Here is a 72,089-nt window from a genome sequence, read left to right as displayed (position 1 = left end):
TTCATGAAGCCATGGGGTCAAATGGGTTTTTGTTTTGCTATTTTGCAGTATGGTGGGATTGTGTTCTCATGCAATCCCACCTTCCAGTAAATTAATACCCCCTCCCCAATGCACAGTGGGACCTTTCTGCTGCAGCTGCGTTCCCTGAGGGGCATTTTGGCATGGTGCTGGACTGTCACCAAAAGGTGTCCCTCGCAGGGATGCAGAAAGTGGTGCACCAGCTTGCACCACTCAAATGCATCCCCCATGGGGACACAATAAACCCTGCATAGCCCCTGCTGTGTGTAATAGGTCTTTGAAGTTCACATGATTCCAAGAAAGGTCAAAAACACATATATGGCCATTTAACTATTTGAACTATTTCTGTTCTGCTTTTTCCTGTACACAGGACTCAAAGCCTACAGAAAAGAGCATTTTATAGGTCCCTAGAGTCAGGATAACCCACCCGCCTGTAGAGGGAAGGAAGGAAGGAAGGAAGGAAGGAAGGAAGGAGAGAAGGGAATGAGTGAGAGGGAGAAAGAGAGAGAGAGAAAGAAAGAGGGGAAGGATGGAGGAAGAAAGAACAAAAAAGAAAAGGAAGGAAGGAAGGAAGGAAGGAAGGAAGGAAGGAAGGAAGGAAGGAAGGAAGGAAGGAAGGAAGGAAGGAAGGAAGGAAGGAAGGAAGGAAGGAAATAATGAGGCCAATTTGGGACTGAGAAGTGGGAAAGTTCCACGCAGGGGTGGAGATGTCCATTCTGATGTAGAATAAGAATGTTGTGAACTTGTCAGTGAACCTATTCAGCAGACAGATTTACTTTGCTCGACCAAATGAGAGGACTGTGAACTGACCAGGTGCACCTTCACGTTGCATGTAGCAAGGGATTTTGTTCTGCTTAAGTTCTCAATTTAGGATTAGGGTAGGGTAGGTATGTTTCAGTGTGGGTAGTTTTTGGTTTTAGTGCAAGTGTTAAGGCTGGGGAAGATGTAGTGATGTGGTTGGGAAAGGCCATGGGATGCATAAATATTTTTGTCATATTTCTACATGTAAGAATTGAGTAAAAATTGGGGATTTTCATCAGTGTCAGTTCTCAAATTAGGGTTAGGGTTTTGGTAGGTATGGTTCAAAGTGGGTAGATTTGGGGTTTAGTGGAAGTGGTGCACTTGGGGAAGACGATGGGATGAATAAATATTTTTCCCATTATTTTATTTGTAAAAAATTTGTAAAAAAATTTGGATTTTCTTCCATGTCATTTCTCAACTAAGGGATAGGGTTAAGGTAGGTATGGTTCCGGGTGGGTAGTTTTTGAGTTTGGTAGAAGTATTAGGGCTGAGGAAGATGTAGTTATTTAGTTGGGAAAGGCCTTGGGATGTATAAATATTTTTTCATTTTATTTTACACGTAAACAATAGGGATTTTCAGGTAGGTATGGTTCAGGGTGGGTAGTTTTTTAGTTTAGTTTAAGCGTTAGGGCTGGGGAAGACATATTGAGGTGGTTGGGAAACACCATGGGATGAATTAACATTTTTTCTCACTATTTTACATTTAAATTTTTTTTAAATATACGGATTTTCATCTATGTATTTTCTCAACCTAGGGTTAGGGTTTCGGTTGGTATGGTTCAGCATGGACTGTTCCATGTATTGTTTATAAGTTTAATGTAAACCGCCCTGAGCCTCCGGGGAGGGCGGTATATAAATAAATAAATAAATAAATAAATAAACAATAAATAAATAAATAAATAAATAAATAAATAAATAAATAAATAGTTTTGGGGTTTAGTGGAAGTGTTAGGGCTCGGGAAGATGTAGTGATATGGTTCGCAATGGCAATGGGATGTATAAATATTTTTTCTCATTATTTTACATGTAAAAGTTTTTGTCTGGATAAAGCACTTATTCAGAAATAGCCACATCTGTTATAGAAGACATCTTTTGTAACTGCCTACCTATTGCAAAGAGCCTCTTGTGGCACATAGTGGTAAGGCAGTGACATGCTGTCTGACTCTGCCCATGAGGCTGGGAGTTTGATCCCAGCAGCCCGCTCAAGGTTGACTCAGCCTTCCATCCTTCCAAGGTCGGTAAAATGAGTCCCCAGCTTGCTGGGGAGTAAACAGTAATGACTGGGGAAGGCACTGGCAAACCACCCTGTATTGAATCTGCCAAGAAAACCCTGGAGGGCGTCACCCAAGGGTCAGACATGACTTGGTGCTTGCACAGGGGATACCTTTACCTTTACCTTACCTATTGCAAGGGATGTGGAAAGGGATGATATAATGCAATCTTTTCAGGTCTTGGAAGCTAAGCGATTCTAGTACTTAGATAGTTCTTTGCTTCTCACTTGCTTTGAAAGCCGTGAACCCACAGCTGCCGTTCTGTCCCTACCTCCATTATCAGTCGTTGTGGCTGCTGCCCTGTACCCTTCATGAAAATTCTGAAAGTGCCCATTGGATGAACAAATTTGGAGATCTATGCTCTGGACAATACTGAGGGCCTTTTCACACAGGGATCTTTGTTGCAAATTGTTTGCGGAATGAAAAATCGCCATTTAAAATAGTGGAATTCGTCGTTATGCATACCTGCCTTTGTAGTGGAATCAGTTGCGTTTTTTAGCGTTTCCCACAGGCTTCCGGTCTCGGCAGAAATCGCTAGAAAGGAAGCGCTATTGCCAAGCTCGTCCCGCCCCTGGCCGTCAAGCAGCCAATGGGCAGCCGTTAGCATGCTCCCAAACAGCCCCTTTCCCTTTAAGAAAGGTTTAAAAAAAAAAAAACGACCCATAGCAACGAATCTAGGTAGATTCGTTGCTACGGAGAGACCCATCCAGCTGCCTAATGTGAACTGTCGTTTGATTGTATGATCGTTTGCACGCTGCCTCGAGTGATAAAAAAAAAATCCCCCCCCCTCTCACGGGCTCGATTTTCGGCTGAATTTATTTGTAAAAAATAAAGGGACTTTATTTCAGCAAACGGGCTTTTCAGTGGTTTGTGCTTAGTGACTAAAGGTGAAGGACTGAAGCCAGGGAAGCCTCTAAACAGAAAGAGGCTCGCCGGTGCGTTTATCCCCGCTCGCTCGGAGAAAAAAAAATGGCGATCGCTTCGCCGGAAGTTTGGAGGAGAGAGCCAGGGGGAGGGACTTTGAAGAACCAGCAACAATGGTAACGCACAGGTCTTTAGCGCTACTGTTGCAGATTGGTTGCAGGAGTGTATCGCTATCCGGAGGGTGAATCCACTTTTCTGGATTCCCCTGAAAGCGCCACAACGAAGCGCTTTTTGCTGATTGGTTTCAGGATTGTTGCAGATTGTCTACGATGTCGTGGGTTATGGCAAATTAGTAGCGTTTCCAAATAGCAACCATTGTGCTACTTTGAAGCCGTGCGAAATGGCCCTGAGTATCACTTTTTCCTTTTCTTCCAGACATCCCGCTGACTTGAATGTCACAGCCCGCATGGTGTCGTGGTTAAGAGCGGCAGCTTCTAATCTGGTGAGCCAGATTTGATTCCCCACCTCCTCCACATGCATCAACTAGGTGACCTTGGGTTCATCACAGCCCTGATAGTGCTGTTCTGACAAAACAGTTCTTCCAGAGCTCTCTCAGCCCCACCTACCTTACAGGGTGCCTGTTGTGGGGAGACGAAGGGGAGGTGATTGTAAGCCTCTTTGTGATTCCTTTGAGCAGTGAAAAGCAGGGTGTTCTTTTTTTAAAAAAAAAAGAAACCTCCTAAATGTATTTATCTTGGCTAAATTAACTGTTGTATTATAGATATAGGAATTCATCAGTGATAAACTTTGCCCTAAAGTGAAATTTGCATAATTGAAAAGCTAAACTAAATATGAGTAGATCCACTTGAGACACAAGTTCATAAAGCATAGCTTTGGTGGACAACAAGCTGTAGGCTTTTGGAGTTTAAAAAATGGAAAAAGATGACAAGTCTTATGCAAATTGTCTGAGCACTTAAGAAAGCAATGTTACCTTGGCCGTGTCTGGTGGGTATCCAAATGAAGATTTAAATCCATGCAGATATATACAAGAGAGGGCGGACTGATGATTGTCCCGATGAAAAGGACCCATTCCCACAGGTAAGAGAATTACATTTTTGTGGCTGCATACTGGGCCGTCCTGCTACAGCTGTAAACACAATGCCAGCAAAGCTGCAAACAAAGAATGACCGTAATCCAACCTGAATGCGACAAAAGCAATGATGGATGGGACAAAACCCATTCTCCAAATCCTCCAGAGTTGGAGCAAGATTTTAATCCTCGCTATTATTTTTTGCGTGCAGCAAAACAAAGCCATCTTTGAACGGCTGGCCCAATGGCTTCACTCGATAGCATTGTCATCTCGCTGTTTCTTCGGCAGCGGGGGGGGGGGGGGGGGCAGGGGAGAGCATAAGAAAAGCCAGTCCGTGCCCTTAGCAGTGGTAGGGCCAAAAGCTGGAGGGGCTTACATGGTGGCAGCTAATCTGTTTGTTTCCCGCATAGGTCTGGATGCTCTGAAAGTGCTGCTGCCTTGAAGTGAAATTTATCTGTATTGAAAACAGCAGGGGTTTTGCACAGGGATAGCATCAATAGTGAGACAGCAGTGCCTTTACACTTCCGAGTGTAAAGTCGACACCATCAGTCATAGCTGGGCCCGTCCCCTATATAACCCCGTTTTTGTGCCTTGGGGTGGTTGTGTGAAATACCCAGCAAGCACATCTAGAGATTTATTGCTAATATTTATTATTTAAATTTATAGACTGCCACTCTTAAGCCTGTCATCTCGGGGCAGTCTACAACTTTATAACACTCCAATGGAAGTGCATTATCCAAAGTGTTCAGAATAGGCACTGGACAAACAGGTTGCTTAAGAGGGAGGTCCCTATGGCATTATATCCTGCTCCCTCTGCAGGGCAATTTCAGGTCAGAATAATGACATAGGGGGTATTCACTCCCTCCTTTCCCTCATGCTCCGACCCTGACCTGAATTGCATGGCTGATTCATAGAGGGAAAGAAACTTCTACTCTCAGAACTCCCATGCCAGATCTGCATTCAGCACTTATGACTAATCAGCCCTAGGAAATTTTCAAGACAATGGAAGTACTCTTTAAGGGGGGGAAAGGAGAACACTGAATTAATCACCTCCCAAGAAATTATTTTGTATAGGTTAACTTGTGAGTTAAAAACCTCTCTCAGATTGGAGGGCTGGATGTGAGCTTTGAGTCCCACTGTTTAATTTCTGGGCCTTGTTCTCTGAAAGGCTGGGTTTCGCTTGATCATAGTTGACCCAGAAAGGACTAATTGTTTAACTCATGGAATTAACAGCCTCTACAGTGGTGAGTGATATCAATAATACAGCAAAGAGAACAATTAGCAATTAGCCACTGTGTTGCCCCACAGGAATCTCACCCAGCAGCGACTGTGAAGGAAATACATATATATTTGAGGGGGGGGGGGATCCAAGGGTAATCTGGCAATGTATTCCTTTAAAGAATTCTAGGTAGGCATAAAAGAGGGTAGATCATAAATATTCTACATTGAAGGAGATGAGAGAGGCACTAAAAAACAAAAAGGCAAGAAGAAACACTTCCTCAGATTTCTGCTCTTAATAGCTGGTCACAGAAAATGAGAGTCAGCAATAATATTCCCTCAAAATATAAATCCTTCCCAGAAGTCACTCAGGATCAAAGACGATATCAAAGCGACAAACATTAAAGCTCGGTGGAGTCCCACATTTTGAATGAGGCTGACAGGCCTTTATGCAATGGCGGCCATCTTCTGTAATGGTGTTGTCAATCACCCGTCAGTGAGGAGGAGCAATCTCTAGGAAGAAACATGTCATGGTGGAGGGAAAGTGAATATCATTTGCAAAAATGAAAAGAGAGGATTCCCCTTTGAGATGATTTAGAACGGGAGCTCCGGCTTCTTTGAGCCTGTGGGTGCCTTTGGAATTCTGACATGAGGGTGGATGCAACCACAAAATGGTTGCTATGAGAGGTAGAGGCACACCCCCAAGGGAAAGCCCAAGAGCAAGGGAGCAGGGGTGAAATTTTTTAAAACACACACTACAAAAGAAGAGTGTGAGAGAACAAAACTGACACTATGGTGGTGAGTGCCGCCAAATCAACCTTATTTCCTTATTTCCATCTGTACAGTGAAACAGATTCCCAGGGACCAATCATCGTGCTAGGCACTTTCTGCAAACACATGGTGGGCTTCAGTTAAAGTATCAGCAGATCATGGCACTGATGGGCACCATGTTGGAGACCTCTGCTGGGGAAACTTAGGTAAGGTTCAATGGATGGCAACCATTGAGCCAACTCCCCATTTTGGTACAATCCTTCCTCTTCCTCACCACTCTGTTTAATTATTTGTTTGCCATCTAGTCACAGCTGCCTTAAGAGTAGTTCAGCAGTGGAACTGGCTACCTAAGGAGGTGGTGAGCTCCCCTTCATTGGCTGATATGTCTCATGAATGCTGTAGGCCAGAGGTGGCCAAACTGTGGCTCTCCAGATGTCCATGGACTCCAATTCCCCTGAGACCCTGCCAGGGCTCATGGAAATTATAGTCCATGGACATCTGGAGAGCCACAGTTTGGCAACCCTGTTTGAGGCTGATCCTGCATTGGACGGGGGGGGGGGGGGTTGGATTAGGTGGCCTGTATGGCCCCTTCTATGATTCTATGACCTTGTGAGGTTTTCAAGACAAGAAATGTTCGGAGGTGGTTGGCCAGTGCCTGCCTCTATGTCTCAACCCTAGAACTGCTCGGTGGTTTTCCTTCCAAATACTGAGCAAGGTTGACCCAGCTTAGCATCTGAGATCTGATGAGATGATGCTAAAGTAGGCTGTCTATCTCAGGGCCTCCTTTTAAAAATATTAATTAAATAGAAACATGGTGGTGGAAAGTGCCCTGCTTTATTATGACCCTGTACATTTTTCAGGGCAAGAGATGTTCAGAGATGATTTGCCATAGCTTGCCTCGGCATCATGACCTGGACTTTCCTTGGAGGTCCTCCAACCAAATACTTCCCATGGTCTAACCTGCCTAGCTTCTGATATCTGTCAAGTTCAGGCTAGCCTGTGCTATCCAGGGCCTCTTCTGCATGATGGAAAAGCTGATGAAAACTCACTAAATACATCATTGTTTTTCTGATATCTGCACAGAAGAGTGAATTTACTCCGCAAAACTGATTTTGCTCTGCATGGTTAACTGCCTCTTCAGTGCTTTAAGCATCTTTTAAGTGTTGTTTCTAAAAGAGGCTTTTCACAAATTCATTTCTCTCCTGCCTGCCTAAGAAGTCTATTAGTCATGCAGAGAAGCTCCTTAGTTATGCAGATTAGTGACTGCATTAGAGAACAAAGCATGTCACTGCGGGCAGGGCGATGAACTGTTCCATGCAGAGAGCATTGCAACATAATTTTTCAACAGACTATATTCAATGCAGAACGATTGTCATATAATAAAGCGGCCTAAACTGGTTGTTTTAAAAACTGTTTTATTTGGCTCCCTGCAGAATAGCTCCAGGTCAGGGGCAAATAGAAACATGATACCCAGTCATTCCACTGCTTGCTATGTTTTACAAGTCATGACTGTACTACAGAGTACTAATGGACAGAGTGCTTTATAAACAAAGACTATTCTTTTACACAGTGTGGATTATATTCTCTCCGATTTGTAATTCTTCAATTATTACTTCCCAGGTGTCATTCAAGTATAATAAAAAATGAATGATTCCCCTTCCCACTTACAAATAACAGCATATACATCCACCAAACAATATGTGTCCAATTACAATTAAGTGGTATTTTGACTTGGTGTGCCCAACTCACATTCTAACTAAAACATCTATCTATTTTTTAAAAAAGGAATATTTGCAATGCCAATCCAGGAAGCCGCTTTAAATGACAAACGGCATCATAATGACAAAACTCTCCACTGAAAATTTGTTAAGCCAAAATAAGGTTATCTTTGCCAAAAACAAATTAGTCAACGAGCAGCAGTGATGGAGGTTTATTTATTACAAAGAAGGGAAAATACAATATGATGGAGTGAAATGTTTATGGATATGACTACTGAGTTCGATTTATCAGGAGCGGAACACATCAGCCCAGCAGGAATATAAAAGGCAGAAACGACGTCAACAATTAGATAAGATCTTAACAGAAAGCAGCAGCCTATGCCATTATTCAAAACTAGATTTAAAGCCCGTTTTATATTTGAATAAAATGTGTGCTAGATGGCCGCCCCCCCCCCCCCGACTGCAAAAGGCTTCTGCATGGGTGGGCAAGGCGTGGGACGGCTGTGTGAGGTGGGCCGCGCTGTGGCTAGGGCTGCAGAAGCCTTCGTTGTCCTCCCCCCTGGCGAGTCCGGTAGGCTTGTGCGTGGCCGGGGCTGGAAGTGTAAAAGTGGTTGGAGGCTGCCTTGGGCGTTGCGGCTCCGGAGCGTGGGCGGGCCGTGGGGACGTTGTTTTGCGGCCGGGTCAGCGTCAGTTGTGGGTCAGTTGCAGATTTCCCCCCATGTAATGGCATGTTTCCCCACTCTACTGCATCAGTTCTCAAATGACCTTTTTCACACTCACTGGGAGACGTGTAGCTGCGTATGTTAGGAATGCCTGTAATCCTGATGAATCCAGTGGTCAGTTCATGTGTACGTGCTAAATGCCCACATCGTCACTATTTGCACAACACTTGGACAACCACTACACCAGCGGTTCTCATCCATGACCCCTACAGCAGGAGCAGCAGCAGCGTGCAGGTTTGCACATGCGCAAGCGCCGTCATTGCTCCTGCTCACAGCAGCGCTGGCCTCCTCCGCGCTGGCTCGGCCATCTCCACAACTTCTGTGAGCTCTGAGGCGGTGCAGAGGAGGCCAGCATCATGCCACTGCCACTGCTGTGGCTGTGGCCGCTGAGCTGTCTCAGCGACCCCTGGAAAAGGCCCAAACAACCCCTTGAGGGGTCGTGACCCTCATGTTGAGAACCACTGCACTACACCAAGCTGGCTTGTAGAAGAGTAGTAGCCTCTAATCTGGAGAGTCGGGTTTGATTCCCTGCTCCTCCCCATGCAGCCAGCTGGGAGACCTTAATCCAGTCACAATTCTCTCGGAGCTCTCTCAGCTTCAGCTACCTCGCAGGGTTTCTGTTGTGAGGAGAGGATGTATGCGTGCCAGACACAAATCCCTTTTCTGGGAAGAGAAATGGGACCTGTGTAGTTAGCCTGATCTAAACAATATGTTTGGTGCCAGTTCCTATCTCCTGTTCCTTCACCATCCTCTCCTCCTCTGTAGGTAGCCCTGGGCTAGTCACAGTCCTGTTAGAACTGTTCTTACAGAGCAGTATTAACAGAGTTCTCTTAGTCTCACCTACCTCACAGGGTGCTTGTTGTGGGGTGAGGAAGAGAAGGTGATGGTAAGTGGCTTTGAGACTCCTTCGGGTAATTAAAGGTGGGATGTAAAAACAAACTCTTCTTCTTATCCACAGTTAGTGAGTTCCTAGCATGCAGAGCTCTCAACTTTGAACCAGTTTACAGTTTACATCTGCAGAGCGCCACCTCTTCACCTGCATCTCTCTTCCCCTGTGCTTAAATTCTTACTATAGCTCTGGAATGCCCTAGGAATGAGCTCTTGTGTGTGTGAAAATGCCCTGGGGGGTGGGGGTACAGATCCCTCTCCAGGTTTCTTTTGATATTGCTTCCTGCCCTCTCAGTGACATAATTAACAGGCAGGCGATTCTGTCAGCTCTCTTGTCATTTTGGAATTGCAAATGAGACTTATCAGGCCCCTGCCTGGGCTGTTGTGCCTACAACAGCCCTTGAGCAGAGAAGGGGTTGGAGGTGTGAAATTTTCCTGGCAGTTTTGAAGAAGCAGGCCAGCCGACGGGGATGTGTGCTGGAAACAGAACTGCTTGGGGATTTTCACCAGCAAGGTTTGATGCAGTTCTAACAAAGTCAAGGCGTCCAAACTGCAATCTTCTGAATTAAAAAAAAATAAATAAAATTGGTTGTGCTCCTCCTCTATCTACAACAGACATACAGAGTTATATTCCCCAGGGACAGGCTCCTTTTCGAAAGCATAACAAAGAAGGATCCCTTTAGGCTTAATTATCTTCCTGTTTTTCTGTACCCTGCTTTTCAGTTCTTTCTTTCTTGTTGGCCACTTCATTTAATAATGACAGAACCAGCACTAAGCTGAGCATCAAGAGAACATGCAGCCGTGTGGATAATCCCAAAGTAACCGATGAGGGCTTTCACTGTAGTCATACATTGTTGGGTGGTGCGTCATCTTTGCATTCTGTTCACTTCTGGCTTTACCCATGTGGAGGAGACAATCAGCAGGCGAGTGACAGCACAAGAGCCCATTCCAGTCATTGAAGTTTTGGTGTTCTTGCCTCACTTCCCAAGACAGCACAGGATGTGTGAGCCTCTCCCTGCATTTGGATGCCATTTTGGGCAGAACACGGCCATGTGTACAGGCTTCCATCTCTGGCATATGCAATCAGGTTTCTGGCGAGTTCGCTTTGCGTGTCCCTGATCTGGAAGATATCCATGCTGCCCTATCCAGGGCATCATAAACACCAGTGTGTCGATCCGGACTCAAAGTTGTCTTCTGGTCCACTTGTTAGTGATCTTCTTTGCACGACCAGTGATATGGTCATGTGACTAAAGAATGCGCTCTTGGTGATGGCAAGGGCTGTCAAATTGTGACTTATGGCAACCCTGTAGGGTATTCAAAGCAAGAGCAGTTCAGAGGTGGCTTATTTATTTATTTATATTTATATTTATATTTATACTTATATATACCACCCCTCCCGGATACCGGCTCAGGGGCGCTTACAACATATAAGTTACAATAAAACATTAGTCAAGTAAAACAATTAAAACAATTAACATTCTAAAGTGCAAGGATTCTGAGAAGAAGAGTTGGTTTTTATATGCCGCTTTTCTCTACCCGAAGGAGTCTCAAAGCAGCTTCCATTCACCTTCCCTTTCCTCTCCCCACAACAAACACCCTGTGAGGTGGTTGAGGCTGAGAGAGCCCTGATATTCCTGCTCGGTCAGAACAGTTTTATCAGTGCCGTGGCGAGCCCAAGGTCACCCAGCTGCCTGCATGTGGGGGAGTGCAGAATCGAACCCGGCATGCCAGATTATCAGTCTGCACTCCTAACCACTACACCAAACTGGCTCTCAAGAAGGCAAGTATAGCTTACTTGCAGATATTTCATCACATGCGTGCTATTCTTTCTATTCCAGGGGGAAGGGCTCTTTGGGGCTCTAAAGGAGGAGGCCAGTTCAATATTGATCCATTAATCGTTGCCCCCAACCAAATCCCTGGTGGACTTGCTCCATTTTACAGGCTCTTCAGCTCCAGAAGTGCCCAGAGGTCTTCTGGGAGCTCATTCCATCAGGCTGGGGCCAGGGCTGAAAAGGCCCTGGCTGAGGCCAAACATACATCTCGGGGGTCAGGGACTACCAGCAGGTTAGAATTGGTGGAGCGCATAGTCAGTCAGCCAGTCCCTTAGGGATGTGAGACCCAAGCTGCAAAGCATATGCAGAATGCAATTAATGTTACAAAAATCCAAAGGAATTGGTTAACTAGGTGTTAGAGAACCACCCTGACCTTTCAGATTCTTTTTCCTTTCCTCCCATACACCTGCTTAAAACAGAGAGAGCTGTCCAGGTAAGTCCTACCTCTGATGTACATGAGTGCCTGCTAGGAGCTATTCTCATGTAACCCATGAAAACTAATTGCAGCGAATTATCAAACTGAATACTGAGATAGAAACACGCATGCACACTAAAAAAAAAACTCTATAAATCCTAATTTTGCAAAAACCTAACCTGAACAAATGTTAGTCCTCTATAGAGAAAGGAGGAGGGAGGAAGTAAAACATATAAGCTGGTTCCAGTGAGTGAAGTCCAGTGAGCTTTGTTAGGAGAAAGGGGGCGGGGAGGGGGACAATGAGAAGAGTGTTTGACAAAAACACCCATTTGCCTTCAGACCCTGCTGCCCCTGCTTTCACAGTGAGCTGACAGGGCTGCTGCAAAGGACCTGCAGGGGTTTAGTAGAGGGTTCTGGATTCCATTAAACAGGTTCCGGTGGACTGATGTAACTTTAAGTTCACCAGGGATTTAGCCACAATTGCCTGTTTTCTGTACCAACGTGATGTAGTGGCTAAGTGGCGACCTCTAATCTGGAGAGCCAGTCTTGATTCCCCACTCTTCCCCATGCAGCCCTCTGGGTGAGCTTGAGCTAGTCACAGTTTTCTCTCTCATCTTCGCCGACCTCACCGGGTGTCTGTCGTAGGGAGAGGAAGGCTTGTAAGTCACTTTCAGGTAGTAAAAACTAGGGTACAAAAGAAAACAACTTGCTTCTCTTCTTGTGTGAAAACAATCCTACCAGTTTCTGCCTATGCAAGATGCCGGTAGCCAGTATTTAATGCTCATCAGCCATGACAACCCTTTCAGAAGCTTCTTGGAACTCTTACTCCACAAGGAGGAGAAATGTTCAGCTAGTAATTTCGAAAGCCCAATGTCCTCAAACGGCCGAAGCAATGTAAGAGTTTCCTGACCATGCCAAGGAAGAACAAGCTAGGGTTTGTTGACCGTAAGGCTTTCAAACACAACTCTCTTGGAGCAAAAAACAACTCAAGGATTGTGAAGTGTCAGCAATATGTTGTTTGCACCGTCTGAAATGTTGCACAGGCTGGAATTGAAAGTAGTGAGTAATTAGCGTGTAGCATCATGTAATTGGCTTTGCTCACATAATCAATGGCTCTGGGGAGTGGCGTTAATGATGGCCGGTTTGCATCTTCCAAGATCACCCGTACAGGGACGGAAACATATAAACTGCTATCCCAGGCTGTGGTTGCATACTCTTTATTGACAATTCACCAGCATTTTTAGAGCAGGCCTTCCAGCCACTTTTAGAAGCAAAATTTCCCTTGCAGACCGGCTCAAAAAAAAATTGCATTTCTTTGCTTCGCTTCTGCCTCTGAGCCATTCTGATTTAGTGAGCATAGCTAGCTGTCAAATGGATTTCGTTGACTAATGGGAGATTTTAGCATCCTTTCGCCCCTCCTGACCATTTGTATGCATGACATCTTTCCATCAATTCTAATTTCCCCCCATCCCTTTTATTGTAAACAATGGTGACATTTTTAACGCATTAAATGTTTTGTTAACTGCAGTGCAAGGGGGAAAATGCTTATTATAGCATTCTGAGTTGCTAATTCTTGAGATGGGGTTGGGGTCGGGGTTGGGAGAGATGCTGAGGAAAAGCATCCATCCATCTGCTACCTGCTCCATCTAGGTCACAAGGCACCACAAGCAGAGAACAGGTGCAGGCTGGAAAGAAGTCTGTCTAGCTTCAGAAGATTCAGCTAAGCCACACGAAACAGGAGAAGGCAAAAATAACTTGTATGTATCACAGAAAGCACTTTCTTGGGGGGGAGCATAACTTGAGCCTGGTAAATCTGATTCTTACCCAACCTGGAGAGCAGGTAGAAGAAAGTGATTTGCAGACCCTCTTTCTGAATCGCAGATTCCACTGCAGTGGTCATTTTTGTTGGCAGAGCATATGCAGGGAGAGCAGGGCACCAGGCAGCTTAAGGAATAAAACAGTTTCTGTTAATAAGATAAAACAGGTTTGTATAAAAAGAAAGAATCTAACTGTTGAAAATCATCAGAAAGGTTCTGTCCTATCTATGCTAAATGTACCTCTCCTCTGCTGCCCCCTGCAGGACATCCTTTATATTCTGCTCAATTATACACATGGCTGAACTTGCGTATTCCAGCAATTTTGACAGGCACAGCTTCAGGAAGTTCAGGTCTATATAGAATAGATGCTGAGCAGTCTAGAGATATCAAATTTGGACAGCAGGTGTGCTGTGAGTTTTGTGCCTCCAACTTGCTCAGGTTCTGTTCAATACATTCCTGACACCCCCATCACAAGCTCAGCATGACCCCTCTCCCCCAAAACTTATAAAAACTTTGGCTTTACCAAGCCAAAGTGTCTTCTGATTTCCATCCATTCAGAACACCCTACACGCTGGCTGTGTTGACCTGTTTCTCTGCCTTCCTGTTCTTTGAGACCGGTAATTATACTGAAACTCCTTTCCCCCACTCTGTTTTTTTCCTATCCATTTGACAGCTAGTGTGCTAGATATAGTTTTGCTTTTCCTTATTTTCCTTCTAATAAAGATTGTTACTGTTTTTGCCATAACTATCTGTGTCTGCCTGGAGTTCTTAAGGGAGTAATCACCTCATAAACATTGGCAAATGATCCAACCACTACATTGTCACCTCTGACTAAACAAATTATCCAGTGCTGAATATACACGTGTCAAAGGACACAGGAGGATGGGTGGCCAGAAGAAGTTGCAGACAGCTAGTCCAGCTTCCAGGCTGAGGAAAACATAAAGGTTGGCATGGGACAGATGTGGCACATGACACCCGGAATGATGGAGATCTCCTTGTCTTCTGCAGCTCATGTATATAGAGAGAGACAGAGACAGAGAGGTGGCAATAAACAAAGCAAATAAGGACGTAGCTCTTGCATTGAGGCTTTACAGCCGCAGATGTCCAAACCATTTTCAGAACACGGAAGTGATTAACTGAAGGTGACATGTGGCCTACATAGTGCATCTGAGATAAAGCAGAAGAAACCAATGAGTCAGCCATTTAAGAATAAGGGAGTTCTTAAGCCACTTCCCCTGGAGGGTGTTTCAGAGGGCAGCTATGTTGGTCTGCAGTACAACAGCTAGACTTGAAGTCCAGAAGCATCTCAGAAACCAGCAAGATTTCTTTTATTTTCTTTTTGGGGGGTGCGGTATAAGATTTCAAGAGTTGCAGTTCCCTTTGTCAGGTATGAAGAGAGCTTTGACAAAAGCTTAAATACCCAGGGTTGTGCTGGTTTCTAAGGTCCCCCTGGACCCCATATTCAAGTCTCCCAAATCTGCATATCATTATTTGTAATTACTGCAAATGGTTGGCTAATTATGTATATCAAACACATACAATGTTGTGTTCTCTATCAGCTGCATTTCCCCTGGTTAACAATTTTTTTTTAAAGGACTGTAGATAACATGCCTTCATCTGACCCACATGCGTGGACTTACTCTGGTCTTCTTCTGGAAAAACAGCACAGGTGCTTGGGATAGAGAAAGAAGAAGAGTTGGCTTTTATACCTTGTTTTTCACTACCTGAAGGAGGCTCAGGCAGACCACCATCTCTTTCCTCTCCCCACAACAGACACCCTGTGAGGGAAGTGGGGTGGAGAGAGCTCTGACAGGACTACTCTGTGAGAACAGCTCTAACAGGATTGTGACTATCCCAAGGTCATCCAGCTGGCTGCAAGTGGAGGAGGAGCGCAGTATCATACCTGGCTCACCAGATTAGATCCTGCCTCTCGTAACCATGATCCCCAGCTGACTCTCACCGTAACGACACCTGGGCCCCCCAGCTGCTGATTTTATTGCCGCAGCAGCACCTAGTTCTGCAGCAGGACTATGGCTTGCTTTCTAAATCCACAGACATTTTATCAAAAAATAATAAATGAAGCTTCCCCCTCCCCTAATTGAATTGCTATTGCAAGATTTGGATTAGGTAGGAGCTTTATCTTTTTGGGAAGTCTCTTTTCCGTGCTGATGTTCAGATTTGAGGGGATGCTGTACTACCAAGTGTTGAGCATATGTTGAGCCATAAGGTTTCTGGGCCAGGGCTGGCAACAGGTGGGGGAACCTTGCTGGGGATATACTGAGATCACTGGAGACATGTTGATGTTACTTCTGGGTGCATGGATAGTGATATCCACGTTTTGGAATGCTGCAGACATTCCTCCCCGTTTCCAACCCTTAACCAGCAGAAAATATTTTAAAAGCATCACTGCATACATCTTTCCTTCCCATCTCAGATCTACATTTCAACATTTATGTGCTCAAACCTGGAATTTGAAACTGGCTCGTTTCAATAGTTGACCTTGATTGAGTAATAGTTTATCTGAAGTTTGTTCCTGCTTTGCTTTTGATCAAATCGTTCACGCGTCCTCTCCGCGGGAAGTGTACTGTTTCGGATGCCTTATCTTTAAAAGGGTACTGTCAAACCGCAAACAGCACTGGAGAAGACAGAGAAGTGGATAAATGCTTGGCAAGGTGCGAACGCCACAAATCGCTTTGAAAAATTCAACTTCAAACAAAATGCTCGGTATATGCTTGTAGTATAGGCAATTTGTTGAAAACAGGGAGCAGCTGCTCATATCTTTTTAAAGGCCTGAAGAAAGACATTAGCTATTTTATCTTTGAGCCTGGTGAAAGAGAGCCTGGAACAGTACACTAAATAATTTAAAAAATCCCGTCACAATAAAACTCAGACTCTGAGATAAGAATCATGCAGGTGCCTGGATTTTCTCATTTAATATGGTATAGCCTTTCTTTCATTATTGTCACTTACTTGAAGTTCGGACCATAAATACATTCAGGGCCATTCCGCACCAGGATCCATGTAGCAAATTGTTTGCTGAACGAAAAATCGCCATTTTAAATAGTGGAATTCGGCGTAACGCATACCTGCCTTTGTAGTAGAATCCAGTTGAGTTTCTATAGTTTCCCACAGGGTTCCGGTCTCGGCAAAAATCGTTAGAAAGGAAGTGCTATTGCTGAGCTGTGTCCTGCCCCTGGCCGTCAAGCAGCCAATGGGCGGCCGTTAGCATGCTCCCAAACAGCCCCTTTCCCTTTAAGGAAGGTTTTTAAAAACACACACACCCGTTGCAACGAATATGCATTGATTCGTTGCAACAGAGAGACCCATCCAGCTAGCAGGTGATTTGAGCTGCCGTTTCATCGTTGCCATGCTCCCCCCGAGTGAAAAAAAAATCCCTCCCCTCATGGGCGTGATTTTCGGCCGAAAACAGTATGAAAAATAAAGTGAAAATAAACCAGCAAACGGGCCTCTGCGATGCTTGTGCTTGGTGACTTTAAACAGAGGGGCTGCAGCCAGGGAAGCCTTGCTGGGTAAATGAAGGCTCGCTGGTGCGTTGATCTCCGCTCGCTCGGAGAAAAAAAAATGGCGATCGCTTCGCCAGAAGATCAGAGGAGAGAGCCAGGGGGAGGGACTTTGCAGAAACCGCAACAATGGTAACGCACAGAACTTTCCCGCTAGTGTTGCAGATTGGTTGCAGGAGTGTAGCGCTTTCCGGAGGGTGAATCCACTTTTTGGGATTTCCCTGAAAGCGCTACAATGAAGCGCTTTTTGCGGATCGGTTTCAGGAGTGTTGCAGATTGTCAACGACGTTGTGCATAACGGCAAAACTGTAGTGATTTCAATTAGTAACCATTGTGCTATTTTGGACGAATGCGGAATGGCCCACAGTCTTCAGCCAGAGCTGTACATGCAGCAGAATGAAGTGGTAGCTTTTTCTCTTGGTGAATTAGTAGGGTTGCCAGGCTGCACCTCCAACTCTTTCTATGATTCTATGAGACAAGGTAGTTGGGATGCATCCTAGTGTATGGGGTGAGGTGAGAAGAGTAATTGAGATCAGCGGGTCCTGTAGTGGGAGACAATGAGCTGGGAAGTCTTGGATGGATGGATGGGTTTGGTTTCCAGGTCTTCCTTTTGCCTATCCTGTAATTAAGACCATTCCATCTGTAATGCTGCTGATTTTTTTCACCTGTTTGTTTTCCTCTGAGCTATCTTCCTTTCTGGCTTGAGACCATTCGTTGTTGACAAATGATTTGCTTCGTTTGAAAAGTGCCTGTCTTTGACTAATGAACTTTGAATTCTGGAAGAGTTTTCCAGGCCTCAAGGGCTCAATTAGTCTCTTTAGATGAGGCCTGATGACTGTATTGTGTGAAAGTTCAGGGCCTCAGGAAGCATTTTTCCTTGGATGGAAATCTTTTGTGACAAATCTTTAGCTAGAAATTTTTTAAAAAATGATGGGGAGGTATTATTATTATTACTATTACTATTGCTATTATTTGGATTTATAGCCCACCACTCCCCTAAGGCTTGTGGCAGGTAACAGCATATAAAACCCCATAAAACCCCTAATACATAAAAATACCCTAATACACAATCATATCATCCAACCCAAAAATGGCGACATTACCCAAGGAGGAGACCAGGGATGTGTAACCCTGAGAAGAGAAGAGGAGAGGAGAGGAGAAGAGGAGGAGGAAGAGTGTAAGTGTGAAAGTAGCTAGTTAGTCTAGAGTTTTATGGTCTCCCCATGTTTTGAAGTTGTGAGAATCCCACAGGGCCCACAGCTCTTCTGGGAGCTCATTCCACCAGATAGGGGCCAGGACCAATAAGGCCCTGGCCCTGGTTGAGGCCACACGTGCCTCCCGGAGGCCGGGAATCACCAACAAGTTTGTCCCTGCAGAGCGTAAGGCCCTGTGGGGGGGGGGGCATAGGGCGTCAGGCGGTCCATTAAGTATTAAGACTGTGGAGGGCCTTAAAGGCATTTGCCAGGCAAGTCACCTCTCATGCCTACCACAGATCAGGCCCTTAGCCCGCTGTGAGGACCAATGGAGCCTATCCTGCAGTACACCCATGTAAAAAGGGAAGAGCCAGGCCCTCCCTGCCCTACGGTGGCCCAGAAGGGGCAAGAAATGCCCCAGTGAGCTTCATGGTGCTTAGCTGCACCACAGAGTGGACTGGAGCATTTGTTTTTATTTTGCAGGAGGATAGGATTGCGTGGAATGCAATCCCACATTCCCTCAAAATACCCCCCAAAATACCCCCCAAAACTATTCCACCACTGACATGTGTCCCCCATGGGGCACGAGACAATCTGGCATTGCAATGTGTTCCCCCCACGCTGAGGAGCATACCACTACACAGCAATGCACCATCAGCAGCCCTAAGTACCACCGCTGGCGCGGAATCAGCCAAGATGGTCTACTATTCTGTTGTCTCCAATTAAGTTTGGGGGGGACACATAGAACCATATAGTTGGAAGGGACCATCCAGGCCATCTAGTCTAATCTAGTCTCAATGCAGCCTAAGGTATCCATGATAAGTATCTGTCCAGCCATTGTTTGAAGATGGTGTGTGAGGAGGAGTTCACAACATCCTTAGGCAGCATATTCTACTGCTGAAAAACATTTCCCAGATAGCTACTAGGTACCATTCTACTTGTAGTTGAAACCTATTACTGCGGGTCCTCTCCTCTGCTGCCAACAGGAAAGGTTCCCTACTTTACTCCAAGTGACCACCTTTCAGATCCTTCAAGAGAGCCATCCTGTCCCCTCTCAAACTCCTCTTCTCTAGGCTGAACATTCCCATATCCTTCAGCCTTTTCTCCCAGGGCTTGCCTCCCTGGCACCAGGTCATCCTCGTTGGTCTCCTCCCAATTTTGTCCATGTCTTTTTTTGAAGTGAAATGTAAAAATAAATAAATACCTTTGTAAGGGGAATCAGTGAGCTCCTGGAAGGGCTGGTTCCATTTAAGTGACATTGGCTGGCCATCCCTAAACCTGAACCATCAACCTGAAACATTAACAAATAATCTCAGCCGTTTTCAGAAAGACTCAGACAAAAAATTTCCTTCTCTCTCCCACGTAGACCCACTATTGCTGTGCATCATGGAGGATAGCCTGAGGGAAAATAAGTTTTAAGGTCATCATGCTGCAGCTAATGAGCCATAAATCAGTAGTGATTGCCCTCCACAATGGACAGTTTTCAGCAAGGCCAGCAGTGTCTATAGATGGAGGTACATTTCCTTCCATATAAGGGAATTTTGTTAGATAGGAACAAGAGAATTTTCTATAATTCCACTGTTGTTGGTCGTTGCTTATGCTATTCAAGTTTCACCAGATCAAACTAATTCCTATCTTTCTTTCTCTCCTTTCCAATCTAATGTGGGTCCCCTGTCATAGAAAACAACCCCCCCCCCCAAAATCAGCATTCTGCAGTGAGACAAGAGAATAATTCCGGTCCAAGGAGAATGTGGGCCTTGTCCTATACATGTTGCTGATCATACAGCAGAGAGGTTGCAATTCGTGCCCCCCCCCCCCCAGCAACAAGAAAATAATGATTCGTACCAATCACAACTGTGGTAAAACAAACCAATGGTGCAAAACTAGGTATTTTATTTCTTTGTTTATTTGTGCATGTATGTATCTATTATCTGATTTTTATTTGTTTTAGGGCAGGGGCACAACACATGCATGACCCAAAAGTCAAAGTACATACATACTCAGTGGAAGCATATAATTAAAACATCGAACAATATCAAACAGTTTGCAAGCTCCAGTCGATATCCAGCATGTTGGTCAGTGTTAATACTGGACCCTTAGAGGGGTGAGGAAGGAGGGGGAGAAAAGAGGGAGAGGGGCCCAGTTGAGGTGTACCAGCTGCATTTCCGCTGGCCTCAACCATAGCCATGGCAGAAGAGTTCCATCTATGAGCTCCATCTGGGTCCTGTTCTCCTCTGAGAGATCATTCCTTCACTAAGGGCTCAGGGTGGCTTCCAATATGTTGAACCAATATTAAAATATAACATTAAAATCTAGTATATATTTAAAAATCAAAAAGTTCCTGCAGAAGGAGGAGGGAGTGAAGTGCTAGACAACGGCATGCTGATGTTATTGCGTATGTAGGGATGCTATTTTGCTAATGGTATTCTGTAGGCCTCAACCCAGGGTCATCTTGACAGCATTATAAGCCCTCAGGCAAAGCAGTGTATTGGGGCCCTACCTACACAACCATTCACAGAAATAAAACACATAAATTATTGAGAAAATTGAACTTATACCTATCACTACCTCTAAAAACACTGTGAGGCAAGACCTAGCCTCATTTCTGTCCAGGTAAGGCTTCCTCAACCAGGGTTTTATGAAACCTCAGAGTTTCTTGATGGCCCTAGAAGGGTTTCCTAAATGGGTGGGAGTTAATTTTTTATATATTTTTAAAATTTGGTAAACATTTATCAGGTTAAATGACAATATATGGTCATATTGACCTCCACCCTCCCAAAATGGCCAATGATGGGCCTGGAAGAGGTGGGAAGGGGAGGGTCCCCAGGTGGGCATGTACACAGCTATACTTCTCAACCATATTCTGCATGATCATGCCACTTCTGGAATTTCTTGAAGCCTGTAGAATGTTTCAGGGGGTTTTCAACAGTAAAAAAAATTGAGAAAGGCTAGTTAGGTCGAAATGCTACAGTTTTCACATCTTATATAAACAGTTTGTCCATTCACTTATCACAATATTAGCATGGGGCCCCTATGCTCATGTGACCCCCAGATAACTGCTCATCATGCCCAGCATTAAAACAGCCCTGCCAGAAACGTTTTATTCAGTTAAAAAAAACAACTCAAAAAGAATTCCTAATGCATTCTGCCCATATAAGACTTCTTCAGAGGAATCTGCAATGTATAATAGGTAAAGGTAAAGGTATCCCCTGTGCAAGCACCGAGTCATGTCTGACCCTTGGGGTGACGCCCTCTAGCGTTTTCATGGCAGACTCAATACGGGGTGGTTTGCCAGTGCCTTCCCCAGTCATTACCGTTTACCCCCCAGCAAGCTGGGTACTCATTTTACCGACCTCGGAAGGATGGAAGGCTGAGTCAACCTTGAGCCGGCTGCTGGGATTGAACTCCCAGCCTTATGGGCAAAGCTTTCAGACGGCTGCCTTACCACTCTGCGCCACAAGAGGCTCGCAATGTATAATACAATATTGTTATTGAGTTTATAGCATTATAATTCAGATAATGCAATATATATGATTTTTATGGGCAAAATGTGTTGGGAACTCTTTTTAGCAGGGTTTTTAAAAAACTGGGTAATAAAATAACTTTACCTATTTTTGCACCATCAGTCTTGGCTTTCTACTCTTTCCCTCAGCAAGGCATCTTTCTAAGGCTTGGAGAAGGACTGATGGAGACTTGTTCAGCCCTCCAACCAATGATGGCCTCTTTTATCTCTCTTGCTTCTTTTTGAGGTTTGTGGGGATTACAGAATCATATAGTTGGAAGGAGCCACACAGGCCAACTAGTCCATCCTCCTGCTCAAAGTAGGATCAGCCTACAGCAACCATGAGAAGTATATGTCCAGCCACTAAACACTGCTAGTGAGGAGGAGCTCACCACTTTCCTAGGCAGCTGAACTACTCTGTGGAAATGTTTTCCTAATATCTAGCCAGTACTGTTCTACACATAAAATGGAGGGTCCTGTCCTCCGCTGCCAACAGGAACCTTTCCCTGCCCTTCTCAACCTTGGGTTGGGTTGGACTAGATGACCTGTATGGTGCCTATTGTTCCACAACCTTTCCCCTGGAGGAAATTACAGCTCTGGAGGTCGTGTTGCATAATATCAACTCCCTACTGAGTCTCGCCCACTCTCCGTTACTATCTTCCCCATGTTTGACTCAAAATCTCCAGAAATTTCTTACGGCAGACTTGGCAGCCGTACTTCATACCCTTTGGTATAATCTCAAGTGTTATACTGGATTTTGTGAGAATCTTCAATTATGCCCAATAATCAGACTTCATTTAAGGAAAAGAAAGTTCTTTATTGAAGAAACTAGTAATCAAGCCCGCTGTAATAAAAATACAGCAGGCGCTAGGCAAGGGAGCCCTTGGCAGTCGCGCGCAGCGCGGCTGGCGGGGGCTCCCTTGGCCGGTGGCCTGACGCGGCGAGAGGTGCTTCGCGCCTCCCGACGCGTCAGGCCGCCGGCAAGGGAGCAACTGCGAGCCGCGCTCCGCATGGCTTGCAGTTGCTCCCTTGTCGGCAAGGCGGGGATTGGCCCGGCCGATGGTCTGTCCGGAGGAAGGGGCCAATCGGCACCCTTCCTCATCCCGGACAGAGCCCGCCCTAACTCCTCCCACTAAGCCCTTACGGCTTTATTTAGTCTGCAGCGTCTGTGGCGCCACAGGCTGTGTTAAGATAATGATCAAATCATCATAGGGATTTTGCTATGACTGGAGAATCAAACCAAACAACCCCTCATCTACCCAGTGCCCAGTCCCTCCATGCACCAAATTATTTGGGCATGAAGAGTCTTTGTTGTCAGAACAGACAGTTTCTGGCATTCAAGGCCCATTCCAGGCATAGCTCAGTGGAGGGGGGTGGGATGAGACAGGAAGAAATGGCAGAGTACATTCACACCCAAGACCTAAAGCAGGGTAGCAAGCTTAGGGATCCAAGGGGTCATAGGTACATGTAATCGGCAATGAAATGACAGGAACCAGGGCTGATTCTGCACTTACTTTGTTTTTTTTCCATTGTCGATCCTGCTGAATTCAGATTGATTTGAACGTGGGTCTTCCTCCTTTCGTATACCCCGAATTCAAACAGAAATTGTTCTACACTTGATTGGGGAAGCTCAGAGAGAGGAGAGGAGCAGTGGTCGAGAAGCTGCTTGTTTTTCTTTTCTTGAATGAGCAACAGAGGGGTCAGGTGAAGTCTAGTCGGCATTAAAGGAAAGTGCTTTATTTGTCTTTTGACTACCAAGCCAGAGAAAGCCAGGGAGAAGCCAAATGCAGCACGAGGCTCTTTCTTTCTTTTGTGAACAAGGGGAGGGGAGACAGCGGCAGCCTCACAGAAAAAAAATAAATCCAAAAGGCAAATCTCTGCTGAGAGAAGTGTGGGCTTCTGGAGTGCAGTCCATTGAAAACAGGCCGAAATGAGGGCGAAAAAAAAATCTTGGGAAGGAAGTCTTGCAACCGGGAACCAGGAAGTCTTTGAACTGATGCCCTGACCAATCATGGACAGGCTATTTCACTTTGGAGATGCAGGGGAGGAAGTTAATCCGGCCATATGCAGAACATCTACACTTATACTGGGGGCTTTATATTCTTCAAATATAGCGAGTTATATCTGCCACTGGATATCGCGGGGGAAACGTAGGGTCACTTGGATCAATCATACATGTTGTAGAGGGGAAATTTAAAGTGCCCAAAATCAAAATGGAAATCAAATACAGTGCAGATGGGAGGGGCTCATTCGGGTTGGGAGAAGATAAAAAGCAAAGTGCAGAATCGACCCACATTTCATAGCAAAAGTATCAAGCCTGGTTTTGACAGATCTCCCTCTCCAACAAGGCCCTTTCTGTTGTGCTTCCCATTTGCTTACTTTCGGTGCAGATTTTTTGAAGATACCCCCCCTTTTTTTAGTGTAGGAGAGTTCATATACATACATGTCTTATTAAGCACAACTAAAATGATGTTTGGTGCACGGTAATTCACATTTTGAAGGCCGTGTCCATTGCCAAGAACAGGGTGCGCGTACAGCAGATAATTTGAATTAAATTGTTACCTTTAGTGATCCTTTGAATTAAAATGGCTATTTCTTCATGTCTTGCATCAAGCCAGCCTACGCTGCACACATTTTAAAAACGAAACAAAACACAGTATGAGAATAAGAATACATCTTTAGTGTGGAAATCTCTTATGTGCAAAACTGGATAGCTGGATTTCCTTGCTAATTGACAATTCCCTTTGGATGAATGTTTCCTGTTCTTGACTTGCATTAAAATGTAGTTTCATGCAAGCTAGCTTAAGTGTGACAATTTTATATCAAAATCTAATTTATCCCTCCCTTCCTTCCAGCATGTGAGGTCATTCCATTGTTCTCTTCACACTCTGGGAGGGTAGACTGGACCAAAGACATCAGTCTAAGTCAATCTAAGTACCCATAGTGGAGCAAAACTTTGAGCCTAGTTATTTCTGGACCCATGGCTGAGTGGTAGAGCATATAATTTACTTATTATGAATGCATGAAGGGACTTTCTACTGAGAAGGGCCACTGGGATATCTGTTGGAATACACAAGATCTGCAGTTTGCATGATTCAACAGCATATCTGAAAAACATCCTACCCAGGGCATCACAAGAGATGTGTAGTTAACATATTTCGATCAGAAACGACCCAATATTTTTCTAATATTCTCCACTAGCATCCCATTGGAGCCTTCCTGCTCCTTTGAACACACTTCCTCTCTGCTTGACTCCAGAACAAACAGACAGAATGACTGAATGAACAGCAGAGTTAGAAGAAGAGCTGCTTTTCTTATTCGGCTTTTCTTTATTAGAGGGAGTCTCAGAACTGTTTACGATCACCTTCCCTTTCTCTTCCCACAACAGACACCTTGTGAGATAGGTAGGGCTGCGAGAGTCCTAAAACAACTGCTCTGCAAGAACAGTTCTAAGAGGACTGTGACTAGCCCAAGGTCATCCAGCTCATGGCATGTGGAAAAGTGGGGAATCAAACCCTGTTCCCCAGATTAGAGGGCATTGCTCTTAACCACTACATCAAGCAAGCTCTGTTAGACAGGGTCTCTCTCTCTCTCTCAAGGCAATTTTTCTTAATAATAATAATAATCATCATCATCATCATCTTCAGTCTGGGGCTTTGCTGTTCTCCTGCATGTTTAAATTCTGCCAACACTATGAAGGTCAATATAGTCTGCTATGATAGGCCACTGCTGTCCCGAGTTTTGGGACTGAGGCTTTTCATACTGCCTATGAGCTTATCTCCAGGAACTGAACCTGGGATCTTCTTCATGCAAAGCAGATGCTGAATCAAAGTCCCCATCCCTTCAATTTTCTGGTATATCTAATTGAATGATTGGGTAACAAGAAAGACTATTTTCTGCTCATGACTCTGGAGAGCTCCTGCTAGTCAGAACAGGCAGATTTATGTAAACACATTATCTTCCATATTTGTTGGAAGTGCAATCAGCAAGTCATTGAAGTCAGCTCTGAAGGGCTGTTGTTAAGCTGTTTAAGCAGTGAAGCCACAGGGGGTGGAGGCGCAGACGTCAGCGCGCGCGCACACACACAGGGGCTGAGCTCCATGCCTGTGTGTGTACGTTGACTGGTGCACTGATGCCCGTGCCTCCCCCCTCACAGCACAGCGCTGGATGCACTGGGCAAGAACGGCCGGTTCGGTTGCCAGAACACACAACCCTAATTGCAGCTATGAGCAGTGGAAAAATCTCGAGCACAATTTCTGGGATTCCCTTTGTTTAAGGTGGGCTCCCACCCACTTCCTGCTTCTTCAGGAAAAGTAGCTGTATGCAAAAGCAAGGAGAAAACTCCTTTAGTCTCAGCTCTCTCCATCTGCTTTTGCATAGCATGCTATCTGCTTGTAGCGCAGCCCTAAGGACTTGCAATGTGTTGTTTTTGTAATTACTCTTTAAGCTTTTGTACCCTGCTTCAGTAAGGAGACTGAAGCATATGAATGCAATATATATTTGTATAATCTTGCCAGTAAAGATTACTCTCTTTTAAACCTCAAAACTTTGTGAGTCTGGATCTGTTACTTTTGCTCAATAAAGGTTTCTTCACCCAATTTAGTCTGTTTGCTGGGGCAGTGAGAAACACCTCCCATTTACTTCTTGATGCTCTAGGAATTGCAGTTCCCATGGTATGGAGGAATAAAAATAGAGAGGTAATTGCAAAAATTTTTGTTGGAACTGCAATTAGCAAGTAATTTGGTGAAGTCAGCCTTGAAGGGCTGTTGTGAAGCTGTTTAAGCAGCTAAGCTGCACCTGTTTACTCACTAGTGTTACCAGGTGTTCAGTGCTGGGAACTGTACCCATGAGCAGTGGAATGTCTCCAGTATGTGCTCTGTGGATTCATTTGTTTAAAATGGGCTCCTGCCTACTTCGTCTTTCTTCAGGAAGAGCACCTCAGTATGTATGTCTTTTGCTGAAGCAAGGAGCAGCAATTAGGCACATCTCTCTCTCTCTCTCTCTCTCTCCATCTGCTGATGTGTGGCATGTAGTCCTACTGCAGCCTAGTCACAAGAGGCTTGCGATGTGCTGCTTTTGTAACTACTCTTTAAGCTTTTATGCTCTGCTTCAGTAAGGAGACTGAAGCAAATTAATGATATATGTTTATAAATAATCTTTCCAGTAAAGTTTACTCTCTTTTAAACCTCAAAGTGTTGTAAATCTGGATCTGTGCCTTATCCACAAAGCTAACAAATAATTGCATACTTTAAAAAATGCTTTGCTGCTCTACAGCTCTAATTTTCTGGAGGGACTCAGGACCAAGCCAAGTCCAAAAGTCCCAAAAGTAATGACACTTACTCTTTGTTTCCCAGTGTTAAAAGTGAAACCCACTGAATTATTCAAGATACATCTTTAATGCAGTCAAGATGATGCTGAACTGAATTCTCTTTCTGGCAGCTAATACCACAAAACTGCAAAAATCTTATCTTAGTGATTTACGTAGAAGACCATATTCTCCTTTTGTAAATGGATCTAAAAGTTTTTTCTGAGTTTAACCAGTTGCCATCACATTTGGTGCTCCCGAGTGGAACCATTTAGCACAAGAAAGAAGCATCAAAAGAGTTAATTCCTGGATGGTGTGTTTGGTGTGTGTGTGTCTACTGTAAACAAGAGTTGTTGAGCTTATAGGCTGAGGCTATTAAAATACCAAAGGGGATTTTCTGTATGATTAAAATGAATATCAATTGGGCCTTGCATGATCTTGAAAAACCCGGCTGTGCATTTCATACTATAGTGGTATTGGGAGGCACAACAAAGGTCTCTGCTACAACAATGAAACGAAAGGTTAATCTGTCTTTCATAGTCAAAACAGTTAAAATGGTTAAAAGCTGCTCCTTTCAACCTGAGCTGGATGGATAGAAAGATAATTCATCACATCAGTTTATGATGTATTTCTGTTCATTAATTATCCATGTCATTTTGGAGCAGACAGAGGCTATCACAAAGGTGAAGGAAGATGATGATACTTGCTCAAAGAGCTGTATAGGATTTTTTTGAGAGATATAATGTTCATTGCCTCTCAAAGGGGGAATTAGCATTGCAGATAGTGATATCTCAAATGTTCTTCTGAACTGGTTGGAATATTCCAGGAGTCTCCAATCTCTTTGACTTGCAAAAAAATTGTCTTGAGTTGTCTCAGAACCCTGAGAAGGGACAAAGATGAACGGTCACTAGGCCAATTAAGGAAGACCAAACAAAAATATAAAGAGCTTTTGGCTAGGAAGAAAAAAGCCCACTCCCAGCAAGATTGGATTAAGTTACAGGAGGCAGTTAAAGATAAAAATGAAACGCTCTTCTGGGAACTGATCTCCTCAGGATCCAAGGATCTGGCGCTCCGTTCAGGGTCCACCATCCAGGTAACAGAGTGGCTTTACCACTATTCTAAGGTTTTTGAAGGGGGTAAGATGGATAAAGCAACTATGGAGGTTTCCGAGCTAGGGGAACGCTGGCCACCTGTATCAGAAGATGAGATCAAATAATTGATAAGAGCACTCCCTTATAAAAATCACCTGGGGAGGATTTGATCCCCTCTGAATGTTATAAAGCTTTCAGTGAATGGTGGGCACCAGTTCTTGCTAGACTTTTCACACAAATCAATGATACTGGCAAACTTCCCCAAGGATGGACCTCCAGCATCATAGTCCCTATTTTCAAAAAAGGTGATAGGTCTGATCCGCAGAACTATCGACCAATTAGCTTGCTGCCTGTAGCTTCTAAATTATATGGCAGCTTTCTGAGGAAGAAATTGGAGAACTGGGTGGAAGACAACAATATCTTGAGCTCACGACAGTTGGGTTTTAAGAAGGGGCATTCCACAATCGAACATTGTCAAACACTCTATCACTTGGCTGCTACTGCTATGAAGGGTCCAACAAAGGCACTATTTGTGGCCTTTGTTGACCTTGCTGCAGCCTTTGATTCATTGGACAGGAACATACTTTGGCAGAAACTCCTGAATCTCCAGCTGGATCCACGTTTAGTGTATCTAATGAGACAACTCCACCAAAACACCACGGTCAAGATCAAGGTAGGGAATTCAGGTGCTCCAAATGAGGAAATCCCTGTTAATAAGGGAGTAAAACAGGAGCTTCTTGTGGCGCAGAGTGGTAAGGCAGCTGTCTGAAAGCTTTGCCCATAAGGCTGGGAGTTCAATCCCAGCAGCCGGCTCAAGGTTGACTCAGCCTTCCATCCTTCCGAGGTCGGTAAAATGAGTACCCAGCTTGCTGGGGGGTAAACGGTCATGACTGGGGAAGGCACTGGCAAACCACCCCGTATTGAGTCTGCCATGAAAACGCTAGAGGGCGTCACCCCAAGGGTCAGACATGACTCGGTGCTTGCACAGGGGATACCTTTACCTTTACCTTTAAAACAGGGATGTGTGATGGCCCCTCTGCTGTTCAACCTATATATTAATGATGTGGTAGGAAAGATGGAGGGCTCCCACTTTATGGCACCCAGTACCTGCCAGACCAAGATTTCCATCCTCGTGTATGCTGATGATATGGTGCTGATATATCATTGACTAGAATAGGGCTAAAAAGACTTTTGGACAACCTAGGCTTATACTGCAAAGATCAGGGCCTGTCCATAAATTATCTTAAAACCAAGGTGATGGTCTTCAGGAAACGCCCCGAAAAATTTTCCTGGAGTATCCTGGGTACGTGGATAGAACAGTGCAGCTCCTATAAATACCTGGGTGTAACATTTAGCAAAACATTAACATGGAAGGCACACTTGTCCAGTTTGAGAGTCGCTACCCTGAGAAGTGTTGGGGCTATTGTCAAATTCTTTTTCTCAAAAGGAGGCTGCTTGATTGACCCCACTATTAAACTATTTGGCAGCAAAGTAATATCTTCCATACGATATGGTGCAGAGATTTGGGGCTGGGGGTTAATCTAGGTGGATTAACCACCTAGAAAAAATTCAGAACCTCTTTATGAGAAGGATTTTAGCTCTTCCTAAAGGATCTCCAGTAGCTCTTATGAGGGCTGAACTGGGACTACCATCCATAAAAGCACGGGTTAAACTAATCACCATGAAAAACAGGCTGAAATGTACACGAAAGAATTCTGAAGTCATCAGCAGTCAAAACCTAGAGCTCACTTCCATTCCTGATAGAATCCATCTAGAGTATATAAATAGTATTATCTTACACTACTCTATCCCAGACGATCTAATCAGGCTTGGAAGCTCAGTAAAGGAGCTCCGGAAATGGATCTATCAAACGGATGCAGTTCTAGATGGTGATATAATTGCTCGGTCCAGAGCTGTCCCTCTTTTTAAACATTTCAAGAGAATTCACTGCAGATCTTCATATCTGGAGAGTCTGCCATCCTTAACACTCAGGATGGCATTTACTCATAGCAGTGCGTAGCAGTCGGTTCTCCCATCTCCCCCTATCTGAATCCATCTGCAAATGTGATAGGGGAGTGATTGAGGACCTCACACACTATGTAATGGACTGCCCCCTCTATGATGAACCAAGAGGCAAGTTTATTAAAAGAATATTCCCTACCACCTCAGGCCTCTCAAAAACTGAGTATATGATCTTTTTATTGTCTGATATCGATGCCTACGTTACCAACAGAGTTGCACTGTTTGCTCTCGCAGCCAGGAAAATCAGGTCCAAATTGTGCAATTAGGATTAAAACCCTAATCATTATGGCTCCTTTTCTGTGTAACTTTTTATTACTTTTATTACTCCCTGTGATTTTATCAGTTTGATGTCTTGATTTTAACTGACTTTTGTACTGTACAGTCAATTTGCTGGAAATGGCCAATGGCCGACTAATAAACTAAATCTGAATCTTTGACTTTTCGAATTTTGAAAACGGAGGCAGTGCCTTGACAAAATGGCTGCCATAGGGGCCAATGTCTTGTTTGCCCCTGGTTCATGGCATGGTGACTTGACCAATGTCCCAGGATCCTCTTAGGGCAGCCATTTGACTTTCTCCCTCCTCACTGGTTATCAGGCCATTGGTCCATCTGGCCTCCTATTGAGTTCTGAATATCATCATGGCTGTTCTTTCCGGACTCTAGGTGTAAACCATGCACAATCTTTGACAATGAAATTCGTCCTATAAGATTACAGATTGTGGGAATAAATGGCATTATGGGGGGGGGGGTGATGCGTGCTGCTATATCTGCTTCAAACTTAGAATCATAGAAACATAGAGTTGGAAGGGGCCATACAGGCCATCTAGTCCAACCCCCTGCTCAACGCAGGATCAGCCCTAAGCATCCTAAAGCATCCAAGAAAAGTGTGTATCCAACCTTTGCTTGAAGACTGCCAGTGAGGGGGAGTTCACCGCCTCCTTAGGCAGCCTATTCCACTGCTGAACTACTCTGACTGTGAAATTTTTTTTCCTGATATCTAGCCTATATCCTTGTACTTGAAGTTTAAACCCATGACTGCGTTTTAGCAACAAAATGTCCAATGAAGCAATTTGTAGTCTCTTCAAATAAGACTCAGAGTTTGTCTTCTTGGGGAGAATGGAACATGACATCTAACCACAAACTGTTGGGAGGTTGTAAGCCCAACTTGCTCCTTTGATGGGGGCAGCACTTATTGATCAGGTGCCCTTTGCAGGTTCATGGTTCTTCTGAAGCACCTTCAACTGCAATGTGATAAAGGAATATCTGGATTGGTCTCTGTTTTGGTGAAGAGGCACGTGAGTGCTTGCAGCTCTACCAGTGATTGCCACGGTTTTGTGATAAGGATAACTGGATACAAGGCCCTCAATAATTTCTGTCTTTATTAAGATATTAACCAAGGATCATTTCACCCCAAAGTCCTTCTCAAGTTTACGATCTACAATCAGATTCTGCACATGCATGCTCAGAACGTCCCATACCAGCTTGATTGTAGTGCATGTGCAAAATTCTTCAATGTTAATCCATTGATGGACCTCATGTTCATTGCTGTGAATCATATGAGTGGACTGTCCACTCCAGCAACCTTCTTTCTGGTAGATAGCTTTTCTCTGTTTCAGTAAGGACTGCTGAATTCCAGGTGAGACCAGAAGATTATCTGAAACTACAGGCAAAGCCCATTTCACCCAGGGAAACAATGGCTAGTAGGATGCACACCTGCACTGTGGCCTTCCAGAGGGCTGGCAACTTGGCAAAAGCATAAATCATAGGAGCCAAGCTGGGCCCCATGGGGCTGGCAGGCAGTCTTTACTCCTTCTCCTGCCCCCCAATTCTTGAGGCCCCACCTTCAAACCTCAAGGAACATTCCTAACCCAAGGGTAACCAACCTGCAGGTATGGGCTGGAAATCTCTTGGAATTAGAGGTCATCTGCAAGCTATAGGGATCAGATCCCAAAGGAAAAATGGGTGTTTTGGAGAGGGGACTCTGCAATGACAACACATCTACAGGATCCTGGAGATAAAAGTACTGCTTGGGAGGGGGTAACTCTGTGGTACAGTGCCCCAGAGAGGCTGTGGGATGCCAGTCTCCTGTTGGGACCTAGAGATGTTCTGAAATTGTAGGTCATTTCCAGAGATCAGTCCCTCTGTAGAAAAGGACTATTTGGGAGGAGAGACTCTCTGGCTTTGGATCCCATGGAGGTACAGGGGTGCTAGGCTCCAGGTTGGAAACAAAGAGAAATACTGAGTGGCAGTAATTGCTAATAACAATAAACAATTCATAAACTTCGCACAGTTTCTTCCTTCAATGAAAATATTTAATTGATAGCAGAATTTGCCTGAAGAATTGAAAACCTTTCAGTCTTGTGCTTCAGTCTGTACTTTCAGTCTGTTCTTCAATTCAGTTCAAAATATTAAAACAACAGTTGTATGTTACAAACAGAACTTACAGTGGGTTTCTCAGTTACTGCCTAGATGTCAGCTTTTCTCAACTGTTTTACCATCAAGAAACCCCTGAAACATTCCTCAGCCTTCAGGAAACCCCAGAAGTGGGATCTCCAGGTCCCAGCTGGAGGCTGGCATCCCTGCCACTGTTTGGAGATGCAAGCCTCCAGGTAAGACCTAGAGAACCCCCAGAATGAAAGCTCCTCTGCAGACTGCAGACAACTACTCCATGTCCCCTGGAAGAAAAAAGCTGCTTGGGTGGGTAAGTCTCTGTGGCACTGTGCCCCAGGGAAGGCTACGGATGCTAGCCTTCAGCTGGGACTTGGGGATCCCCTGGAATGGGCCATAGACCTCATGGGCACCACTCAGAGAACTCCTGGTCTATCTACAGTGTTTTCTTCCACTGGCCATGGCTTTCCAGTATATCAGGCACTTAAAGGCCTTTCAGGACATTTGTGACTCAAGTTTTAAGTGGAGACACTAAATATTTAACCTTGGAAATGTTGGGAGTCATTCCAAACAGGTCTACTGTCCAATTTCATTCCATGAGGCTTTCTCCCAGGAAAGTATTCTTAGTATTCCAGCCATGATATATAAATTATGTGCTTACCACTTCACCACAGCTATATGAGCATGTAGAGGCCAGCACTGACAGAGCTAAAGTTCTGGAACCGGAACAGAATAAAGGCCAGCATCAACAGTATTTTTTCACATTGTTATCACTCTCTTCTTCATCTTCAAACACAAACCTTGCTGTGATTCTTCATTTCAGATCTAGCTGTATTACCCACAAGTTCTGGGCTTCGAGGAATTTTCCATAAGCTGTTTGGCTGGAACATCAGAAAAGTCTTGATAGTGAACATCAAACATTGAAGCTTTATGGATTATAGCGTAGGAGCGAGAGCTGTTTTACTGCCTCTTGAGGATGCTGTCATGGGGAATAATGTTGCATTTCTGTAGGAACAAGGACTCCACACAATGTAATATTTACATTGCTGAGCAACTGGAAAGTCACTGCAGAAACCAAATGCCTTCAATTGAACAATGCATGCAATTTTAATAGGGTTTCTCTGTCACATTCCCACTCACCTCCTATTTTTGTCTGTGTAAAGTGCCATCAAATCACAGCTTTTCAATGGAAGAGACATTCAGATGGTTGGCCATTGCCTTCCTCTGTGTAGCTTCCCATCCAAGTAGTAACCAGGACCGATCCTACTTAGCTCCTGAGATTTAACAATATCAGGCTGAGCTAGGCTATGCATTTATTAATGTTGTATATCTTCAATTCCAAAGGGACTCCAACGTTGACCAGAGACAACCCATATCGTTGAAAATTTCTGAGAAGACAGCATATTTTGTTCTTCACAGATCTGACATGTCAATTTTTTTTAACAAAGGATCCTTTTGTCTTCACAAACTGTACTGTTCCTAATAACATCTCCCCATTTGGTTACATATACATTTATAAAATGCTGATTTTTCTAGCACAGTTGGGTCAGTCCACAACTGAAGGAAGTCAAGAAGTTCCATTGGTCCAGAGTCTTAAGACAGAAAATCATGGTTCAGATCTGTCCAACTTCTCCTCATAAAGAAGGAATGGTGCCATTGTGAATTTAAGAGGCAGACTTATGTCAAGTGCAGTGCGCTAGAGGAAGTTCTTGGGGAAGCATTGGTTTCTTTAGGAGAGGGGAATACTGGAGATATACAGAACTTAGTAATATTGACCTTATTTTTGAAATATACAAGAAGAGTAGAGGATTTCCTTGTTTTGTCATGGATGACTCCATTTTGCTACATGCTGGTACTTAGTTGCCGTAGCCTTGGAAGAAGACAGTATTAGCTGAACTATGGGGATCTTTCTGTCTCTCATGCTTGCTAGGAGCACTTTGTGGGAGTCCCATTGTTTACTCCCAATAAGCAGATTTCATTGAAAGAAAATATATTTATTGCAATGTTAGGAAACTGAACAACGTGGGGATCCTTGCTAAGACTAAATATTCTAAACTCACTACCCCCTTATCTAACCTTAGCCCATGGCCCCCTCCCTTTCGCAATAGTTTTGGGCATGAAGGAACTTTGTTGATGTGATGGATGATGTCCTGCCCCCTGCTGAACTGCTGGCTGAGCCTCCAGAGGGCACTCCAGAGAATGCAGCTTATCCTAATTCACTGCCCAGGCTCAGCACTCTCCAGGCACCACCTGGAGATCTGGCCAGTGAAGACCAGCCTGATGCCCCAGAGGATGAACAACCTGGTCTCAGCTAGACCGGCACCCAGACTTATGTGCCCATGTATACCAGCCCTGAAGACTCACCAGAGGAATGGCACTGCTGGTCCCAGGCAAAGATCCCAGCGAGTCTCACACGGCAGCATTGGAAGAGGCAATCTACTCTCATAGTTGTCAGGATATCAGCATGCCTAGCAGCTTGCTGTCATTTATTTTTATTTATTTATTTATATTTATATTTTTATACCGCCCTTCCCTACGGCTCTGGGCGGTCATGGGAGATGGGTCTCAGCTGTACTTGCTTCTTCTCTCTGACTAAGGGCTGCCCATCTGGCTTGGCTTTATTTCATCAGGGCCTTAAGGCAATGTGTGTGGTCCCTGCTTCTCTTCCCAGACAACTCCTTGTTTCAGTTTGCTTTGACAAAGCTCTGGCTGACTGCCGCCTGGTTCCTGACTTTAGCCTGACTCTTGAATATGCACCTGGCTCCAGATCCTTGGCTTTAGTTCCTGACTATGCTCCCAGCTACAGCTTGGCTTCTGACTCCATCCCTGGCTTCTGACTATGGTTTGGCTTTGACTGTTTCTCTGGCTCCTGACCCCAGCTCGACTTTGCTCCCCACCCTGCTTGCTGTGAACTCTGACTCCCTTGGCTCCCAACCTCCCAACTGGACTCTGGACTTTGGCAAACACTCTGCTCTGGCACAACCACCGAGCCATGCATGTGCAGCCTGGCAGGCAGCACAGACGGTCTCTGTTAGGAGGCATCTGATAGTCTTCAAAGATCGTGTTAAAGATAGTTGTTCTCACAACTTCAAAACATGGGGAGGTCATACAACTCTAGACTAACTTGCTACTTTCACACTTACAATGATCAATGGCATTGGATACAGGAAAGGAATGGAGAGGGGTGGCAGTGTTAAAGATCAAAGGCCACAAGAGGTATGCATAAGCATCAAATGACAGGTCCCAGAATGCATGGCAGAAGTTAATAACGTGCTTTTGGCACACTTATCTTCAAGCCTCCTCCCACTAGAAACCCTAAAACTGATCTTTCTTTAACACCCCCCACCCAAAAAAAATTTTTGGGGAGACCTTATCCTCCAGGCCAGTGGTCCCCAACCTTTTTATCACCAGGGACCACTCAACGCCGGGGACCACTCACTGGGGACCACTCAACGCCTTTTACTGAGGCCCAGTCGGGGGGGGGGTAGTTTACTCCTCTACTCTCAACCACTGCCCTAACGCTCTCTGATCGCTATGGTAATGTTTAAACATCCCTTCAAAATAAGATACAGGCACGCCACAACAATGAACATAAGGAACATTTTATTCTCATGGAAATGTTAACTCATGACAATGACAAATCAATGGGAACCCTGAGCTAGTTTCTCTGCAACGAGAAAGTCCCATCTGGGAGTGATGGGAGAGAATGACACCCGGAGTGTGTTGTAAAGGGCCGGGGGGGATGAAGTAAAGGGCCGGGGTGGGGGGGAGAAGTCGTCCTTTGGGGCCCACCTCCAATTAGTCGGCGGACCACATGTGGTCCACGGCCCACAGGTTGGGGATCGCTACTCCAAGCACTGATGGGTGCTTGGATAGAAGCATGGTCTTAAAATTCAAATCCACTGAGGAAACATTACCAGGAACATGACTTTAGACCAAGTCTATGGAATAGCAGCCTTTTTCAACCTTTTGACCATGGAGATATTGCTGAAATATTTTTCTTGCTTCGAGTTACCAGAAACTGATGTCAGCTGGCCACAACTTCCTGCCACACTCCCTGGAAGTGAGAGGAGCCTGAGGTGGCAAAATTCTAAATGGCAAAGGACCACTCCCCTTACCACTCCCTCCCATTGATCATTTTGGGAGGGGGCAGATCAACCTGCCTCAATAAGCAAAGATTTGTTTAAGAATTAAAACCCTTTTTCTTTCCTCTTTGCTTGGAGCTTGAAACAGCAGGTCCAAGGGGAGAAGGCTGTCTCCAGCTGCCCCTTTGAAAACCCCCACACCATGGTACCACTGAGGGGCCTTCACAGTACCATATGCTCCTTTGGTATCGTGGTTGAGAAACCCTAGAACATATCCATTCACAGTTAAAGGTAAAAGTATCCCCTGTGCAAGCACCGAGTCATGTCTGACCCTTGGGGTGACGCCCTCCAGCGTTTTCATGGCAGACTCAATACGGGGTGGTTTGCCAGTGCCTTCCCCAGTCATTTCCGTTTACCCCCCAGCAAGCTGGGGAATCATTTTACTGACATCGGAAGGATGGAAGGCTGAATCAACCTTGAGCTGGCTGCTGGGATTGAACTCCCAGCCTCATGGGCAGAGCTTTAAGATGGAATGTCTGCTGCCTTACCACTCTGCGCCACAAGAGGCTCTTTCCATTCACAGTTACCAGATGCCTAACTCAAGCCAATACATGTAGGGAATTTTCAGCCTTTACACAAACAGTCCTCCCCAGCCCATTGCTGAAACACAGGGGGGGGGGGAAATCCCTCTGGGAGAAGCAGCCATGTCTGAGCAATACCAGCGATTCCATCAATCCCTCAACCTTCAACTCAAGAGTACTTTGCATGCCTAGCAACCAACATAACGATAGAATAAAGACAGCAACAGAAATCGCTCAGGAGATTTATTTCATGGTGCTGCTGCAACAAAGGTCTATTTTCCCCTCAAGGCCACAAGGCGGAATAAAGTTGTAAAGGAACAACAGCAGGGACTCGGAGGAAGGGATGGATGGGAGGGGGTCCACTCGGACAACTTCACACCCAGGGGTACCAGCTCTCCAATACCTGGAGGGGTTACAGTCTGGGGAGGGAAGGGTTTAGAGAGGGGAAAGACCTCAGCAGTGAATAATGCCATAGAAGCCCCTTTCCAAAGCTGCCATTTTATCCAGAGGAACTGAGCCCTATTATCTGAAGAGCAATTGTCATCCCGGCAGATCTCAAGCCCTTGCCTTGAGGTTGGCAACCCTAATTATTTGTGAAGCACTCTGCTGTCGCCTAGTTACCCACCAAGAAACCCTGCTGGAACACCGCTCTACTCCGTTCTTGGATCAGGGGAGCATAACGAATGCGGTCTGCTATTTCTATCCATTTTTAATCCCCACCTTTGTTTAAATGAAGCCTTCAACATCTCTTTTTCTGCTGCTCTCCACTTCTGGATTGTGTCCAACTGTCAACAGCTTAACTGCCTCTTTCCCAGCACTCGGCTGTGATTGGCTGATTTAGAGCCCCACCCTCATTGGTTCATGTGACGCCACGGTAATTTTCATTGTGCTGTCTCATGCACCAGTGGGTGGGGCTTCTCACCAGCCCTCTGTAGATTCCCAGTGGTGTGTATGTTCTTGGGTTGCCAGGGTAATTCTCATTGTGTTATCGCCCTCTGAAGATGTCCAGCGGTGTGTAGGCTGAATACACACTGGAAAAAGAAAGAGGTACAAAACATTTAATTTGTCCTCTAGAGAATACCTTACATAATTTACACGTGAGATCCTTCCATCCCAAACAAAGTTTCCTAATGTATCTAGAGATAAAAATGGCCAAAAAAGTATTTTTATGTCTGGTTGTAATGAAGAAAAAGAAGCAGACAAGCTGTTTTTCCCCCCCTACCACACATTTTACTATCCGAAGGAGCCCCAAAACAGCTTATAATTGCCTTCCCTTCCTCTCCCCGCAACAGTCACCCTGTGTGGTAGGTGAGGATGAGAGCTCTGAGAGAACTGTGACTTGCCCAAGGTCCCCAAGATCACTGATGTGGAGAATAATAAAATCAGAGTCCAGTAGCACCTTTAAGACCAACAAAGATTTATTCAGGGCATGAGCTTTCGAGTGCAAACACTCTTCTTTACATGGTGTGGAGAAGTGGAGAAGTGAGGAATCAAACCTGACTCTTCAGTTTAGAGGCTGCCACTCTTAACCACTATACAATACCACTGGCTGTATTTCTCCAGGGCGCTAAAAACTTATATCATGGATCACTGTGTTCTTAATAATCTCATGACATATAGGAAAATACCCAAAAAGGTATTTTAGCACCCCATTTGGGGTATTTTAGTCCCCAGTAATGTTAAAGAAAATGCTCCAATGGCTATATATATTTAAATTGTTTACGACTTATTTTTAGGGATGGACATGAACCGGCTCATGAACCAAAATTTGTGACAAATTTTGGCTAATTTGTGAAGTGAATTTTCCAGCAGGGCATTCCACGAATTTCCTGGCAGGACATTCCACGAACTTTCAGGCTGTTCATGGCAGTTCATGAGTGGATACATTTCTAGACAGACCATCTCCATTCAGTCGAAATGTTTATCCAACTGCAAAGCAAGGGGGGGTAGACCCTGCAGAGCATTTGGAGGAGAATGGGGGGTTCCCCCTGTAACTTTTATGTCTCTAACTTGTGCAGGGAATGTTTGCCACACTAATGGATCTCCTCCATGTGCACCTGTCATTTCTCCAGAAAGCACTTTCCTGGGGGGCATCTTCTTTTTGCGGGGATGGCTTAACTAAGATCTCCTAAATCCAATCTTTACCAAACTTGGAGGCCAGGTGGAGGAGAGTCAGGGGAAGATCCCCTGTGAGTTTTACATCTTTAGCTCACCAGGGAGCCAATTTACCATGTCACTAACCTCATGAACCAAACCAGTTTCTTTGATGGCCAAACTCTTGTGACAGTTTGTTATTTGCAAACTGGCTATGCCACAACCATGAACTGAACCGAACCACATTTTACTGGTTTGTGCCCATCCCTACTTATTTTCTACTCAAGTGTTCTCCCCTCCCCAAAAGTAAATTAAATGGTAAGCAGCTGCAATTTGGGGATATTAGTTTCAGAGGGTAGCCGTATTGGTCTTCTGTAGTACATCTGAGGCCAGTAGCACCTTATGAGCCTCTTGTGGTGCAGAGTGGTAAGGCAACAGACATGCCGTCTGAAAGTTCTGCCCATGAGGCTGGGAGTTTGATCCCAGCAGCCGGCTCAAGGTTGACTCAGCCTTCCATCCTTCCAATGTCGGTAAAATGAGTAACCAGCTTGCTGCTAGGGGGGTAAACGGTAATGACTGGGGAAGGCACTGGCAAACCACCCTGTATTGAGTCTGCCATGAAAACGCTGGAGGGCGTCACCCCAAGGGTCAGACATGACCCAGTGCTTGCACAGGGGATACCTTTACCTTTACCTGTAGCACCTTAGAGACCAAGAAGATTTTCAGGGTATAAACTTTCAGAGCTCCCTTCATCAGATTGGGGGATATTGTGACTCATAGATACCACATTTGTTTGGTATCCGTAAGTCCTGGGTTCAGTTCCTGGCATCTCCAGTTACAGAGATCAGTTAATAGGTGAAGTGAAAACCCTCCGCCTATGATCCTGGTAACCTTTTGCCCGTCTGAGTTGACAATACTGAACTGGATCGACCTGATTCTGTGTGTACAGATGATAGTGTCCTAAGAGAAAAAGAAGGCTACCATTTGAAGTAGTATCTTTCTTTAATCCTCAGCATTTTTGCATTTGACCATTTTTAGGGTGTCTCTTGTGGGGAGAGGAAAGAGAAGGCGATTGTAAGCCGCTTTGAGACTCCTTCGAGTAGAGAAAAGCAGCATATAAGAACCAACTCTTCTTCTTCTTCAGTAATATCAGGGCTCTTTCTCAACCTCACCTCCCTCACAGGGCATCTGTTGTGGGGAGAGGAATGGGAAGGCCACTTTGAAAGGAAAGGTAAGCCACTTTGAGACTCCTTCAGGTAGAGTAAAGTGGCATATAAGAACCAACTCTTCTTCTTTTGACATATTGTTATATTGGCTTTCATGGATATGCAAACATCCAGATCCATGATGCCAACCTCCAGGTGCGACCCGGGGTTCCCCTGACATTCCAACTTACCTCCAGGCGACAGAAATCAAGTGTCTTGGAGAACGCAATGCTGCCTACCTTCGTAGGTCTTCTGAAGCACCTTCTATTCCAGTGAAGCGAAGGAAAGCCAGGATTGGCTCCCTGTTTTGGGGACTCGATCCTATGGGAAAGAAGGAAATGTGTTCCAGAAAACACATTGGTGGGCATCACGGTTTCCCCAGGGACCATACTGAGGATTCTTGATTTCGGGGGAATCACCATAGCCATTATTGTAAGCTCTTTAGAAACACACAAAGAGCAATGTGCTTAAGGGGGATTTGTAATATTTTGTAATAACAAAGTCATTCAAAGAGAGAGATGACTCCCAGCCACTTCCATTTTCACCTCTAAATTCTTTTTCTGATCAACCTGGCACTGTACACATGGGCCTGCAGCCTGCCCCCAAGTGCAACCCCCTCCTCCCCCTCCCCCTGCTTAATTGCATTAGCTCCTACAAAGGAACATAAGAGCTGTGTCACATTTGCCAAAAGCTACATATCTGCCATTGGCACCTTTTCTCGATGACTCCCCAGAGGCTACTCCTTCCAGTTATCCCTAAGAGTGTTTGCCATCTCCGCCTGCTTCCTGCTTAATTCGCTTTAAAGTTCAGGGCTGCTGAAAACAAAATCACCATTGATGTACAGCCGAGTTTAATTTCATTCACAGCCCGCTGCCATTTTGTAGTTTACTAGCTTACAGTAAATCTCATGAAAATTGCCTTATAATCTTTTACCAGCTGCTGCACTCCATCAAGTGTGTGGTGACTTTCTGGATATCCCTCCCCACCCAGCACCCAGCCCAGGCCTCGGTTTATGTGGCGGAGTGTTAAAGTGAATCCCTGTACAGTTCACCTTTTCTTCTTGCACTTCCTTAATGGATTGGAAAATCATACTTTTATGTGCACCTAGGGAAGCATGAAACCCAGCTTTCTGCAAACAGGCCTGTGGATGTAATTAAAATGTATTGCTTATCATATGCTTAATGATCAATTTTGATTAAATGGCAGCGAACGGAACTGGAAAAGTCACTCTCAGAAGTGCGGTGGATGGCGTGCCGTTTTCATGAACGCCTGTCTCAGTGACTTCTCCGCCATATGCTCATGTTGGAAAGCAAGGTATGATTTATAAAAGAATCCAAGCCCAGAGAGACCAGGACCAGGCATACTTCCACTGTGAATTCACGAAGTAGCTCATACAAGCTTCTTTGTCAGAGCTTCCCCCAAAGAGTTCTGAAAATGACTGTATAATTTTAAAAATAAACTATTAGTGTTATTATTGTTATTATTAATTGGTGTAGAATCCAGATCGAAACCATTGTGGTTTAAGGTCAAAAGCATTTCTTTACAATCTCCAGTTTCCCAAATTAGAGGCCACCACTCTTAATCTAATAGTCTTTATTTTTACGGTACCAGACCAGTAGTCAAATTACAAGGTACATAAAAACATCTGGCATTAACAAGATAAAAGAATCATTGATAACTTCAATATTATAAAAGATAAAAACATTCCAGCTATAAGAATCATTCTGGTTTTAAAACTCACAAGCATTATCTCAAGCAATTGAGACTATCTCTACCTAAGTTGCTCCGAATCCAACCAGCTCTTCCTTGTTTTGGTTGCTCTCCAAGCAAATCTGGCCATAACAGAAGTTATTTCTGTGCTTTTGTCTGACAACGTGCCTGTGATTGCCTCTGAGTTGGGCTTATTCTGTAGGGAAGATATAAGTTCTCCCCTGAATTGATCATATAGCCTACATTGGAGTAATACATGTCTCAATGCTCCCAATACCCTGGTTTCTCTTCAGATCACATAAATCTTTCACCACTCTTAATCACCACGCCGCACTAGCTCTATGCGAAGCTGGCACTACATATGGAGCTGTCTCATACAAAGTCAGAACATTGGTCAGCCATGGTTGACACTGTCTACTCTGGCCGGCAGCAGCATTCCAGGAAACATGTTACTTGATCCTGTAACTGGAGATGCCCGGAACTAAATCTGGGACATTCTATAGGTGAAGCCGATGCTCTGTCTTGAGCCAAAGTCCTCTTAAATGCCTCTTTCCTTGGAGGAATCCAAGGACTCCAATTATCTTTATAAGAACTGCCATCTGTGAAAGCTATTGTGTAAGATATAACACCCACAAAAAGCGGCGAAGACTTAGCGGCAGCCGCCATTGATGCAGCGGAGGAGCGGGCGGTGGAAAGGCACGCTGGGGGGAGGTTCTGTAGCAGGAAGGGCAGGCGCTGTGCGAGAGCGCGCGCACGCACCATTTGGCGCCCGGGCGTGGGCTCGGTGCGCCTTAAAAGGCACCACGTGGAGAAGCCCTGCCTCTCTCGCCAGGCTCGCCGCCTGAGCAGCTTCCCTCCCACCCACCCTGTTTTGTTGGCTGTTTATGATTGGATGACCACTGGATTAAATGTTTATATTGCATTTTGTCACAGCTGGCGGTTTTAGCATGGGATGGAGCCTGTTTTGGGGGGAGTTCGGTCTGCGCATCGGACTCCGCAGGTTGGGAACCTCCTAAGAGGTGGCAGGTCTGTGAGCAGGGCCGACCCGGCTGGGAAGGCTTGGGGCTCGCAGGGCCAGGTAGCCTGGGGTGGGACCAAGAAGGAGGTGGGCACCTCTCCTTGGCACCCCAAGGTTTACAGTGCCGGGTGGCCTGGGGTGGGTCCATGGGAAGTGTACGCTTCCTCTTGGCACCCCAGGTGGACACTTCCCTATGGTGGGAATCCAGCGGCAAGGGGACCCGCATTCCCAGCGGGGGAACCGGGTGGGCCCCAGGGCGCCGCTGGCTCTTCCTGTGGGTGGGATCCCAGCAGCAAGGAGACGTGTTCCCAATGAGGATCTGGATGGGCTCCAGGGTGCTGCTGGGGTCCAGGTTCTTCTGGTCTTTGGACTGCAAGTCAGGCTCCCTCTCCCATGCTGTGCCAACACTCCTTTGGAGTAATAATAAAGCTGTGGCCTTTTCAAGCCAATGAAAATGTGTGCGTGTCTTCCTTGAGCCCAAAATGCCCTCCTGCAAATCAATTGGTAGCATGTTGAATAGGATTCTAGGAATGGGCAATTTGATTCAGATAAGCTGAAAAGTACCCACATCGGTGCTGATTCAGGTACCTTTGGGGACTATCCAAGCTCATTCACCCATTCCTGCATTTAAATAGGCCGAATCAGCAGTGGCCACAATTCGGCCAGTTTAAATGCCTTCCCCTGCTTTCTCAGGCAAAGTGTGTGTGTGTGTGTGTGTGTGTGTGTGTGTGTGTGTGTGAGAGAGAGAGAGAGAGAGAGACAGAGCACTACATTTCAAAATGCTGATATTACATCATCAGCTGCTTGGTGGGCCCTTTAAATGCTCCCCCCGCCCAGCTTTCTTTGGCAATGGAGAACAAAGAAGTCCTCCACTGCCAGAGACTTGGGGAGGGGGGAGCAAAACAGCTGATAATGGGATATCAGCTGTTTAGCAGCTGCTCCCCCCTCCCCCCAGCCAGCGGAGACACTTTCTGCAGCCTGGGAAAAGCGGGGAGAGCCTGTGCACAAAAAAAAAACAAAAAAAAAACAATACTTTTCAGATTCAGCTGAATTGATTTGGCCAAATCCAAAGCAGTGGAGGGTCATTTATATGATTTGGATTTGGCATGAATTGAAAGTTCCAATGAGCCGCAAAGGAGGGCAGTATATAAATATAATAAAATTAAACAAACAAGCAAGCAAACAAAGCTTCTTTCTGTTCTTAGTAGAGCTATTTTAGGCAGCTTGGTACTTGGTGCGCTTTGCTTTTTTAAACTTTGCCAATGTCAAGTACTGCTAGTTCTGCAAGCAGACTTTTGATAATGCCGTGTTATCATATCATGCCGTAAAGCTCATGATCCAAATTCAGTCCTTAGGGATCTCTGGTTAAAAGATCTCAGGTAGAAAGTGTTTGCAAATTCCTTTCTTGGCATTACGATTGCGCGCTCTGGCTGCTTCAGCGATCACTGAAGCCCAAAGCTTGTTCCGCAGCATGGAACAGAGGGGAGGAGCACTGGTAGTGAGCCAGCCAGTGCCCGTACACAGGTACAGAGCTCTGCGCCTGCGTGCGGGCACTGACTGGTGTGCTGCCACCAGCACTGCCCCTCCCCTCCATGCTGAAGTGCTGGACGCTTCAGGCTTCAGTGATTGCTGAATCAGCCAAAGCACACCGGAGCACACAACCCTACTTGGCATGGTCTCTGGACAGCTGTTGCCCACCATTTGTAGGTGATACTGAGCTGGGCTGACAAAAGATCTAACCTGGAATTGGGCAACTTTATATATGCTGATATGAGCTATCTTCATGAGGCAGAATGCTATATTTGACTCTGCAGCACTGCTTAGAATTGCCACTGCAATTCAGACTAACAATGATTTGGTGAAGCTAATACAATAGAGAGGTTTGCATGTGGCAAACGTCAGCCTAAGGCCTCTGACAGAACACCAGATGGAGACTCATCTAAGACAGAGTGAAGACTTCTCATCAATAAACGTCTGTCTCAATTGTGGAAACCTCTGCCATTTGAGCCTTCCCTGTAATTCTTGAGAAGGAGTTTGCTGGCATAGCTATCATTTGTCTATGAAATGTGACATGTCATAAATCAGCAATTGTTACACAAAGGACATTTTGCCTTGTCCTCCGCAATCTGGGGTTAATGACAGCTATTCAGTCTGGCATATCTTTGCCAATATGGACAGGTAACTTCAACTTCTAGCATTGGTAAGATTAGAAGATGCTCACATCAGGCAAAATTTCAGGAACATTCTAAGCAGTTTACACTGCTTAGTCCAGTTCCATGATAATTCAGTTCCACCAAAGTCAATGGGCTTAGAATGGTGTACCTCTGCTTAAGATGGAATGCTGAGTGAGTGAAGGTCATCGAGATAATGGAAGGAAGCATGTTTAAAAAAGCATACCTATCTTCTTTTCTTTACATTAATGGCAGCCATCTTGCTGAACACCTTGGATGTATCCTTTAGCACTCTGGAGAAAGGGCAGGAAATGTTTGTGCCAGGGTCTCCCTGAACCTCCAGCTTGCTAGTGCTCTCCACCATTGCTGGATCCCACCAAGGCTCCTTGGTCTGATTTCAGCATCAGGAAGGAAAGTGTGTAGAGCCATCCCTCTCCTTCTCTGTACTGTCTATCTGTTGCCGAGAGGCTGGTCTGACAAGCACTAAGCATCTCCCCAGCCTGACCTCTGGTGCCCCCTTTTATGGGCCTGCCAAATTGGGTTAACCCTAATCCCACCCTTTTCCCCAATAGCCCAAAGGTCAGGCTTCTCCCCACACACTTCTGCCCAGCTGAGCCTGTGCAGCCACTCCCTCTGTTAGGTTCTTCCTTGGCTCAGCTATACCTAGGAATGGTTCTTGAGGGCTGGAGTTCCATAGCCATTTGCCGAATTAGCCATCTATGCGGTGGGGCAGGGCAATTCTCTGGTCTTCTCCATTCCATCCTGTCAGCCAGCTGATGAGGCATGGCGGGCCCTGCAGTGTCCTGTAGATCAGCTGCTGCTGATCCAGTGTCTGCTGCTGTCACACCATGGCCTGCTTTCACCTCGGTGGAATCGGGACCATGTGCCCTCTCTCTCTCATCTTGTTTCCCACTAGCTCCTTGACTGGCTTTTGGTGAAAAGTGATTGGGGTCAAGTGGTTGGTGAAGGCTTGTGAGGGGTGGTTGTTGTGGGGCATTAGTTGTGGGTCTATCTTCTATGTTGGCTCCTAGTGTGATTTTAGGGCTGGGCCCAGACAGTTTGTGATAAATACCTTTTAGCACCAACATGCTTAGGATACTATCTCAGCACTTTCCTAATCTAGGAAAATGGTCATTCTTGAGCTCTTAGCATAGAGTGGAAGTATCAGAAGATGCCATGGTCAAAACTAGAAATGATCAGATATATATGGTGATAATAGTTGTTGGCTGAGTACTGCAATGATACAACATGGATCAAAAGACTCTGGCACTTGCCAGTAAAGGAAGCACAGCAGAGCTCTAGTAAACAAGTTGACTTATTTAATTTTATAGGCCAAAGTTGTTGAGTCTGTGAACCATATTGAAATTATAGAGAGAGGGGGTAGGCACCACCACAAAATGGCTGCCATGGTGGTCATGGTGGTCATGGGCAACAATAAAATGGCTGCTTTGGGGGCTGGAGCCAGTCACAAAATACTGCATGAAGAACGTCCACTAATGATGAAGACTGCAGTTCTCCAATCAGTGCTCTCTGTAGACACAAGGTCAGTGTTTCCTTGGGTGTTCTAAATCACCTCCAGATTAGAATTGATGGAAAATAAGGACCAGGTCTTTATTTTGGAGAAGGAAAGGGGCACCCAAAAGCATAATGGTGGGTACCATGATGTCCATGGGTTCTATGCTGGGAATTATTGCCCTCCCGGTTGAAAGTTCTCTCAGGCCCCGCTTACCTCTGACCAAGAACCATGATCTCTCTCATCCTAGTCTTAAATACAGCTTGATGGTTCTAGATCACACAATGATACCCACACTGGCCAACAATGGACAATGGGTTTGGCACTGATAGTCTCCTTTATGCCTTGCATGCTGCAAACATGTTTGACATCATCTGACAGTTCCAGAAGCTGACAGTTCCAGAAGCCTTCATGACCTAGATTAAATTATATGGCAAGTGATGGAGTGAGTTAGATTGAAGCCAAGAAGATCTCAGGCTTCAGAGAGACCCAAGGCTCTGCCTCACATGTTCATTGCCTCTGAGACATCCAGGGAACATGGAGATTCTGCCTCCCAAGACCCATGATGCCTTAGGTTGAGTGACCCATGCACACTTCATCCAAGACAGCCAAGGACAGGAGGCAACAGTGAATGGGAAAGAGGTGCAGGGTATTCTATGTTGGTCAGTTCATAGTCTGACGAGGGGTGCTTGCACTCGAGAGCTCGTGCCTTGAATGAATCTTTGTTGGTCTTAAAGGTGCTATTGGACTCTGATTTTATTATGCTGCAACAAGAAAGTGAAAGAATTTGGAGAAAAAAATTAAAAATCTAATATGTGAGAAATGTAAATAACAAAAGAAAGCCACAATTTAGGTGGTATTTTAATCCTCTGAGGCAGAAACATACTTAGCATTTGCATAATGCAAAAAGTTTGCACTGTTAAATGAGAAGGCAGGTGCAAAAATGTTCTTTTTTAATAACCCATCATTTTGGAAAAGAATATAAAAAGTATATTCATTCCTGTTTGGTCCTGAAGCACTACTGGAGTTTCTGAAGGATTGTGTTGGAATTATCACGGAACTGATTCCATTTTAGCTAACATTGGTGAGAATGATATCTTTGAAAATCAAAGAACCTACCAGGAATATAAAAAAAATCTGTAAAATGGAATTTCTGTCATCAGACCTTTATTTAAAACTGGCTTTTCTTTATAGAACACAGGAATATCATTTTTTTAGGCTCCTGAATCTAGATATATTGCTTTCTTTGTTAGGTATTGATTGATTGATTTGTATGCCACCTCTCTTGGACTGGCCATCTTGGGGTAGTGAATATCAGTGAAAATACAAACATTTTAGTTAACAATACATGGCACATTTTTATAAAAGTAGAAGACAATTCAATTAGAAATTAAAAATTGCTGGCTGCTTCTGGGCTATTGATGTTATGCAAAGCAACTTATTTGGAAGGAGTTAAGAGGAGGAAAGGAAAGGCTGCAGGGAGGGAGTCCCAGTTAAAGTGTGAGGTAATTTCTGATTTTTTGGTTTCTTCAACCGAAGAACTCACCGGCCCTGTGGAACTTAGATAATTCTGTTAGGACCCAGATGTCCTCCAGGAGCTCATTCCACCAGACAGGAGTTGGAGCCCAGAACGCCCTGGCTCTGATCGAGGCCAAGTGTATCTCTGTAGGGTAGCAATTCCCAACCTGTGGGCTGCAGACCACATGTGGTCCTTCGACTAATTGGAGGTTGGCCACAAAGGACGCCTTCTCCCCCCCCCCCGGCCCTTTACTTCATCCCCCCCCCAGCCCTTTACAACACACTACATTGTTGTGGCGTGTCTGGATCTTATTTTGAAGGGATGTTTAAACATCACCATAGCGATCAGAGAGCGTTAGGGCAGTGGTTGAGAGTAGAGGAGTAAACTACCCCCCACCGGGCCTCAGTAAAAGGCCTTGAGTGGTCCCCGGCACTGAGTGGTCCCCGGTGATAAAAAGGTTGGGGACCAGTGCTGTAGGGCCAGGGATCCTCAAACAGTTGATGCTGGTTAACCGTAGTGCTTTCTGGGGAATGTATTTAGAAAGGCAGCCCCTCAGCAATGCAGGTCCCAGATTGCGTAAGACCTTAAAAATTAAAATCAAAAAGGATATATTACCATGTCTGGTAGGCCATCTGGACCCAATTTAATTTGTTCCACCATTACCCACAGTATCTGGCAATCCCAAACAGAGTTAAACCATTGGAAATCCATTGGGACTGATGTAGCTGGAAAGGTAACTCTGTTCTGGGCGGTGAAATATTTCGCAGTTGCTCAGTAGTTGCAGGGCATACTCCCTGTATAGCCCCAGTCAGTCTAGATCAGAGGTAATCAAACTGCGGCCCTCCAGATGTCCATGGACTACAATTCCCAGGAGCCCCTGCCAGCAAATGCTGGCAGGGGCTCCTGGGAATTGTAGTCCATGGACATCTGGAGGGCCACAGTTTGACTACCCCTGGTCTAGATTGTTGCTGTTGTTAGGTTCCGTCAAGTCGTTTCCGATGAAACGTAACTTTCTGAGCAAAGGCCCACCATCCATCTCTGTCTACTCTCATGTCGTAAAGTTTTTGTAAGGTTGATCCACGTATCTCTTTGATTCTGCCCATCCACCTTGTTCTTGTACTCTTCTTTTGTTTCCTTCAATCTTCCATAAACCACGATTATGCGAACAAAGTATGAACATTTTTGTTTACAGATTATTGCCTCAAGAGAGCCATTGGTTTATATTGGCACAGAACTGTTTCATTTGTCCATCTTTTGGTCCATGATATTTTCAGTAATCATTCAAAAGCATCTATCTCTCAAGCTTCCTTAGGGTCCAGCTTTCACATCCACAGGGAAAAAAAACCCTGTTCTGGTTTCTTTGTAGCCAGTGTCCTCCCAAATCTTTGTCCTCCCAAATCTTTTCCAAGTCTGCAGAAGCCTTTCTTCCTAGAATTGGCCTTCTCTTCACTTCTCCAGCACGCTGTCCAACTTTGTCTTTCCTGAATCCCAAGAATATCAACAGCAAAGTCTCTCAGAAATGAATTTGTCATGAGATCTGTCTGCTTCATATTGAGCACAAGGTCTAATGTTGCACTTTCCAATTGTCATTTCCTGATCGGTTCCAACAAATTGTGTTCATTCTCAGCTAACAGAGTTGTATCATCTGCGTATCTTAAGTTATTGATTTTCTGTCCTCCAACGTGAATGCCAGCTGTCATTCCCTCAAATCCATCCAGCCTTACAATATACTCGCTGTACATGTTAAAAAGATGTGGAGATGAGGCATGTGCTAAAAATCCCCAACTCCAGTATTAATTTGGGTTCAGTTATATTAGACCCAAAAATATTGGTTTCTGCAGATATACCCAAATACCAATACCAGTATTGCTATTTGGGTTAAGTGATATTTGGAAATGACAAATATTTTTGACTCCATTGTCCCTGAGGTGATCAATTGTGAGGGGCCGGTATAGAAGTCACATAATAAAATAAAATACGAGGTCATTAAAGTCAATTGCAAATCTAGCCTGTGTCTATTCAGTGGTCTGATGGGGTTTGGATTTGAGGTAGAGGCACCAAATTAGCAGTGCAGCTGTTAAAGGCTCACTTCAAAAGAACCCGCAAGTATCAAAAGGATCAGACTGGAGGGTCCAATTCCAGGGGTACCCAAAAATGCTCCCATTCTCAATTGTTTGCAATGGGAAGATAGCTAAACAGCAGTACAGAGAATCTCTACAGCAAAATGAAGGGGAGGGGACCTTTTGCAAGGCCAGACAGCAGCAGGGCCAGTAAAATACTTCCCAGCAGAATAAGTACCACCATAGTTTGCCCATACAATTCCCATTTACTTTAATGGCTCCAGAGGGTATAATGGATCCAAAAATATTCAGTGTTGGCTACAATAGTTGCCAAATATCAATTAGAGACCCTGTATTTAGTATAGAGTTTACCAAAACATAAAGGTAAGGGTATTTTAAATGATTAGGGGGGGGGGTTACTAAACCGAATGTACATATCTAGTCTGTGTTAAATACCTAAAGTTGGGAGAAACGGGAACAGCAAAGATCCGGCCTAAGGAGAAATGCTGGAGAAGGAATCCCAGGGCCATTCCGCACAATCGCATATGTAGCCAAATGTGAACACTATTGTAAAGCACTACAATTAGTAAAAAAATTAAAAGACGCTTGCTCCTGGGGAGGAAAGCTATGGCAAATCTAGACAGCATCCTAAAAAACAGAGACATCGCCCTGCCAACAAAAGTGCATCTAGTCAAGGCTATGGTCTTCCCAGTTACAATGTATGGCTGTGAAAGTTGGACCATAAGGAAGGCTGAGCATCAAAGAATTGAGGCTTTTGAACTCTGGTGCTGGAGAAGACTTTTGCGAGTCCCTTGGATGGCAAGGCGAACAAACCGGTCAGTCCTAGAGGAGATCAGCCCTGACTGCTCATTAGAAGGCCAGATCCTGAAGATAAAACTCAAATACTTTGGGCACCTCATGAGAAGGAAGGACTCCCTGGAGAAGAGCCTAATGCTGGGAGCGATTGAGGGCAAAAGAAGAAGGGGACAACAGAGAATGAGGTGGCTGGATGGAGTCACTGAAGCAGTAGGTGCTTGGTGAATGGAGATGAATGGAGGATCATTGTCCATGGAGGCCTGGAGGATCATTGTCCATGGGGTCGCAATGGGTTGGACACGACCTCGCACCTAACAACAACAACAATTAATAGTGGTAGGTCTTAATAATGCACACAGCCGTCCCTACCGGAAAAAAGGCTCTCCCACTAGTGCTGTTTTCGTTACCCACAAGTTTCCAGTCTTGCCGGAATCGCAACAAAGGAGGCAATATTTTTCCACGCTTCTTCCTGCCCCCGGTCATCAGTCAAACAGAACAGCCAATGAAATGTTGTGTTTGTGCTCCCAAAAAGTCCCTTTCCCTTTAAAAACTGTTTTTTTAAATCCCGAAAACACCACTAGCAACTAATATCTGTTCATTCGATGTCTCAGAAAGACCTTTTTCACTGGCATAGGAGCTGGTGCTTATTTGTTTACACGGTCTTCAAGTAAAAAAAAAATCCCCCCCCCATGGGTGAAATTTCTGGCCAAATTACGGACAGTGTCGAACAGGGGACTGTATTGTGCTCGGACACTTCAAAGACAATTGCAGAAGGGGGCTTTGTTTTACTGTTAAGCACTTCTGAATTGAATTGCTTCTGAATTGAATTGCTTCAGCCGAAGAAGCCTCGCTTATTCGTTGCTTTCGCCAGTTTAAGGGGGAAAAATGGTGATCGTGTCTCCGGAAGCTCAGGGGCGAGAGCTAGGGAGGGATATTCTTTCTACTGGTATATTGAGAACGCACATGTCTTTTTTGGATGTGCTGCATGTTGTTCTCAGGAGTGAAGTGGTTATTTTTAGGGGGAATCCACTTTGACGATTCCCCGAAAAGTGCTACATCAAAGTGCTTTTTGCGGGAGTGTTGCAGATTGTGTACACTATCTTGCATAATGTTAAATAGCGTGACACAACAGTTAGACTTAAGCTACATTAGCGCTGTGCGGAATGGACCCCAGTGTTCTCTTGAGGAGCACATTGCTCTAAAACAGTGGTTCTCAACCTTCCTAATGCTGCAGCCCTTTAATAGAAGAAAAAGAAGAAGAATTGGTTCTTATGTGCCGCTTTTCTCTACCCAAAGGAGTCTCAAAGCGTCTTACAGTCGCCTTCCCTTTCCTCTCCCCACAACAGACACCCTGTGAGGTGGGTGACGCTGAGAGAGCGCTGATATCACTGCTCGGTCAGAAAAGCTTTATCAGCACCGTAGCAAGCCCAAGGTCACCCAGCTGGCTACATGTGGGGGAGTGGAGAAACGAACCCGGCATGCCAGATTAGAAGTCCGCACTCCTAACCACTACACCAAACTGGCTCTCAGTTCCTCATGTTGTGGTGACCTCCAACTATACAGTTATGCAGGTGTTCTTTCACAGAAATTAAATCGAAACTGACCAATGGCATGAAGATCCATTGTTCAGTATTGTATATAAATTGTACATAAATTGTATATAAATTTGCGGGTACCTTCAGGAGAGCGGCACCAGTGATGCCCCTCCTCTCCAGCCAAGCTGCTCGCCCTGCCGCGACCCCTGTGAAAGGGGTCCAAACCCCCAGGTTGAGAACCACTGCTCTAAAACAAACAAGCAATAATATTTTACAGACGATCAATCCGCCATTTTTTGACATCTCTGAAGAATCCATAAGAGGCAGTTCCAAAAAGTGGCATGAAACTGATAGCTTTGAGCAAAATGTTTCCATGGTTCCCTGTTGCTGCCCCAGTGCTTATAAGAAACAGTACAAAAAATTATTCCAAACTGAATCTCAGACTGGAAGGGATGCTTTATCCCTCCTCACCCGTTCTGGTTCATGTTCATAATTTTCTGCATCCTTCCAACATCCTGACATCTGTCACTTTGATTCTCTGCTGCTGCCCTCTCGTCTTTTATCAATTTCTTCAGCTTCCCTCTGGCCTTTGGTAAACTGTTCCTTCTTGGGCAGCAATGGAGTCCTTTTCTCCTCGCTTGCTTCTTGCTTCAAGCTCTCCGCTGAAGCCAATTCTCTTTTCTGCTTCTTGTTTCAGTTTTTAAAAAATTATCTGCATTTACTCCAAAAATCAGCATCACTAGCCAGCAGTAAATTTGGAACCCCATGCCTCTCCAACAGCTTCCCAAAAGCTATGAAGGCATGTTGAGCCAAAATAAAGAAAGGGATTTCTCTTAATATATCCAAGAAAGAGAGCTTTGATTCCCTGAAAATCTTGTTATTCTCTACGATGCTACTGAAGTTGTCTGTTGATAAGACATTAAGATTGTCTGGGGGATGGAAGAGACAGAAGGAGGAGGAGGAGGAGGAGTTGGTTTTTATATGACACTTTTCTCTACCCGAAGGAGTCTCAAAGTGGCTTACATTCGCCTTCGCTTTCATCTCCCCACAACCGACACCCTGTGAGGGAGGTGAGGCTGAGACAGCCCTGATATTACTGAAGAAGAGTTTGTTCTTATATGTCGCTTTTCTCTACCCGAAGGAGTCTCAAAGTGGCTTACATTCGAGGGGAGGCTGAGAGAGCCCGGATATTACTGCTCGGTCAAAACAGCTTTATCAGGACTGACAGGAGCCCAAGGCCACCCAGCTGGCTTGTCAGATTAGAATTTGGTGCCCTTAACCACTACACCAAACTGGCTATCCACTAACCACCGCTTCTAACCGCTACACCAAGAAGAGGAAGGTCTAGACTACATCCATGGCATTGTGTAGGAAGTAACGTCATCATGCTGTAACATCACTGCCAGTCTCTGGTATTTGGGCAAAAAGTCTCTGGTTAAACTGGCTTATGCCATAAAGGTTTCCCCTAGATACCAGATCACCTAGATGTCTCTGTGATGTCACTCCCTCTTTGATGCCAGCAACATCTCCTAGACCAGGGGTAGTCAAACTGCGTCCCTCCTGATGTCCATGGACTACAATTCCCATGAGCCCCTGCCAGTGAATGCTGGCAGGGGCTCATGGGATTGTAGTCCATGCACATCTGGAGGGCCGCAGTTTGACTACCCCTGTCCTAGACCTTCCTCTTTCTCCTGTTAAGTCCCACCCACCGGGGGGGGGGGAGATGACCCTAAGAGCTGCATATGTCGGCTTTCAGCATTTAATTTTTTCTCTCTGATGATTGTTTGAACATTATTATTATTAGAGGTGAATTTGTCCCAAGTTGCCAGAATCCAAACAAAAGTATTTCTATACATTTTTCCTCCTAGGAAATTGTTGCCTGCATGCTAAACAAAATCCCCAAAATACACAGACTTATTACCCCTTTCTGTAATTAAAAAAAATGCTCTTAGGGTATTTAACAAACCCAGCCTTGCTATCAACAGCTGGCCTCTCTACAAACAAACAAAAATAGGAACACATGGAAATTACATTTTGATGCCACCTTCTGACAACTAAGCATGGGTGATTCAGTTTGGATTGGCTGAAAAGTACCCGCATCAGTGCTGATTCAGGGGCTTTTTGGACCTATCTGAGCTGAACTTACCATTCTTTACATTTAAAAGGTCCAACTCAGAGGTGGGTGAATTGCAATTTGGCCATGATTCAGCCTGTTTTAATGCATTCCCTCACTCCCGCTTTCTCAGGCAGCACCTGAGAAGGCTGGGGGGAGAGAGTACCCACCAAACAGCTGATAATGACAAATGTGCCACTCCCTTGGGGAGGGAATTAAAGGGAGCAGGCAGTGTACCTGTCATTATCAGCTGTTAGGTGTGCCATCCAGAGCCTCTTGTGGCGCAGAGTGGTAAGGCCGCAGAAATGTTGTCTGAAAGCTCTGCCCATGAGGCTGGGAGTTCAATCCCAGCAGCCGGCTCAAGGTGGACTCAGCCTTCCATCCTTCCGAGGTCGGTAAAATGAGTACCCAGCTTGCTGGGGGGTAAATGGTAATGACTGGGGAAGGCACTGGCAAACCACCCCGTATTGAGTCAGAAATAGCCACATCTGTTATAGAAGACATCTTTTGTAACTGCCTACCTATTGCAAAGAGCCTCTTGTGGCACAGAGTGGTAAGGCAGTGACATGCTGTCTGACTCTGCCCATGAGGCTGGGAGTTCGGCAAGGTTGACTCAGCCTTCTGTGGTCGGTAAAATGAGTCCCCAGCTTGCTGGGGAGTAAACGGTAATGACTGGGGAAGGCACTGGCAAACCACCCCGTATTGAGTCTGCCATGAAAACGCTAGAGGGCATCACCCCAAGGGTCAGACATGACCCAGTGCTTGCACAGGGGATATCTTTACCTTTACCTTTAGGTGTGCCATCCAGACCCTATAAATCCTTCCCCCCTAACATTGCAGTGAGAAGGGAGCCTTTAAACTGAGAGAGGTGTGCCTGTCATTATCAGCTGTTTGGTGGTTGGTCTCTGCTGCCTGGGAAAGGGGGGAGAGCATGTGCAAACATACACAAAAAACTTTTCGGAGTTGGCTGAATGGTTTCAGATGAAAGCAAAAAAGTGAAAGAGTATTTGTACAATTCGAATTCAGACTTTGTTGGAGAAACTTGAATGGTTGTACATTCGTAAAGCTCGGGAAGAGAAAAGTGATGCCACGACATTATAGATGCTGAGTCCAAGAAGACACTTGTTACACACTTGCTAACTAGCTTGTCTAATCGGGATGACTTAGCTAAAATGATCTTGCTTTTATCTAACCGAGGCAAATGGAGAGTTATGACTTACAGGGTTGTTAAATGGGCCGTCACTTTGCAGAAGCTGCAAGCAAGTGCTGTAAATCGAGAGCAACTTGGCATTAATCAATATTTTACTTGTGTTTGGCCTTCTCTAGAAACAGTCATATAATATTTACAGATTTTTATTTATGACTGTAGCTTGTATCTCTGTTCTGGAGATGGTTATTTGGGGGGAGGCGTTGTTGTTTTGTTTTCGGTGACAGCCAGCTTTCTCAACGATAAAACTGCACGGCCAATCAGAAGTAAGTTACAAGCAAAGCAAATTGATTTCAACCAGGGCAATTTACACCATAGATTTAAATCCTGACAAAAGTCATCCAGGAAAGAAAAAGATTGATACAGATATTAATTTTTTTTAAAGTCTATTTATTATCGTGAGGCTTCCCACATAAAAGTGGAAGCTAATTGATTGTTCTGAGCATTGAAAGAATGGATATTAAATCAAGCCAAAGAAAGTCTTTATAGGATCCCGGAGGTCGTTTGTAAGGGCTCAGGTCGCCACTAAGTGAGAAGCAGTAGAACTTACCCCTAAAACAATGTTCGTTGTACTGACCATCAAAGTCCCAAGTTCCAGTCCCCACAGGTCCCATGGAAGCTTGCTGGGTGACCTTGGCCCAGCCACCCTCTCCCAGTCTAACCTGCTTCACAGGGTTGTTGTGAGATAAAAATGGAGGAAAGGAGATTGAGATCAATCCAGTTTGGGGGAAAAAGTGGAGTACAAATGAATTCAATTAAGTTATATTAAATTGAGAAAAGGACATTCAAAGAGTCTGGCTGGCCTGACTGTTGACTATACATGTCCAGAATTCTCTTCTACATTCCAAGCTGGGGCTGGGTGAAAATACTCCTTGTTGGCGGAGGTTTTTTTTTTTTTTTGTTTATTTATTTATTTAATTTGTTTTGCCACTCTCGGGACAGCTGGCTTGTGGCGGCTGGCAACAAGATCAAAGTCGACAACAATAAAATAACAGAAGAAGAAGAGTTGGTTCTTATATGCCGCTTTTCACTACCTAAAGGAGTCTTAAAGTGGCTTACATTCACCTTCCCTTTCTTTTCCCCACAACAGACACCATGTGAGGGAGGTGAGGCTGAAAGAGCCCTATTACTGAAGAAAAAGATGAGTTCGTTCTTATATGCCGCTTTTCCCTACCCGAAGGAGTCCCAAAGCGGCTTACATTCACATTCCCTTTCCTCTCCCCACAACAGACACCCTGTGACGTGGGTGAGGCTGAGAGAGCCCTGATATTACTGTTCAGTCAGAACAGAAGAAGAGTTGGTTCTTATGTGCTGCCTTTCTCTTCCTGAAGGAATCTCAAAATGGCTTACCGTCACCTTCCCTGAGGTAGGTGGGGCTGAGAGAGCCCTGATATCACTGCTCAGTCAGAACAGCTTTATCAGTGCTGTGAGGAGCCCAAGGTCACTGAGCTGGCTGACTGTGGGGAAGCGCACTAGATTAGAAGTCCACACTCTTATCCTCTACAACCAACTGGCAATCAAGAATAACAACCAGTCCCCCTAAAATACATACGTTTAAATGTGCAAAGGAGAAGCAAAACACTGGCTACCTAAATAATAAAATAGTTTTCTTAAGAAGATAAACCTCTATGTAAATGAAACTGAAGAGCGAGCGAGAGAGAGAGAGAGAGAGTCCTAACAGCGTAACTGACTTTCTGTTGTTTGGGAGGGAAAGTGGGGGGCAGTATGTTCAAAGGAGCAGGAAGTCTCCAGCTCAGCCAATCAGGACAGAAGAGGAGATTCTTTGAAAAATGCCCGGAAATTTCTAATCTAAATTTGCTTATTATACATCAATGCCCCCTGTAGGACAGTCTTCATAGGCAGTCAAATCATGCACACTACAGATCTTACATACGGCAGACCTTCTGAGGACTGTGAAATGAAGTGAGACTAATTCTCCAAAAGACACTGCTCTGGCAATCCCGTTGTCCTCCAGTGATGGTATAGAGGAACCCCACAGGATGCAATAAGGACATGTCACTGGAGAGGAGCTTACTGGTAGAGCACATGTTTTGCATGCAAAAGATCTCTGGTTCAGTCCGTGGTATCTTACTTTTTACTTCCTATTGTTTTGCTGGTATGGAGGGGAGGAAAAGAAACCCTGTGCAAAGTCAGTACCAAGCTGCCACCATGCAGGAGAAATACACTGAACAGGCTTCTTTGGGAAGTGGGTTTTTTTTCCATCTTTGGAAAAATTTAAACAGAGGCTGGGTAGCCATCTGACGGAGAGGCTGATTCTGTGAAGGTTCAAGGGGATGGCAGGTTAGCGTGGATGAGCAATAGGGTTCTGAGTGTCCTGGATTGTGTGGGGGATTGGACTAGATGACTCAGGAGGTCCCTTCCAACGCTATGATTCTATAATTCTAGAGCCCTCAATGCTACCTTTTGTGCAAGGCACTTTCCTTTGTACCAACAGCACTATAAAACACTGTTGTTTCAGAAGGGGCTAAGAGAACTCACCACTGGACTGCACACCAATCTGGTTGATTACATTTGTGGCTACATCACTATTTTCTTCCTCTTTGTTTAGGAGAGTATTTTTTAATTATGGGGAGAGGGAGAGAACAGTAAAAAAAAAAAAGAATGCTGGAAGAAGGACTGAAAGTGAGGAACGTAAAAAAGAAGGAAGCAAGAAAAAATGTATCTAGCCAACAATTAAAAGGTGGTCCCATGCCCCAATTTGGAACTAGAGGCCGAGCAGTCACGTAGTGGCAGCAGAAATACTCTACAGAAGGGGTGGCCAACCTGTGGTTCTCCTGATATCTGATATCTATGGACTACAATTGCCATAAGCCACAGAGTTCATGGGAATTGTAGTCCATGCACACCTGGAGACAGTTTGGCCACCCTTGATCTGGCCCTAGTCCAAGGATTCCCAACCAGAATTCCGGGGAAACTTGGGGTTACATGAGAGCTCTCTGGGGGTTATATGGTCTTTCTCAGAAGTTCAGATGGCCGCTGACATCACTAGAGGTCACTGGAGCCCACTTCCCCTGTGGCTCTACAGGCCTAGTCTCTTTCTCCACAATGGAAATGGTAATTGAACGATTGATTGATTAGCTGGCTCCAGCATCTTCCTTCCGCACCCCCTTCTCTGAAGGGGCTGGTCACCATGTCTGGGTTTCCTCAAAACCTGAAAAACATTCCATGGCCAAAAGTCTGAAAAAAGCTGTCCTAGTCAGTAGGGAAGTCATGGGAATTGCTTTCTTCTTACATTGAGGTTGGATCCAGTGCCACATGAGGAATCTTTGTGTGGGTAACCTGTGTGGCTGCTCTTCAGGGGGTTGGACTAGATGACCCATGAGATCCCTTCCAACTCTATTATTCTGTGATTTTATTATTCTTTATAGCCCTTGCTAATTTTGTGATGTTTTGCAAACTATCGAAGGCCTCCTTCACTTTTGTCCACCTCTTAGTGATTGGAAAACGATACCTCTCGAAGATTAAGCCGGGAGGATGAGATTGCCGTATCAGAAGCCATTCAATTTCCCCGTGAAAGGAGCTGAAACTGAACAATCCACTAGAAACACAGTGCTGTTAGGAATTGGCTTTTAATTAAAACCTGCGTGTCTCTCTGGCAGAGTAGAGAGCTATAAAAGGTCTCCTTTGTTTAATAATTGGGAACCTGGAGGTTGAGATAAATTTCCCATTCCCTTCGCTAATGGGCCCTGGTAAAGTATTCCTCAAGGACAATCATTCCCTCGGCAGACGTAGTCCTGTTTGAAATAATCCAAATTTCCCCATCTTTTCTCTTCCTCAAAGCATGCACTCAGCCGACCATTAGCTTCATGCCGAGAAGGCTTGCTGAGGTTTAATTTTCCATTCCATCTATTTCCTCATTGCCTCTTTGTCGAACTCCCCCCACCTTTAAACGTGTCACCTGATTCTTGAAAGACTTACGTCAACTGACTCGCTCTCTAGAATGAGAGTGGCTCAGTGGAATATTAAGAGGTGCATTGATCAAACTTTCTCGAGCCCCCATTAAATGGCATTCTGGGAACTTTGGCGATGCTTGTAGGACCGCTGACTTTGCTGTGAAGCCTCATCATGTCCAACTATGGATTCTAAAAGACATTGTTTCATAGAACGACTTTGCAGAGGCTGAGGGAGGTTGGACACAGTGTAAGAGGCACAAAGAGGCCAAGATCTTTGGTTATGGATGGCCATAATTCATGATTAGTAACGGTTTTTTATTTGCATTTAGCCAGGCCTGGTTTAAGGATTTGTGGGGTCTGTAGCACCAGATCCAGTTTAAAGATTTGCAGGTCCCAGTATCTAATGGGACCTTCACGCTTATCTGGCTTGTGGTCCTCACACATGCTCATGAGCGATGTGCAGCACTTGCATATCTCCCTGTATTTATTCTTGTGGTCCACAAGCTGCAGAAGTATGAAGTTCTCCTAACAATCACAGTGTGAAGGTCCCCTTACCACATGGCCCCTGGAATCATGGTTCTCGTAGCAAGCATTACATGTGCTACTAGGATAAACTGTTTCTGCATTGAGGTAAACTGTTTACTTTAAGCTGCTCCCCAGTGCTTCTTGGTTTGGCTTTGTAAACCAAAGATCTGCTTCTGTAAGATTAGAAATGGTGAAAATCAGGTAGATGGTTGTCTAATAACTACCCAGCTAGGGTTGGGAAATTCTAGGAACTTTGGGAGTAGTGGTGGTGCTTTGGGTTCCAGCCCAAAGGTTCCATCCGAGACCAGGTTTTACTTTTGGTGCATTGAGACATCTACTGCACAGGAGGCATTAAGAACGGGCGATTGTTTCTAATTTTAGCAAAGGTTTAGAGATGTTAACATTGTTGTATCCTAAATAAAGAGATTTTCTTCAACAAAGCCTGCTTATTGGGAGCAAGATTGCTAAGTCTCCCTTCCTTGAGGTTCTCAATTCTCCACTGTTTGCATCGCCATGTCTGACACTGGGGAAGAGGAACTGAAAAAGAATCCCAAGGATGAGGCATAGAAGGGCCTCGATGGCAAGGAGGTGCTAAAGAACCCCCTCAAGGACATGGATGACAAGATGGGAGGCCTGGGGGTGATGGTGGCCCAAGTTATTACCACCATCCTAACCATAGGCACCTGTCATGGAAGACGGGATCTGCCCCCCCCCCACCCCAGCAGGTAACTGTGTGATGTATCCATGGCTACTCTACATATGACTGCAACCTGGTGGATTTGGTTGAGCCAATGGGTGGGATCTATGCTATGCTTATTGGAACTTTTGGACTAGATTTGGTCCTGAGTTCCTCCAGAAAAACAGAATTCCTCCATGGTCAAAAGGTTGAAAAACACTGTTTTAAACTGAGGGCTCAGTTTAGGGAAGATGACAGACAAGGAGAAATACTATCCTGAGGTCACATGGCCTTCTGACTCAAGAGCAACTTATATTTTCAGCCAGCCCTCAATGATTATTATTAATAGCACTTTAAATGGCCCTACGTACCAAAAGTACAGAGCCTATTATGCTTGAAACATTAATGCAATCCTTACAAAGTATATTAAAGACCCACAGCAATGGCCCTTAAAATGAACTGCTACCCTCTGGTTTAATTTTAGATATGGCCAAGAGAGCTGACCATCAATCGTGCTTTTCTTTGCAATCATGTTGGCTCTCTCTCCCCCACCCCAAATCAGTTCCATTTGTGTAGAGAAACTTGAAAGTGAAGACAATTAAATGTGCAAAATGAAATCTTTCGTGTGAATCTGAAACGCTGACAATCGGAGCTGCACGAAGCAAACGTCTTCTGTGTTTAACAGCAATCTTTAACCGCTCCTGCGGTATTAAATAAAAGGGTAAGGCCACCTGAGGAGGAGTTAGGGCGGGCCCTGTCCAGGATAAAAACTCAGAGGGCCCAATCAGGAGCCGCAAAGCGGCTCCTGATTGGGCCCTCCAAATGTCCATCCAGGGCCAAGCAGCCAATGGGGAGGCACGCAAAGCGCCTTCCTATTGGCCCCTCACCAGGACAGACCAAAATTCCATTCACCCAGCCCAGTCTGGCTGCCAGTCTGCTCCTGACCACTGCTGGGAGAGGAGGTCAGTAGGGCTGCCAAGGTGGATGAGAACACAGGCTGAGCCAGCCCTTTTTACCCCAAGGCTGTCCTAACTGTCATGTCCAACTGTAAATTGCCTCAGAACCCTGACAGAACTGACAGGAGGCTGCAGAGTGCTCCCCCCCCCCTTTCAGGCCTGCTGCGAAGGAGCCTCTGACAGGCCCTGACTGAGGGGAGGGAGGCGTTTCCAAGAGCAACGCAGGGGAGCCTGAGGGCCTTCCTTTTGAGGGGGGGGGACTTTTCCCTTCTGCCAAACAGTTGGCTGACAGGGAGGCCACAGAAAAGCCCCTTCTCACTTAAAATACTGCACCTGTGTACTGTGACTACCCCATGTGTATTAGGGCAGAGGGGCATTTCGGTGAATGTGGCCTAATTCACACAATAAGGGAAATGACGCAGAACTGGGGGGAATTGGTTGCCATGTAATCTTCCCCTAAGAAGAGTCTCCAGTCTGATTTTCCCTTCACATATCTGAAGACATGGCTCTGGAAAGCTCATCTGTAACCACTATGCCACAATTCCCAAAAGTCAGTCCTCTCCCACACTCAACGAACATTCCACACCACACCACAGGTTCTTGACACCCATATCTCCACACCCATACCCTCATTTGCTACCATGCCACCACAACCTCCCACACAACACACACATTCAACCCCATGCCCTTACAGACTGGACAACTCCTCCCCTTCCTCTTCCCACTGCCAAGCTCTAGCGCCCATTGTATTCTTGGATACATTGGGCGTTGCCCCTAGTTTCTTCATAAATCAAGGAAGAGTAGGCCATTTTATTTACACACACCCCCCCTCTCCCTGGCTCATTGCTATTTTTCAAATGTTAGTTCAAGAATAAGGTGACCAGATTTTAACATGGTTAATGGAGGACACCGTTGACTGGGTGGGTTCTTGATTAAAAATTTGGTCTATATGGAACAACAAAAAGTTTCATAGAACGCATAGAACGCAAAAAACAGTATTGTAATATATATATTTTTAATTTCAACATAAGTACAATTTGCCAGGTACCCCCCGATGTCCCTCCAAAAGTGGGAAAATCTGGTCACCTTATTCAAGAACGAAGATGTCTTTTCTGTAATTAGCCTCCTATGAGATGACGTAGTAACTGCGCGTGTGGCCATATGCTGGGACTATGCATGCAACACAAATAGAGAAAAGGCAAGCTATCAAGGACAATGGTGAACGTTATAAGCCAAGGTGAAAAAGAGAACCAAGGAAAGAGAAAGAGAACGTAAACTAACGACAATGCTACAAGGTTCTTATGAAAGCCGTGTCTCTTATTTCCTCCATAATTACGATATAGTGGCCTGCCAAGGAGACAGCTATGGGAGGTGGCACCCAAAGATGGACCTCATGTTGATATTGTCAGAATAATGTTATGCTTCTGTCATGTTATTCTTGTGCTATGCTTTTGCCATGGTGTTTTACAGTGTGTATTTCTGCTTTGTGTTTTGATTGTTGTCAGTTGTTGTGCCTGCAGCAGCACCTTTGTCTGCCTGTCAGAGATATATGGGGCATTTTGATCTTCACCCTTGCCACCCCGGTTTTGATCTTTAGTTACTGGCTAGAGTAGTTGTGAATGTAGCTGACCCTGGGCCCCAAGCTTCCTGCCTCCCCACTGTGATGCACCTGGGAACTGTCATCCTTCCCAGGACTCTAAATCTTAACAGGTGCCTTAATGTAGAGACTGCCTTCTGGCCTAAACTAGCGATCTCCAATCTGTGGGCCGCGGAACACATGTGGTCCTTCGACTAATTGGAGGTGGGCCCTGAAGGACGCCTTCTTTCCCCCCCCCTGGCCCTTCATCCCCCCCCCTGCCCTTTACAACACACTTCGTTGTTGTGGCATGTCTGTATCTTATTTTGAAGAGATGTTTAAACATTACCATAGCAATCAGAGAGCGATCAGAGAGGTTGAGAGTAGAGCAGTAAACTACCCCCCCCCACACACACACACACACCAGGCCTCAGTAAAAGGTGTTGAGTGGTCCCCGGTGAGTGGTCCTCAGCGTTGAGTGGTCCCCGGTGATAAAAAGGTTGGGGACCACTGGCCTAAACCATTTGCCACAGAGAGGGGTCAGGGTGAGGGGTAAATAAAGGAGTAGTTTGATTAGAATCCTTAGTCTTAGCAAAATTCCTGTGTTGTCTAGATTGTTATTCTTTCAATAAAGAGTTTTCTTTCCATAAATGAAGCCTGCTTATTGGGAGTAAATTAAAATTCACATATATAGCTGGCCCTTGGGCTTTGTGTGAATAACCAACAATACACAGCAACTTAATTAATGCATTTGCCATGGAACACAATATTATGGGAGAAATCCTAAGCAGGTTAACTTGAAAGTCAGTCCCAGCTCATTCCATTGGGGCTTAATCTCAGATCAAATTCCTTTGCTTGAAAAAGACATCTCCCTCTCCAATTAATGTCTTATGTTTCCATGGATATTGCCAGAATCTTAATAACATTTACAGTATGTTGATTCTCTATGTTACCCCAGTATATCAGTCTCTGGGCTTGTTCCCACACTGCATCCTGCTCTAGGTAGCCAAGTATGCAGGGTTGGACATGGACACCTCTTTCAAAGGAACTGCACCCCTCCTCCCATTCTGAACAACAACAATAATAATACAATTTTATTTCTCACCCGCCCTTCTGGATTGCTCAGAGTGGGTTACAACTGTTAAAGATGGGACAGCCTGTCTCTTCCCTTGGGGTAATATCCCAGCTCTCATCAGATGCAGGATAGTCCACCTTCTTCCTTTATGTAGCAGAGCCTGCAGTTTCTTCAAAGTGGATGATGAATTCATATATACAGCACACGTATTTAGAATTAAAACAGCTGAAGCTGAGATTAATAATTATTTGCATGTAGATTTCTTCAAGAGGACTTTGCCACAATCAAAGCCATCACTCCAGGTGAGAGGCAGTGAGGAAGAAGAAGAAGAAGAAGAAGAAGAAGAAGAAGAAGAAGAAGAAGGGCAGTTCAACTGGACACACCCACAGAGGGGATGGACTGATTCTGAGCAGAGCTTTCAGACCCCCTCCCTCCTGCAAACAGAGAAACTCAAATGAGGCTCCAGAGATTTCCCTACAACAACATCCATAACACATCTTGTAAATATCTTAAATATTATTAATCTAAAACCTGATTGCCCCCAATTAGCAATTCAATGGTAGTGGTCTACCACCAACATGTAATGTTGGAGGGGAGTTTTATGCATAGCATGGACCAGTCAGACCCAACCCATTTCCTGCCAGTGCCTTTTTAGGAGTTCTTCTCAGGTTCCAGGACCCCCTACCAAACAAGGATACAACACGACCAGAAAAGCTTACCAAGACAACTCAAACATTCTGACATATTGGGAGGGGGGGGGAACTTTTACAAGATTGTATGAAATTAAAACATAAACATCTATCAAGCCCAATGTGATCCTTAAGTTTGGTGCTAGAGCAAAGACCTAGGGCCTAGGCTAAAAGTGAAATAATTATACTCAATGTACCTCAACTTGTATACATATGCAAAACAGATTTCTAGAACCAACAGAAGTGTGTCATTCTTTTTGTATCCTCAAATGCATTAATTCAAGTACACATGAAGGAATGGATTATATGGTGTCTTTTTCTTTCCCTTGATGAAGTTCAAACTTCCTAGCAATTAGTGATGTCACATGTGACAGAATGGGTATTTCATTGTTGCAGTTACCAGCCCCCTCCCCGTAAACCCTTTAAGCGCCCCTTCCCACATTTTTCAGTCTGTGGCCCCCTTCAAATATGCCAGGGCTCCCAAGGGAGCCCAGTTGAGAATGGCTGCCATGGACTGGCAGAAAGGCAAATAAATTCATCTTAGATCATATCAAGCCTGAGCACTCTCTAGCACAGCCTTTCTCAACTTCTTTACCATTGAGAAGCCCCTGAAACATCCTTCAGGCTTTGAGAAACGCCAGAAGTTGTGCGATTGTGCAGAATATGGTTGGGAAACAGAGCTGTGGACATGTCCACTCAGGAGCCGTCCACTTTCCACTCCCTCCAGGCCCATCATTGGTCATTTTGGGAGGGGTGACAGGTCGATGACCATATGTGGTCATATCACTTGATAAATGTTTAACAAATGTAACAGATTTTTTTTAAAAAAAGAATTAACTCCCACCAATTCAGGAAACCTTTCCAGGACTGTCAAGAAACCCCAGAGTTTCACAAAACCCTGGTCGAGAAAGCCTGCTTTAGCAGATAAAATAACAAAACTGAGGTCATTGTACTTTGATCACATAATGAGAAGACTCATAGGAAAAGACAATAATGCTAAGACAAGTGGAAGGAAAGAAGAGAGGATGACCCAACATGAGATAGGTTGACTCAATCAAGGAAAGCACGACCTTCCATTCGCAAGACCTGAGCAAGGCTGTTAATGGTATGACAATTCGGAGGGCCTTAATTTATAGGGTTACTATAAGTTGGAAGCAAATGAATGGTATTTAAACACACACACAAACTTAAACACTCATTCTACAGCTATACTATATTACTGGGGAAGGATAAGAAGAAGGCATGGAGAAGTATCTTCCTTGGTTTTCCATGCCTCTCCAGGAATGGAGGAAAAGAAGTAGGACCACATGAGAAGAACTATATAAAAACCTGGGCTGATTCTGCACTTACTTTGTTTATTCTGTTGTGGATCCTGCTGAATTCAGATCGATTTGAACTCAAGTCTTCCTCTATCCCCCCCAATTGAAACAGAAGGTGTTCTGCACTTGTTTAGGAAAGCTCACAGCAGGGAGGGGAACTAAGTGCAGCAGGAACTTCTTTTCTTGAACGGGGGGGGGGGAGGATTGGAGACAGTAGGGGGGTGGAATAAATCCAAGAGGCAAATCTTTGCTGAGAGAAATTAGGGCTTCTGGAGTGCAGTAAGACAAGCTTTGCAACTGGGAACTAGGTAGTCTTTGAACTGACATCCTGGCCAATCAGGGAAGACTGCTCTGCTATAGTGCTGGAGGCACAAGGCAGCAAGTTAATTCACAAAAAGCAGAGATCTGCACATTTAGTCATGGTGGTTTTTGAAATATCAAGGTTTATATCCATTCCAGGATATTGCGGGGGAAAGGTAGGGTCACCACAAATCAACCATGCTTGTTGCTGAGGAAAATTTAAAACACCCAAAATCAAAATGTAAATTGAATTCAGTGGGGACAGGAGGGATTTAGTCAATCTGGGAGTGGGTAAAAAGCCTCGTGCAGACTACACTTGGGGTCAGGATGGAATGGTCCCTGCATAGTTTCTTCACATCATTCCATCTTTGGCACATGGTTCTTCAATTCCACTAAACCTCTCATTACTCTCAGCATAGTGTGGGACGAAGGTATTTAGAAGACGATCCTGCATTACTATTTCTATCAGATCTGCTTTGAACCAGAAATGGATGTTGGTATTCTGCTTTTCAGAGAAGTCAGTGTTCTTTTTTTCTTTTGTTTTTGGCATTTTCAAATGTAGCTTCTATTTTAATTAACACTTGAAGAAGGATATCAAAAATAGCATTTTCAATTAAAGGACTGAGGGTGTTCATGTCCTTGACAGTGTGATCCCAACGTGACATTTATATTTATGAAAATAACAATAAGCCATCTTCAAATTTCTTCTTTTTTCATAATCAGATACAGTATAGGGAACAACAATTAAGTATGCATAACAATGATTGATGCATAACAGTCCACGCCTTTTGTGCTGAAGCAGACCATGATTTTGTCCTTTGCAGCCTCAAAGATGAATAGACCCTAGGCTTGCCAGTCCCCCCTCCCAGTGGCGGAGGATGTCCCCTGCTGCCAGGCCCCACTTCCCCACTGCTGTTCAGGTAGTTGGTAGGGGGGGCTTACCCCTAAAAAGAGGGAGATCCATCTCACATGGAGCAATGTGTCTATGAGTCCACATGGTGTAGTGGTTAAGAGCAGTAGGCTGTAATCTGGAGAGCCAAATTTGATTTCCCTTTCCTCCTCCACATGCAGCCAAATGAATGACCATGGGCCAGACACAGTTCTCTCAGAGTTCTATCAAGTCCCACCTACCTCACAGGGTGTCTGTTGTAGGTAGAGGAATGGAAAGTGATTGCTAGTCACTTTGAGATGAAAAGTGGGGTATAGAATTCTTCTTCTTCCCATGTGACACAAATGACGTCACATCTGACCTGTCAAATCAACACTCTGTTATTTTGGCAAAAATCCTATATTAGAAGCCAAATTTACCATAGAGCTTTTGCCCAAATACCAGAGCATTGTTTGACATTCCAGAAGTGACAATGTGACTTCTGGGTTACCTGGGCAGTGACATAGACATGTCACTGTATGTTGGATAGCCCTCCCAGTAAGTCCTCTCCCTAACTCCGTAAGACCCACCTGCCTTGGTAGGTTATCTACTTTTTCCCTTTGGGATGTTCCTGTAGTTCTAGAATACTAAGCAGTAGTTTTGTATCAAAGTTGGAGTCCTTCTGAGGTGGGCCACCTGCAGCTTCAGGCCCCCCAAGCATTCTGGGAAGATTTGTATAACATCTGCTGCAAACGTTCTCAAAAACAATCAAAATGCAGGGGAGTATAAGTAGCTTGGGCCCAAAACACTACCCAGAAACACTGGATTGTGTCCTGTGATTTTTAGGCTTTCTGCAGGATGGTTTGTGACCAGCACAAAGCTTTCTGAGCAACAACCTACAGATTGTAGACTCCCCTCTACAAGTACACTCTAGATAAGTCTCATCCATTATTTTGTCACAAGGCCTTTGATAAAGGCTGACGTGTGTTCTGGCCTTGGTGTTTTCATGTGCTTCATTCATATTTTAATTGGATCCTCCAATGTCACAGATGGAGTTGTTGCTTTTTATTCCCACGTAAGCTACTTTGTGCTCCCCCCCCATTTCTTTCATGGAAAAGCAGTACGCACAGTTTATCAAACCATACTTCTGCCGGTTGCTCAGTTGCCTTGATCCTCAGCCTTCCTGGAGCTTTGGGATCACAGTGGACATATTTCCCTTTACCATGAGACATTTGAAAATAAATATTAAAAGGAAAACACATTAATTGAGAGTTCATGGGGCCCTTGATGTCATGTCATTTAGATCTCAGTTTGGTGTAATAAATTGCTCCATCTGAATTAACTTCTCTAGTTCCTGTTTCTCTTTTCACCCCATGCCTGGAACCTACATTCTGCTTCCTAAAGGGGTAACTTCTTTGATTCCCTATTTAAAGACAACATCAGTAATCCTTTAATTTCCTGGTCACAGAACCTCTTGGTACCCTTGGGATTCTATTGCAGCTGTTCTCCTTTCTAATCAGCCTGTGTTTGATGCCAAAATTATGTATCAATTTGTCATCACAGCACCGAGAAGAAGAACATAAGCCAAGCTTTGTCCTGGGTTCCATTATACAAACACCCAACATGTCTATGGATTACTTCAGTAATTGAGATGATATTCAAAATATTCTAAAACTAGTGTGCAGTTCATAAAATAGGAATTGAGCAGAGCAGAGTATACCTGAGGAATGCTATGACTCCCTCATGATAAAATTCTTTCTTAGTTTCTAAAGATTCAGATCTGAAGAAGAAGAAGAAAAGTTGGTTCTTATATGCCGCTTTTCCCTACCCGAAGGAGGATCAAAGCGGCTTACAGTCGCCTTCCCTTTCCTCTCCCTGCAACAGACACCCTGTGAGGTGGGTGAGGCTGAGAGAGCCCTGATATCACTGCTCGGTCAGAACAGTTTTATCAGTGCCGTGGCGAGCCCAAGGTCACCCAGCTGGTTGCATGTGGAGAAGTGCAGAATCGAACCTGGCATGCCAGATTAGAAGTCCACACTCCAAACCACTACACCAAACTGGCTCTCATCTGAAGAGAAGAAGAGCTGTTTCTTTTATTTTAATTACAATTTTCACTACCCAGTAGAGATGTGTCCTGGAGAAGTGATTCAGGCATACCTGAATCACCCAACCTCCTGTATCGTTACAGGTGTGGGTGATTTGAGTATAGCCAAATCAGTTTGGGCTCTGAGGCATTAAGAGGGATCTAACTGTTGTAATATTTGTTTGTACATCCTTGCACGCACACTCACAGATACTGACGTGATGCATGATGGGAGAATTCCATTTATGTTAGTTTTGTCAGTTAGTGACTGTTTTGTGTGTTGGGAGTGAGAGAGAGTCTCTCTGATCATGTTTATAAATCAGTCAGAAGATATAAAATAATCCCTGTTTCTATGCCATGAATGTCAAAAAGGAGACAGTGTAACAAACCAATTGTGACTTGATGCAAACAGGGAAAAAATGTGTCTCTGACAACCAGTTGTACCTCAGAAGAAAGCTTTATGTTCCACTAGTCTGTAAGTAAACATATTTAATTCTTACTAAAGAAGACTATATAGTTTATTTTCAAATAAAAAGAAAATAGCCAAGGAAGAGGTATTGTTACCTAGCAGTTATAACACACAATTCCCCTCTTTTTGCTGAATAAACTCTGCCTTGGGAGGTTACTGCAAGTTAACCAACTCTCACAAAGATTTTGTCCTATTTTTACAATTCAGATATTGAGTGACAGAAATCAAAATGTCGCCCTCAATATTTACCATTAGACAAGACTAGATGTCCATTTAAATGCCTGGGAGGCCACCAAACAATTGATTGCAATGAGAGAAGTCTTTCAGAGGGATCAGTTCTTTGTCAGGCTGTGGGGGGGGGGAGGGGGCACAGTCCAAACTGTCCAATAGCCAGCTGATCCAGGAAGAGACATCTCTCTCTGGATTGGCTTGGGCTATGTGTGTGTGGGGGGGGGGGACAATTTAAACCGTCCACCTCCCAACCGGAGGCGGCGCCGAATTGACCGCGTGCATAATCGGGGAGGCCGGAGGGTTGGGGCGGCGCGACCGCTCAAGCAGCTCCCGGAACGAATGGCGGCACAGGCCGGGGGGAACCCAAGTGAACACGGGCGGAAAGGCGGCCGGAGAGCTCACAGTGGAGGGGGGCGAGGGGATCGCCGCGGCTAAGGACGGCAGAGAGGCCGGCCACCCACCTCCCACCCATTCCCAAACACACACCCCAACCACAAACGGGAACGGAGGTGAGGTCTCTAAGAAAATACAAAAACTTTATGAAACAGTGTGAATGAACAAAGCACAAATATACAAAACAAAGCTTAAAGTAGGGGAAACAATATAAAGGGGAAACCTATGGGGCAGAGGAACCGGGGCAGCAAAGAAGGGGAGAGGCAAACTGGGAGTAAACTAAGGGGAAGGGGAAACATGCTCCCTCCCGCTCCATGCCCGACAAACCCGGCAGGGCTGCACCTGCGCAGGCTGCTTCCGCCCTTCCTGGCCTCCGCCTCCAATGCTCGCCAATGCAGCGGCGCGCTCGCCTCGCTTCCCCTTGGCTACGTATCAACACCTCGACACCCGCCGCTCCGGGTTTTGCCGCCGTCACGCCCCGTCCCGTGCATAACCAGTTTTCTTCGCGTCTTCCCCCTCCGCGTTTTCCATGTGACCCGAAATCGCTGTTTCGGCGGCCGTGCATAATGGGCCTATGTGGTAGTTCATTTGTCTGAAGAGGCCTCAACTATAAGCCTGGCAGAAGAGCTGTCTCATAGGCCCTATGTCACAGTTACATTAGGGCCCTGATGCTCTCTAGGAGCTAATGCCTCCAGACTGGGGCCAGGGCTGAAACAATGCTTAACTAGAAGTATGAAACAATAAATGCAGTAGACTACACTAGGCTTCAAAGTGCTTGAGATATCTTTTGATAGAAGTGATTTTAATCCTGGCATTGGGTCAAGGTTTTCAAAAAAATGTATGACATGTCGGAAGAAGGGGGTATCTTGCTGTTGTGGTTCCTATACAATTTGTTTTGTAAGTTTCTGGTTTGTTCATTTTTTGTGCCTTCATTCTGTTTC

General features: G+C 44.9%; 2 long non-coding RNA genes across 3 annotated transcripts; one reads left to right on the top strand and one right to left on the bottom strand.

Annotated features, from left to right (window-relative positions):
- Positions 1-13,491: 13,491 nt before the first annotated feature.
- On the bottom strand, positions 13,492-24,267 carry LOC143842701 (uncharacterized). 2 transcript variants are annotated; one of them, XR_013233305.1, is made up of 4 exons: positions 24,204-24,267; positions 19,344-19,430; positions 15,890-16,060; positions 13,492-13,552 (listed from the first exon to the last, which is right to left on the bottom strand). It is a non-coding gene; the product is annotated as an uncharacterized LOC143842701 (long non-coding RNA). The 2 variants fall into 2 exon arrangements; XR_013233306.1 differs by lacking the exon at positions 13,492-13,552 and adding an exon at positions 14,272-14,427.
- Positions 24,268-38,115: 13,848 nt separating this feature from the next.
- On the top strand, positions 38,116-41,892 carry LOC143842763 (uncharacterized). Its single transcript, XR_013233344.1, has 2 exons — positions 38,116-38,160; positions 41,619-41,892. It is a non-coding gene; the product is annotated as an uncharacterized LOC143842763 (long non-coding RNA).
- Positions 41,893-72,089: the final 30,197 nt, after the last annotated feature.

Source organism: Paroedura picta, chromosome 8, assembly GCF_049243985.1.
Source record: "Paroedura picta isolate Pp20150507F chromosome 8, Ppicta_v3.0, whole genome shotgun sequence".
In the NCBI taxonomy this organism is placed as follows: domain Eukaryota; kingdom Metazoa; phylum Chordata; class Lepidosauria; order Squamata; family Gekkonidae; genus Paroedura; species Paroedura picta.
The sequence above is the reverse complement of the archived record's forward strand: the minus strand, read 5'-3'. Positions and strand labels throughout refer to the sequence as shown.